General features: G+C 37.8%; 3 protein-coding genes and 1 long non-coding RNA gene across 4 annotated transcripts; 3 read left to right on the top strand and 1 right to left on the bottom strand.

The window, feature by feature from the left end:
• Window positions 1-19,874: 19,874 nt before the first annotated feature.
• LOC114285155 (beta-glucosidase 18-like) lies at window positions 19,875-32,984 on the top strand. The gene is made up of 12 exons (XM_082884258.1): window positions 19,875-20,115; window positions 20,207-20,273; window positions 20,364-20,422; window positions 20,512-20,587; window positions 20,686-20,760; window positions 20,868-20,955; window positions 21,157-21,409; window positions 21,471-21,586; window positions 31,391-31,646; window positions 31,794-31,896; window positions 32,211-32,316; window positions 32,665-32,984. Exons 1-12 carry the CDS (start codon window positions 19,951-19,953, stop codon window positions 32,948-32,950), a joined length of 1,650 nt encoding a protein of 549 aa, XP_082740384.1. The 5' UTR covers window positions 19,875-19,950; the 3' UTR covers window positions 32,951-32,984.
• Window positions 32,985-35,173: 2,189 nt separating this feature from the next.
• On the top strand, window positions 35,174-39,013 carry LOC114285157 (beta-glucosidase 18). The gene is made up of 12 exons (XM_028228158.2): window positions 35,174-35,542; window positions 35,638-35,704; window positions 35,801-35,859; window positions 35,946-36,021; window positions 36,120-36,194; window positions 36,312-36,399; window positions 36,642-36,894; window positions 37,104-37,219; window positions 37,553-37,805; window positions 37,912-38,014; window positions 38,443-38,551; window positions 38,725-39,013. The coding sequence occupies exons 1-12, from the start codon at window positions 35,378-35,380 to the stop codon at window positions 38,984-38,986; spliced, it is 1,626 nt and encodes a 541-aa protein (XP_028083959.2). The 5' UTR covers window positions 35,174-35,377; the 3' UTR covers window positions 38,987-39,013.
• Window positions 39,014-43,002: 3,989 nt separating this feature from the next.
• LOC114285158 (uncharacterized) lies at window positions 43,003-44,949 on the top strand. The gene is made up of 2 exons (XR_003637168.2): window positions 43,003-44,298; window positions 44,470-44,949. It is a non-coding gene; the product is annotated as an uncharacterized LOC114285158 (long non-coding RNA).
• Window positions 44,950-67,035: 22,086 nt separating this feature from the next.
• Window positions 67,036-68,680, bottom strand: LOC114285147 (putative 2' cyclic ADP-D-ribose synthase BdTIR). Its single transcript, XM_028228152.2, has 2 exons — window positions 68,085-68,680; window positions 67,036-67,457 (listed from the first exon to the last, which is right to left on the bottom strand). The coding sequence occupies exons 1-2, from the start codon at window positions 68,552-68,554 to the stop codon at window positions 67,307-67,309; spliced, it is 621 nt and encodes a 206-aa protein (XP_028083953.1). The 5' UTR covers window positions 68,555-68,680; the 3' UTR covers window positions 67,036-67,306.
• Between the last annotated feature and the right edge of the window lie 3,409 nt (window positions 68,681-72,089).

The raw sequence follows: 72,089 nt of genomic DNA, 5'->3' as shown, positions 1-72,089 counted from the left end.
TTACAGTTTTATACCATGATTCATTCCAGCACCAAAAAAATTTGAAACTACAAAATTTTATAGTTTTCACCGCCTCTAACTAAAACTCGAAAACTACTTGTTCAGAACTTGAAAATTTTCTCCATTAGTACAAAAAAAGAGAAGTGTATAATAGAGAAAATGTAGAAAAAAATAAGAGATCGAAGGAGAGAGGCGGATATAGAGAGATGATTATACTCCGGCAACTATTTTTTGTTTAGATCTAGCCAAATCTGATGTAGATCTACATCAGATCTGAGTAGATCTGCTCATCTTCTTCGTCGGAAATATATCTGCTTCGCCGTCGGTGAGGGTGAAGTCACGAGTTGATTTCGATGGTTGGTAGTTACCGGTGAACCCCGATCAATGGAGAAAGACGTGATCACCGGTCGTCGTCCATGACAAAAAAGATGAGAGAAAAATGCAAAAAAAAAAGAGAGAGGAAAACGTAAAAAGTGAGGCAAAAAGCTGAGAGAGAGAGAGAGGAAAGTAGGACTTTTGGTCTACTCAAAAAGTTGTTGGATGAAATAGTGTCCACATATTTCAAATAGGACCTGTGGGTAATTTTCCCAAAAATTATATAGACCTCCTAACATTTGAAATTAATCTAAAATAATTTTTAGATTAAATTTCCTATTTTTCCTAGTTTGCCCTTGTCCTCTCTCTCACTTGTTGCCGCCTTAGGGTTTATTGCGGCAGCGCAACGGCGAATCAGTGTTGGGGGTGTGACTGGTTCTTCACTACAAAATCAAAACACAACAAATACCACAACCACCAAGGACAGCTACAATCAATAATACGTAGAAAATCCAAGGGTTAAAGAGGGTTTCTCGATTCCGATTCTCGACCAATCGCGTTGTCTAGTATTAAGGTTTGTTACATCAAAGGTGGGTGGAGCACTGTGGATTTGATTCCTCAAATCTCTCCGTGATTGGATTCTTCAAACGGTGGTTGGTTGGGGGTTTAAGGGTTTTGATTGTTTGTGACTTTTAGGTTTGGATGTTACTTTACAGATCAATTGTTTGACAAAATGATTATAAGACCATTTGAAGTTGCAGTTGTGGGTTTTGGGTTAGGTGATATTGGCGATGGGGTTAGGAGAGGAAAGTAGTATTACTAAGATGACTGTTGTTGGTATTGAGGGTGAGAGATGGTTGGGTAATGGAGGAGGAGGAGGCTGTTGGTTGTGAGAGTTGGGATGTGGGTAGCAGTGTGATTGTTGTTCATAAATATTTACAATAGTTGCTCACACTCCTCATCACAATGGCTTCAACCATTGCGTTCTGTAGCAGACCAACATTAGCCCATGGCATTGGGGTTTTGCATTCAAGTTTGGATTTTTGGAGCAGAGAAAGAAAACCAATGGTGGAAGACCCATCCACACATCACTCAATGTATGGGTTTTTTTTAACACACCTAATATACGAGGCAAGTTCATAATTTCATATCCTCCGTTAACGGAGTTAAGTTTTGAGAACCCATAAGTAGGAATGGCGACAGGGCAGGACGGGGACTACACTCCCTGTCTCTAATCCCCCCGAAGGTGATAAATTTCCCATTCTCACCACCGATCCTCGGCGGGAAACCCATCACATGCCCGCATCCCCTAATGGGGATCGGGTATCCTCGACCAAGAAAAATCCCAGAATTTTCCAGATATGTAAATAGCAATTCTATTTGTACCCATGTCTTTAAATTCAAAAATTGACACTGACATATTTTTTTTTTAATTCAAAGGGAAGATTACAAAGTAAACAACACAACATCAAACCAAGAAAGAATATCAGAGGGCTAAAACAACATATCAAAAGGAATATTACAAACCAAGAAAGCATATCAGAAATCATATCAAATGGAACATTACAAAGAAAACCAAAACAACATTAGCCCTGTCACAAGAGATTCCAACTGGATTGTTCACACTGCCACTACTCAAAAATAATCTAAGCCCTTTCAAAAGAAAAAGACAAGGTCTCAAACAAATGAGTTATTCACACTGCTGCATCTCAAAAACATATATAGCAGCCCTATATTCCATCCATTAGAAACCATAACCTATTCAAGCTGCATACAAAGGAGAATTTAGCAAGTTGCAAAGAGAAAAGAAAGTCCCAAGCACAACCCGCAAGGGATAAGCTACCGAAAAAAGAAAAAAAAATCATTACAATATAAGAAAATTGAACAGTTAAATAGCATATCCTTATACAATGCATAGGTTTGAACTACCTACCAAGCTAGCAGCCACAATGAAAAAAACCAAATCCATTGTAAAAAAAAAAACAAAACAAAACAACAACATTGTTTCTCCAATACTCTCATATAACCACAACTTTCATCATCTTTTTCAACTTGAATTTCTGTTAAATAACGGAAGGAAAAAAAAATCAATATTAATAACAAGATATAGAAAATGTTAACAATTAAAACAAAAAAGATGGCAACTAACACAAAAAGTGGCACACGACTCAACCAAGTCGATCTCATCATCATCCTATATAGTCGCATAGCCCACCGATTCCAATGTTGAATTTCCTAAAAAGTAAAGAATATAAATTAAGTATTGAAATTATTCCACGATAATATAAAATTGAAATAATAATATGTAGATTTACTTGAATACCTTTCATCTCTGCAACCCACAACTAACTTTGTACATACATTAATGCTTCTAATGTGTTTGGATGAAATCTATTACGATGTGGACTCACCAACCTTCCACTAGTACTAAATGCTAACTCAGAAGCAACAGTGGATACAAGAATAGCTAAAATATCCCTAGCTATTACCTGTAAGGTCGGATATTTTGGTCCATTGGCTTTCCACCAATTCAAAACATCAAAACTTGAAGTTCTTGGCAAAAATCTTTTAGATAATGGTCCAACTCTGATCTTACCTTCTTCATTTTTTTACTTTTCTTTCTACTAATAAACAAATCATACTCTGAAAGGGTCTCTGTAACAATTTCTGGATGGATAAAAGAATCACCAACAACATTGGTCTCCATACCAATTCAGTGTTGATACTCTTGCAACAAATCATAACAAATCTGACGAACCCTATCAATTTCCTCTTCAGCTTTGTCTCCATAAAGTTTTTCAAAATAAAACTCCAATACACTCATCTTGTACCAAGGATCAAGTACAACAGCAACTCCAATAACACCATGTATCATTAACCAATATTTATCAAAAAATTTCACCAATTTTGATGCCATTGTCCTAATCACTTCAACTTCACAAGAGAGCCATTGAGACAATGCCATCTTAATCTCACATAAAGTTGGGAAACAAACATTGGCTGTGGGATACTGTAGACACCCCATTTTTGACAGCCCATAAGACTTGGGCGTTACTGATGGTTTACTTGGTGATAAAAGGTGTGCAGGGCAAAGATCCAGTTTCTTCGGCAAGGAGAGAGACAAGTCTCAAATTCACACCCCGTTTTGGACCAAAGCTATTTTGGATGGTTTTTAGACCTTAAAACCCTCTCTTTCAAAAATTTTTTTGAAATAAAGTTTCTGCGTTGTTCCGAGGCTCGCATTTTGTCAAACGTTGTGCTTTTCGATAAACCGAGCAAGGACGAAGTGGAAATGAATGAAAGAGAGATGAAATCTTTGAAAAATCTTTCAAAACACCTTGCTTAGGGGTTTGAAGTTGAAGAAATGAGGGGAAGAGAGAAGGAACCAAGTTGGAGGAGAAGACAGGCATGAATCTGGGTAGAAGGGAGTCGAGCAGTCCTCGCTGAATCGGGCTTATTAATCTGCATACTTGGATTTTAGCAATGGGGCCACCACCGTCGGAAATCTCACTTCCGGGGCTTCATTTTTCACTCAAGAATCTCTTAAAGCCAAGTCCGGGTGGGGGAGATATGATCAGTTGAAGTTGGGCATCATCCCGGTTGGATCGAATCTGCGCGGCTTCACCAAAAAGGGCATAACTTTTTGCACAGGAGGAATTTTAATGCAAGGTTTGCGCCATTGGAAAGCTAACTTCCGGGGCTTCAATCCAGACACCTACTGGCCACTTTTTGACCTTAGAAGCATCTGTCGGCAATCTATTTATCCGACCGGAAATTTATTGTGCCGACCGGCCATTTATTTTAGCCGACCGACCATTTTTGCTGGCCGACGACCTTCCGGAGTATTCTACAGATTGAGTGGATGCCAGCTGTGCCAGCTGGAGGGCACAGACTAGATCCTCCATACACGTGTATGGAGGATCTTTACTCTTGGTTTGAAGCTTCTAAGAGAAGCTTTAGTCTCTTGGCTCTTTAAAGGAAGCTCTCCTCTTCCTTAGACCAGGTTAGAAAACCAGCTGGAGCATTACATACAATCCTCCATATATCTATCTCATCCAAGCCTCCAAACCCTAAAATCCTTGCTCCATTTGCACTACACCCTATAGCACCACACCACCACTCCATTCCAGCAGCTTGGAGGGCCTTCTCAGAGCTTTGGAGGCACCTTTTCTCAAGCCAAAAGGCTGCTAAAGTTTGGTCTTCAAGGGTGAGCAACATTTCCTCTCTTTTAAGCTTATTTTTGTATCCTTTCTAAGCCATACATGCTTGCATATTTGGGCTCCGACCCTAACTGGAACTAGGCTTATTTTGAGCTACTTTTCATGTTTGTTTAAGGGCCTCTCACTGTTTGAGGCCTCCTTGTTGCACTTGCTTCATTGCCTCTCTTGTATGCCATTTTCTTGTGCAGTATTTTTGGGCTATGTATAAATTTTTTTGAGGCATGTCATAAATTGTAAAGTTTCTCATTTTGAGCCCTTCTTCAACATTTTTGAAGGGCTCATCACTGTTTGAGACTTCCATTTGCCACTTGCCTTTATATCTCTCTTTTGGCTCCATTTTTGCATGATTTGTTAGCCTCTTATGCTTCTGTTTTTGAGCTTTGATCCGAACTATAAAGGGCCTTATTTTGACCCCCTCTTCATTTTTTATTAAGGGTCTTTTACTGTTTGAGGCATCCTTTTTGTACTTTGTGTTATAGCTCTCTTTTTGGCCTTGTTTTGCATAGTATTTTGAGCATACTTGTGCACTGTTTTGGGTTTGATCATAAACTGAAAAATGCCATGTTTTGGGTCTCTCTTCAACATTGTTGAAGGGCCCTCTCTTGTTTGGGGCCAGCAGCTGTGACTTGCTTCTTTATCTCACATTTAGGGCCATTTTTGCATATTGGTTTAGCCCTATTTGTGTTCATTGTTTGGTCTTGCTTAAAACTGAAAACATGCTTGTTTTGGGGCTGCCTTGAATCTGTCTTCATGCTTCATGTTCAAATAATGCATGCTTTGTATAGCTGTAGGCCATTGCGTGTGCCTAGTTTTGCATTTCAGGTCTCATTCCATGCATCGGATGCCATGTTTCCGTGATTCGGGGCTGTTTTATATCACATTTCAGTGCTGAAATTACATGCTTGTATGCCACATTTCATGCCTCGCCATGCCTTGTTAGAGTTGCATACTATGCCTTAGGTTTGGTCTTCGGTTTGCGTGCATGCGTGCACGCGTTTCGAGAGTCTTATTTTCATCTAATGGCCACTGATTTTGGCATGCTTGCGAGCTATCCATGTTAGTTTAAGTCCATCATCGCATGTTGTTGCATGCCATGTTTGCTTACATGTTTAGGTTGCGCGCCTAGTATACATTGCTCATTTGCATGTTCATGTTGCATACTTAGCCTCCATGCCTAGGTTGCATTTCATTGAGCATGCATCCCTTGCCTCTTGATCAATCATGATAGGGGTTGGGGCCCTTTGATGTGTTTTGTGCTTGCATTTCATTTGATATCGAAGCTGCAAAACTTGGCCTCTTAGGCCATCATGCATAATTGATGGCCCAAGGGTCGAGGGGCATACTCCCTTGAGTCCATTACATGATTGGGAGAGTGGCCATGCATACACTTGCTTGAAATTCCATGCCATACACTGTCCGTTCTTGTTGCTGTCAAAAACCAGATTCTGCAGGAACTTTCTGCCGACGGCAGTATTCAGTGCCGACCGGCAATCCTTCCTGGGCCAGTAGCTTCATTAGCAGTCGACGGATATTTTCAATGGCCGGTGGACATTTCCTTCAGCCGATGGTGTTCCATAGTGTTCAGGGGACCTATCCCAGAACTTTGGCAATTTTCAAAGAAGCAGGGCAATGTAAACCGAGGCGGCAGTGGTATGGTACGGACTTTTCGGGCGAGACGGGTTCGAGCATGTATCATTCGCGCATCCCGAGGCAGGGGCTGTGGCCACCTTTCCTTTTGCATTCATTCTGTTAATTAATTAGAAATTCTTTAATAATTAATGTGTTTATTATTCGGACTGTAATATTTATTTGGACCCTCCGAGTGAGGGCAATTATGTAATAAGTGTGGGTGAGTGTGTGTATGTCTTCCAACCCCACGTCTTTCTTCCCTTTTATTTACCTACTTATGATGGTAGACTAGGGCATATTTAAAATCAGCATATCTTATGCAATGCATGCGTGCATTCATACATTTGTCTTGCATGCATCGGGCTCGGCGCATCATTCTAACTGCATTTGTATTTCAATTCCAAATTGAATACGTGATTAGTTGTAGCATTTCACATGTCATTATAGATTAGCCGAGCCTATCTTAATCGCATTCTGTGTGCGTTGCATTAGTCACTTTAACATGAACTAGGATCACGCATGCTTGCTAACTAGTTTATTGTTTTGGCACGGAGTACATTGTAAGTATTTATGCTTTAGCATACTGCATGCGTGTGAGTGTTGCCATAACAGCATGATTACCATGAGGTTAGCTGCTTATGTGATATAACTGCTTGGATGCCTGTGGATGAAGGTTGAATTACCTAAATTGGAATAATGCATTAAAACTGTGAGTTTTAAGCCCACTAGATAGTGGCAAAACCATCTTTTCTAAAGCCCACTTGAGGGTGGCAAAACTTGCATTTTAGCCTACTTACGAGTAGCAAACCATTTTCAAAACAAACATGTAATGTTTTGCTCCAATTTAGGCGATTTGGTCTATACTTGCTTGCTGCGCGCATAACATAGTAATTCTAGGCTAATAACTGGAATAAGAACACATAATGCTTTCAAAACAAGATATCACGGTTAGTAGAGGCCGATCTTTGATCGGGCGAGAGGGGGTGCTCATAGCTGACCTTCCCCAATCGTACCCAAGTTCCCGAGCCAAGGCAACTTTTGTGATGACGGACACGTGGCCTTTGGCACCGAGTCAGGGTTTCCTAAATTCCTCAAAATAAAATATTTAGGTGGCGACTTTGTATCTGGCAAAGCAGTCCATGTTTGGTACTTCTTTTTCTAAAAATCTGTTTTCTCAAAACGATTTGCCAGATTTGGACTCTTTGGTTCAGATTAAGAACCGTGACACAAATCGAGTCCGAACTGTAGCGAGGCCCACGCGGGCGCGTCTACAGATACTTAGTACCAAAAAATAACTCTGTGATGGAAAAAAAATATCTTAAACTTCCCACTAATCTCTCTAGCAAACTCTCATTCTTCCTCACTTAGCACGGTCTTATATTGGGGTTCTTTATTTTTCAACCGGGAAAAGATATCCTTATACAATAAGGCAGTTTGAAGCATCAAGTATGTTGAATTCCACCTAGTTGCACAATCAAGTCCTAATTTTTTAGTATGTGGATTATGCAATTGATTGACTATTTCTTCAAGTTTTTCTTGTCTTTTAGGTGTTGCTGTCCAATAAACTACACTCTCCCGAATTTTCTCTACACCCACTCGTATGATATTTAGTCCATCTTTGACAATCAAATTCAAAATATGCGCACAACAATGCATATGAAACAAAGTACCATCCAACAAAAGCGATGTATTACTCAACTTATCCATCAACATGATAATCATGGCATCATTTGTGAAGCAATTATCAACAGCAACAGTAAAGGTTTTTTTGTCAATATTCCAATCTATCATACACTTAAGCAACGTATCACAAAGAACTTCTTTTGTGTGTGGACATGGAACATAAATAAACCTAAAATACAATATTCATGAACAATTATTAATAACATGCAAATTGATTTGAATAATATAGAACTTCTAAATGATTTGCAAATTTACAAGTATATACCTCAAAATGCGACTTTGCAATATCCATGAATTATCAATAAAGTGTGTTGTGACAACCATGAATCATTTCTTTTGATTACTAGTAGTCCACATATCATTTGTGCTTGCCACCTTACTTTTATTACTCTCCACCAAACTCAATGTCTTCACCCTCTCATAATTATAAATTTAAAAAAATCACTCTTTATCGTATTTCGCGAAGGTACTTTAAACATGGCTGGGGTGCTACTGAATGTCGTTTAAAACCAACATGATTTACGGTAGAGAGGGGATATTCATGCAATATTATGGCATGTGACAACTCTTTCCTAGCAAAATCTTGATAAAAAATATAAGAATTCATTTTTGGACTCTCTCAATTAAAGTTGTTAGTTAAAACTTTTTGCCTCATGTCCATCACTTTTTTCCTAGTGCAACTCTTAAAGTGATCATGTAAATGCCTAGTTCCATTTTTTGAATCACCTCCAAGATGCTTATTACAATAATTACATATTGCCTTCTACACCCCATTGACTTATTGTTTCTTAAAGTGTTCCCACACAACACTAGTTTTTCTTTTAGTTCCTCCACAAGTATTAGACTTTTCTTCTAAGTCAATAACAGTTTGATTCGATGAGTTGGACAGTGAGTTAGTAGGTGAGTTGGTAGCTAGCGATGATTGTTGTGAGGCCTCGCTCTCAAATGGTACTTGAGAATTAACATCTGACATTTTTAATCTTTACAAAAATAATATGAAATGAATAAATAGAGGCAGCCCATTATAATGTAAACACTAAGAAAACTACAAAACCTAACACTGAAAATTATAAACAGAGGCAGCCCATCATTGTCCTCCAATATATTATAATTAGAAAATTAAAATAAATAAATAAAATTTACCCAACACTGAATAAATCCAATAGAAGGACCAACTATTTAAAACTAAACTACAAAATCGTTAATGCACCAATTAATACAGAGCACATACAGATATATACACACATACAAACATTAACCACCTCCCTTTGAACTTAATTTGGAATTAGACAGTCAAAGGTAGACAACATTGATCTCTCTCTCTCTCTCTCTCTCTCTCTCTCTCTACACAAACACACATGCTTTTCATTTAAATTACCCACTGTTATGGTGAGTATTGTATTCAATCAAAAGGCAGACTAAAATTCACATAGTAGATGCAGACTAAAATTCACATCTTCCATCTACAAACATGTATTTTAAATAATGAGATAGAAAATCAACCAAATTTAAACAAAAAATCGCAAGCATACAAGAATTAAAGCAGTACAAAAAAACAATTATTAGGAAGAACACAAACACACTCACACTGCCCTCCAAAAAAAAAAAGCAAAGGGAAAACCCAACTTCCATCGTCTGGAACTGAAAAAGAGTGAGAGAGAGAGAGAGAGAGAGAGAGAGAGAGAGAGAGTAACCCTGTCTATATATACACATAGCTCAGTCCCAAGCAAAGCAACGAAAAGGTTTCATTTTTTTTTTCTCACATCGTAAATCAACACTCTTTAATCTTCATGTATTGTACACTCAGATATCTATAGATATATATATATATATATATGCCTATAAACCCTAGATCGAAATCCCTAAATCGAAAACGCTAGATCGACTCTTTCAAAGAAGAAAACAGGGATCGATTATTAGTTTAGAGAGAGAGAGAGAGAGAGAAAGAGAGAGAGAGAGTACCCTTTGAAAATCGGTGGTGAGGGAGGAGCGATAAGGGAGCAGAGCAGCAGCCACTAGATCGACTCTTTGACAGAAGAAAATAGAGATTCATTTTTAGTTTAGAGAGAGAGAGAGAGAGAGAAAGAGACCGTTGACAATCAACAGTGAGGGACGCAGCAGCCGTGTATGAGAGAGAGGGAGAAGGCGATCTGTTTGTGTGTCTATCAACCAAACCCTAAACACACACATATATATAGACAGGGGCATAATAGTCATTTTACATCAGAGGAAACAGGGCGGGGTCGGGGTCGAGGTCAAGCTGGGTCAGGGGCTGGGAAACGTATCCTCGCCCTCGGCCTGAATATCATCAAAGATTCATTTTCTAATACCATTCCCGGCCCGTTAAGAATATTTTTTGGTAAAAAATAGCTCAAATTGAAGTCAAGGGGTCAGGTCCCTATTGGGTCAGGGTCAGATTGCCATCCCTAATAAGGAGGCAGTAGTAATTGTCACGGGGCCATGCAATTTGCCCTAATAATAATAGAAGAGATCCTTTAATAGACCTTGGAAGTTGGATCATAATTAATTTCATTGATTGAGGCATTGGGCCTGCTCGGTAACGTTTACGTTTTTAGTTTATATTTATAAAAGTTTTATAAACTGATTTTTGTTTATTTTTAGAAAAACATAAACTACAAACGCGTTTGGTTTAGACAAAATGTTTTAAAAAATTTAAAAATATAAAAAGAAAGTGAGAAATGAGAAGTGGTGGCGAGTGGTGGGTGGAGACGAGTGGTGGCGGCGGAAGACAGTGGTGGAAAATGATGGCAGGTGGTGGTGACGAAAGATGGTGGTGGAAAATGATAGCGAGTGAGTGGTGGTGTTGGTGGTGGTGGTGATGGGTGGGTGAGTGGGTGACGGTGGCGGGTGATGGGTGGTAGCGAGTGGGTTGTGGTAGTGGTGGTGGTGGTGGTGGGTGGGTGGGTGACGGTGGCGGGTAGTGGGTGGTAGCGAGTGGCTTGTGGTGGTGGTGGTGGTGGCGGATGGTGGGTGGTGGTGGCGGGTGGGTGGTACATGGCGGGTGGTGGTCGGTAGTGGCGGGTAGGTGGCGAGTGGTAGTGGTGAATGAGTGGGTGACGGTGGCGGGTGGTGGGTGGTAGCGAGTGGGTGGTAGTAGCGGGTGGTGGGTGGTGATGGCAGGTGGGTGGCGGGTGGGTGATGGTGGCGGTGGTGGGTGGTGGTGGCGGGTGGCTGGCAGGTGGTTGGTGGTGACGGGTGGTGGTAGGTAGATGGTGAGTGGTGGTGGCGGGTGGTGGTAGCGGGCGATGGATGGTAGTGGCGGGTGGTGGTAGGTGGGTGATGGGTGGTGGTGGTGGCGAGGGATGGGTGGTGGTGGCGAGGGAGTGGCAGGTAGGTGGTGGGGGGTGGTAGGTGGTAGGTGGCAGGTGGGTAGTGGCGGCTGGTAGTGGGTGATGGTGGCGGAAGACGGTGGTGGAAAATAGTGGCGGGAGATGGCTAGTGTTGGGTAGTAAAAAAAAAAACTCAAAACTCAAAACGTAAACTCATTTTTTGAGTTTACATTTTTTGGCCAAATTTATAAACTGAAACCATTAATTTATAAATCAAAAATTTACCAACCAAGTTTTTATATGAATTTTTTAAATTTTTGTAAATATAAACTGAAAACGTAAGTGTTACCAAACGGCACCACATCTTCCATCTACAAACATATATTTTAAATAATGAGATAGAAAATCAACCACAATTAAACAAAAAATCACAAGCATACATGAATTAAAGCAGTACAAAAAAACAAGTATTAGGAAGAACACAAACACACTCACACTGCCCTGCAAAAGAAAAGAAAAAAAAAAGAAGCAAGGAGAAAACCCAACTTCCATCGTCTGGAACTGAAAAAGAGTAAGAGAGAGTAATCCTGTCTATATATACACACAGCTCAGTCCCAAGCAAAGCAAAGAAAAGGTTTTTTTTTTTTTTTTCTTACATCGTAAATCAACACTCTTCAATCTTCATGTATTGTACACTCAGATATATATATATATATATATATGCATGTAAACCCTAGATCGAAATCCCTAAATCGAAAACACTAGATCGACTCTTTCAAAGAAGAAAATAGAGATCGACTATTAGTTTAGAGAGAGAGAGAGAGAGAGAAAGAGAGGGAGAGTGTACCCTTTGAAAATCGGTGGTGAGGGAGGAGCGGTGAGGGAGCAGAGCAGCAGCCACTAGATTGACTCTTTGATAGAAGAAAACAGAGATCGATTATTAGTTTAGAGAGAGAGAGAGATAGACCTTTGACAATCGACGGTGAGGGACGCAGCAGCAGTGTGTGAGAGAGAGGGAAAAGGCGATCTGTTTGTGTGTCTGTTAACCAAACCCTAAACACACACATGTATATAGACAGGGGCATAATAGTCATTTTACATAGAGAGAAACAGGTCGGGGTCAACATCGAGGACGGGCTGGGTTTGGGCCAGGGAAACGTATCCTCGTCCCCGGCCTGAATATCATCGGAGATTCATTTTCTAATACCATTCCTGGCCCGTTAAGAATATTTTTTGGGAAAAAATCGCTCAAATTGAAGTCAGGAGGTCAGGTCCCCATTAGGTCGGGGTCAGATTTCCATACCTCATAAGGAGACAATAGTAATTGTCAAGCGGTCCATGCAATTTGCCCTAATAATAATAGAAGAGATCCTTTAATAGACCTTGGAAGTTTGATCATAATTAATTTCATTGATTGAGACATAACATCTTCCATCTACAAACATGTATTTTAAATAATGAGATAGAAAATCAACCACAATTAAACAAAAAATCACCAGCATACATGAATTAAAGCAGTAAAAAAAAATAATAATATTAGGAAGAACACAAACACACTCACAATGCCCTCCAAAAGAAAAGAAAAAAAAAGAAGCAAAGGGAAAACCCAACTTCTATCGTCTGGAACTGAAAAAGAGTGAGAGAGAAAGAGAGAGAGAGAGAGAGAGAGAGAGAGAGAGAGAGTAACCCTGTCTATATATATACACAGCTCAGTCCCAAGCAAAGCAAAGAAAAGGTTTCATTTTTTTTTTCTCACATCGTAAATCAATACTCTTCAATCTTCATGTATTATACACTCAGATATATATATATATATATATATATGCATGTAAACCCTAGATCGAAATCCCTAAATTGAAAACGCTAGATCGACTCTTTCAAAGAAGAAAATAGAGATCGATTATTAGTTTAAAGAGAGAAAGAGAGAGAGAGAGTACCCTTTGAAAATCGGTGGTGAGGGAGGAGCGGTGAGGGAGCAGAGCAGCAGCCACTAGATCGACTCTTTGACAGAAGAAAATAGAGATCGATTATTAGTTTAAAGAGAGAGAGAGAGAGAGAGAGAGAGACCTCTGACAATCGACAATGAAGGACGCAGCAGCCGTGTGTAAGAGAGAGGCAGGAGGCGATCTGTTTGTGTGTCTGTCAAGCAAACTCTAAACGCACACATATATAGACAGGGGCATAATAGTCATTTTACATCGGGAGAAACAGGGCGGGGTCGGGGTCGGGGTCGAGGTCGGGGTCGGGGTCGAGGTCGGGCCGGGTCTGGGGCTAGAAAACGCATCCTTGTCCCCGGCCTGAATATCATCGGAGATTTATTTTCTAATACCATTCCCGGCCCGTTAAGAATATTTTTTGGGAAAAAATCGCTCAAATTGAAGTCAAGGAGTCGGGTCCCCATTGGGTCAGGGTCAGATTGCCATCTCTAATAAAAAGGCAATAGTAATTGTCAAGCAGTCCATGCAATTTGCCCTAATAATAAAAGAAGAGATCCTTTAATAGACCTTGGAAGTTGGATCATAATTAATTTCATTGATTGAGACATAACATCTTCCATCTACAAACATGTATTTTAAATAATGAGATAGAAAATCAACCACAATTAAACAAAAAATCACAGGCATACGTGAATTAAAGCAATACAAAAAAACAATTATTAGGAAGAACACAAACACACTCACACTGCCCTCCAAAAGAAAAGAAAAAAACAAAGAAACAAAGGGAAAACCCAACTTCCATCGCCTGGAACTGAAAAAGAGTGAGAGAGAGAGAGAGAGAGAGAGAGAGAGTAACCATGTCTATATATACACACAGCTCAGTCCCAAGCAAAGCAAAGAAAAGGTTTCATTTTTTTTTTCTCACATCGTAAATCAACACTCTTCAATCTTCATGTATTGTACACTCAAATATATATATATATATGCATGTAAACCCTAGATCAAAATCCCTAAATCGAAAACGCTAGATCGACTCTTTCAAAGAAAAAATCAGAGATTGATTATTAGTTTAGAGAGAGAGAAAGAGATGGAGAGAGTATCCTTTGAAAATCGGTGGTGAGGGAGCAATGGTGAGGGAGCAAAGCAGCAGCCACTAGATCGACTCTTTGATAGAAGAAAACAGAGATCGATTATTAGTTTAAAGAGAGAGAGAGAGAGAGAGAGAGAGACTTTTAACAATCGACGGTGAGGGACACGGCAGCCGTGTGTGAGAAAGAGGGAGGAGGCGATCTGTTTATGTGTGTCACGACCCAAACCCGGCCCTATGGGTTTAGCACCGTAACCGACCAGTAATCCGAGATTACCGAAGGCCTGCAGAACAGTAATACAGTAAAACAGAGTACAGGGCCTGGCGGAAGCCAATACAGTAAATAAATAGTGTCCATTGAGCTGTGACAGTCTGTATGCAAAAGGACTTTTCATACATTTATACATAAACAGTACAGAACAGTATACACAATATTTACAATCATTCAGACTAGGGACTCAACCCTATATAACAGTACAGTAACACTCGGTCTATACAGAACAGTAAAACAGTACAGAAGGGGGAATTGTAAAAGACCCCTAAGCCTTAACAGATAGGCTCGGAACCTCGCAGTGAGGCACATAGGCTGGCTTGACAAAACTGGAGTTACCCTGACGCTCCTAGCCGCGGTCTGGTGCCTGTACACCTACATATATATATGAGCAGTGAGCTAAAGCCCAGTGAATAACATAAAGCGTAAAGGGGTTTAGAATGAATGTCCTTGCAGTAATGAAAACAGTTCAATTCAATCAGTATTTCAGTTGTTCAGTACAGTAAACAATCATATGTGGTACATCCATTAGCATAACAGTGACAGTAGGTCTTAAAAGACCGAACAGTAATGATGGCCATCAGTCAGTAAACAGTAGTGGCTCCACGAGGGAACCGACAGAGATCTCTGTAACAGTAACAGTAAACAGTATGTACTAAGGATGCCACAGTACAGTTCAGAAATAAAGGACATACATTCATTCAGTAATACCAGTTCAGTAAACAGTTCAGTTCAGTATTCAAAAGATATCAGTTGAACATATCTTTACACAATTGTTACTCACAGAGTTTGGGCTACGGTATGCTAGAGCGTGTCTCCCCAGTCGCCAACCCTACACAGTTCACAGGTTGAACACACACTAAGCTACACAGTTGGGAAATAGCATAACTTAATCCCTAATTTGCCTTGGTGTGTTCTACAACGATATCCTCATCTAAATGTCTTAAACTAGGCCTAAGAATGCCTAGGATGGGATGAGGATGCAAAAATATACTTAGAAAACATTTCGCAAACTTTGCTGAAAATAGGAGCCTCGCTCGAGCGAGACTTTCTCCGCTCGAGCGTAAGTCCAAAATCAAAGGCTTCGCTCGAGCGAGGAATCCTTCGCTCGAGCGGTCTGCAAAACAGTAAAAATACTGGATGTTGAGATTTTGCGCGCGATGGTCGCTCGAGCGGAGCCCTGGACAAAGGTGCTCGCTCGAGCGGGGAACCCTTCGCTCGAGCGAGGAAGCCAAATCTGGAATTTCCAGATCTGCCTCCCAAGCTCAAACCAAGCATCCAACCACTCCAAACTCGACCTCTTGGGCCCAAATTCTGGAAAACATAACTAAATTCAATGTATAACAAGTTTCAAAGCTTAATTTATGAATTCAAGCCCCAAAGGTGAGTCAATTAAAACCATATTCAAACCCATTTTCAAGAATATGAAGAACATGCAACATGCATGAATTCAAATCAATTCAAAGCTTCAATTTGATGCTCTAAGGAGCCAAATCTTTCAAAACATGATGAGTTCATGGTCTTTTGTAAAAATATGAGCATGCATGTAACATTTATGAAAGACAACTTCAAAACTTCAAAATAAAGGCATGCATGCATGAACTAGGCTCCAATTCAAGGCTCAAATCACTAGAGGCTCAAGAACTAAGCATGAACAAGTTCAAATACATTACTAGAAGGTTAAATCTCTTACCCAAGTCTAGAATTAAAGGCAAGGAAGCTCAATTATGCAATCTATACTTCAATTCCTTCAATTTCCAAGCAAAACCAAGCCAAAAGAGGTGAAATCTAACTCTCTCCCTTAACTCTCTCCCTCTAGTCGGCAAAAGCAAGAAATGAGCTGAGCAAAATGTTTGATTCAAGTATACCAAGGCTCTAACATGTTGTAATAAGGGCCCACTAACAATGGCAAAAGTGTAATTACGTCAAACTCTTTAATTAGCTTAATTTAATCTAATTTAATCATACCCAATCAGTTTTCAGGTAAATACACCATAAAATCACATTAATTATGAGGGTCATGGAACATCAATCGGTTTCTAATTCGGCCGCCGATAAGGCCTTCAATTAGCAGTTTAAACATATAAGCATGAACAGATAATCATACAGTCAAACAGATAGAATGCAATTTAACTAACATATACTCAATCCATTCGGTTTCCAATTTCAGTCAGTCAGTTCAGTACTTTAATCAGTTCAATTATCAGTCATAATCAATTCAGTTTAACGATAATCGATGGTTATCGGTAATCAATCAGTCATAAGTCGGTAAACAGTATGAGGGTTGTTACAGTGTGTCTGTCAACCAAACCCTAAACACACACATATATATAGACAGGGGCATAATAGTCATTTTACATTGAGAGAAACAGGGCGGGTCGGGGTTGGGGTCGAGGTCGGGGTCGAGGTCGGTGTCGAGGTCGGGCTGGGTCTGGGGATGGGAAACGTATCCTCGTCCCCGGCCTGAATATCATTGGCGATTCTTTTTCTAATACCATTCCCGGCCTGTTAAGAATATTTTTTGGGAAAAAAATTGCTCAAATTGAAGTCAGGGGGTCAGGTCCCCATTGGGTCGAGATCAGATTGCCATCCCTAATAAGGAGGCAGTAGTAATTGTCAAGGGGTCCATGCAATTTGCCCTAATAATAATAGAAGATATCCTTTAATAGACCCTAGAAGTTGAATCATAATTAATTTCATTGATTGAGACATAATGGGCCTGCTTGGTAACGTTTGCGTTTTCAGTTTATATTTATAAAAATTTTATAAACTGATTTTTGTTTATTTTTAGAAAAACATAAACTACAAACGCGTTTGGTTTAGACAAAATGTTTAAAAAATTTAAAAATATAAAAAGAGTGAGAAATGGCAAGTGGTGGGTAGAGATGAGTGGTGGCGGCGGAAGACGGTTGTGGAAAATGATGGCGGGCGATGGTGGCGAAAGACAGTGGTGGAAAGTGTTAGCGAATGGGTGGTGGTGGTGGTGGGTGGGTGACGGTGACGGTGACGGGTGGTGGGTGGTAGCGAGTGGGTGGTGGTGGTGGTGGTGGCGGTGGCGGGTGGTGGGTGGCGGTGGCAAGTCGGTAGCGGATGGCGGGTGGTGCAGATGGGTGGTGGTGGCAGGTAGGTGGCGGGAGGTGGTGGTGGGTGAGTGGTTGATGGTGGCGGATGGTGGTGTTGGTGGTGGCGGGTGGATGGTGGGTAATGGTGGCGGTGGCGGTGGTGGGTAGTGGTGGCGGGTGGGTGACAGGTGGCTGGTGGTGGCAAGTGGCTGGTGAGTTGTGATGGCAGGCGGTGGATGGTATTGGCGGGTGGTTGGTGGTGACAGGTGGGTGACAGGTGGTTGGTGGGTGGTGGTGGTGGTGGTGGGGAGTAAGTGGCAGGTGGGTGGTGGTGGCTGGTGGTAGGTGGTGGTAGCATGTGGGTGGCTAGTGGTGGGTGGTAGTGGCAGGTGAGTGGTGGCGACTGGTGGTGGATGATGGTGGCAGAAGACGGTGGTGGAAAATGGTGGCGGGTGGTGGCTAGTGTTGGGTGGTAAAAAAAAAAAAAAAAAAAAAAAAAACTCAAAACTCAAAACGTAAACTCATTTTTTGAGTTTACATTTTTTGGCCAAATTTATAAACTGAGACCATTGATTTATAAATCAAAAATTTACCAAATAAGTTTTTATTTGAGTTTTTTAAATTTTTGTAAATATAAATTGAAAACTGAAAACGTAAGTATTACCAAACGATACCACATCTTCCATCTACAAACATGTATTTTAAATAATGAGATAGAAAATCAACCACAATTAAACAAAAAATCACAAACATACATGAATTAAAGCAGTACAAAAAAACAATTATTAGGAAGAACATAAACACACTCACATTGCCCTCCAAAAGAAAAGAAAAAAAAAAAAAAAAAAGGGAAAACCCAACTTCCATCATCTGGAACTGAAAAAGAGTGAGAGAGAGAGAGAGAGTAACCCTGTCTATATATACACACAGCTCAGTCCCAAGCAAAGCAAAGAAAAGGTTTCATTTTTTCTTTCTCACATCGTAAATCAACACTCTTCAATCTTCATGTATTGTACACTTAGATATATATATATATATATATATACATGTAAATCCTAGTTCGAAATCCCTAAATCGAAAACGCTAGATCGACTCTTTCAAAGAAGAAAACAGAGATCTATTATTAGTTTAGAGAGAGAGAGAAGAGATAGAGAGTGTACCTTTTGAAAATCGGTGGTGAGGGAGAAGCGGTGAGAGAGCAGAGCAGCAGCCACTAGATCGACTCTTTGACAGAAGAAAACAGAGATCGATTATTAGTTTAGAGAGAGAGAGCGAGATAGACCTTTGACAATCGACGATGAGGGATGCAGCAGCCGTGTGTGAGAGAGAGGGAGGAGGTGATCTGTTTGTGTCTCTGTCAACCAAACCCTAAACACACACATATATATAGACAGGGGCATAATAGTCATTTTATATCGGGAGAAACAAAGCGGAGTCGGGGTCGAGGTCGAGGTCAGGCTGGGTCTGAGGCTGGGAAACGTATCCTCGTCCCCGGCCTGAATATCATCGGAAATTCATTTTCTAATATCATTCCTGGCCCGTTAAGAATATTTTTTGGGAAAAAATCGCTCAAATTGAAGTCAGGGGGTTAGGTCCCCATTGGGTCGGGGTCAGATTGCCATCCCTAATAAGGAGGCAGTAGTAATTGTCAAGCGGTCCATGCAATTTGCCCTAATAATAATAGCAGAGATCCTTTAATAGACCTTGGAAATTGGATCATAATTAATTTTATTGATTGAGACATAATACATTTTTGTTTAAACTTGTCTAATCATGACAAAGACAAGACCGGCATGATTTCCATAATAATTTTATGGATATATGTACAAAAAAAAAAAAAAAGGGAAATAGCAAATCAGTCACATTGTGATAGTGGAAAAATAATCGCACTATAAATGAAATTTTTTGTGGTTCAATTTTGACACAAAAAATTATTTTTTGGTCTAGGGGCCTCATGTGCCATGCCCCTGGTCAATCACAATCTATCATACCTTTTATATTTTCTAATCACTCAACATTGTGGGCCACGTCCTCTCCATTAATCACAACACACTAAGGACACAACGTGGCAGTGTCTCAAGACTACCAAGTAACTTCTCCTCTAACACACATGATGAATTTACACCATCCACACAAAAAACTTACATCATGAAAACAATAATAATAAAAAAAAAATCACTGCACTACTGAAATGTATTTTCCCTAAAAAAAATTTACTTAAATACAAAAAAGAAATCTAAAAAACAAAATAAAAAAAGGCAGCACGTTTCTGAACACAATCAACATGGGTCCCACACTACACTACAGGCTACAGGTGGTAGCACTCACTTATCATTGCCCTTTTCCAAATCTATGAAGAAAATATGTAGTAACTGAGCCAACGCCCAGAATGTCTATAATTTTGTTGTTTTTAGTTACACTGATCATGAAATCTTGACAAATTAAAACAATCCAAAATGGAAGTGAACAGTACCCATTTCTACCTCTGTTTGCTTCTCCTCCTTTTATCATCTATTCATTCTTTTGTTGCGAGCTTCAATGAAGAATTGACAGCACAAGACATCAAAAGATCAAAATTCCCACATGGTTTCTTCTTTGGAACATCCACTTCTTCATACCAAGTATGTCTCTTCTTCTTCTTGCCTTCTAAATTGTGTAAATTGTGTTCCCTCTCTCTCTCTTCCTTAGACTTTTGCCATATTGTTGGCACAGATTGAAGGAGCATTTTTTGAAGATGGTACGAGTCTCAGCAACTGGGATAATTTCACTCACATTCAAGGTAATTGAAGAAAGGTCTCATCTAAAATGCCAGCAAAAGCTAACTGTAACATAATTGGATTTTGACCAACTATTTGTTGAATTCTGTTAGATGGCCAAAGAAATGGAGCAAATGGAGATGTTGCTAATGATCATTATCGCCGCTACTTGGTATTAGAGACTTGCATTAATTTCATAATTAGTCTGTAACATTGAAAAAAGAGATTGAAATTAATTTTGTTATATTCTGATTATCACAGGAAGACATTGAGATAACGCACTCTTTAGGGGTTAATGCTTACAGATTCTCAATCTCATGGGCCAGAGTTCTACCTAGTTCGTCTTCTAAAACAACTTGTTACTGTATATTAGTTATTCATAAACTGGTTGGTTCATATTTATAACTTGATTAAAGATTTCTTGAGCTGTATTAGGAGGTAGATTTGGTGAAGTCAATCCAACTGGTGTCATGTTCTACAACAAAATCATCGACAATCTCTTGTTCAAAGGTACTGCACAAAATTTTAATCTAATTGGAGTCTTAGTGATATTGTAAAGTCTTATATCATATTGTAAGAATATATATATACATTGACAGAATACATGCACAGTGCAGGAATTGAGCCATTTGTGACAATAAATCATAACGACTTCCCCCAAGAACTCGAGGATAGATATGGGTCTTGGCTTAGTCCTCTAATGCAGTATGCCCAATTCTCTCTCTCTCAAGTTCAACAATTCTAGTTACACAAAATTAAATCACAGAGAAGTACCCAAAATGCATTATGTGGTTTTATTTGTGTACTTATTTTTTCTGAATTAAGTTATTCCCTAGAATTTAATATATTTTACTTTGGAGGAACTGTCATTAAAATCTCTGCCTATATATGTTTGTGTTTTTGTAGGGAAGATTTTGTACATTTTGCTGAAACTTGTTTTAAGAACTTTGGGGATCGAGTGAAGTACTGGATCACAATCAATGAGCCTAACTTATTCGTAGAATTGGCCTACATAGAGGGGATATTTCCACCGTCTCATTGTTCTGAACCTTATGGAAACTGTTCCGTTAGCAATTCTAACATGGAGCAACTCATTGCAATGCACAACATGTTACTGTCACATGCCAAGGCTACCAATCTCTACCGCGAGTGCTTTCAGGTAGCCCCTGTATATAGTATTACATTTGATAATTTGATTAATGAAAGTGATGTTGTTGCAGCCAAAACAAGGTGGATTTATAGGAATTGTGGCATGTGCATTCATGTACGAGCCAATGACAGATGATGAACTTGACAGGGAAGCTGCAAGTCGGGCCTTGGCTTTTGATCTGGCCTGGTAAGGGCTGCTAAGATTTTCAATGTGAGAATTATCACCAAAATTAAGGACAGGCCACCAAAATATGCCAATTCAAAAAGCACTGTGAAAACTAAATAAAAACTTTTCAAAAAACATTACGCAAGAGTCCAAAAGCAATACAAGGATTTGGTTGGTGGATAGTCCATTAATCTACGTGTGGACAACCGCCATTTGTTGATGTCTACCTAATTGGATAATAGCTATTGGTTTGTGCTTGGAAATATAATTAAAAAAAAAATGTGGTGTCATATCTTGCTTCAAATGAAAGGGTGATAAAAATAGTGTACCATACATTTAGTTATGAACTTATATGATTTTATATCATAACTTATACCATATTAATCATAACTATTACCATATTAATTCATAATTTAGTTATATTCAATTATTTACTTATACCATATTACTTCATAACCAGGTCATTAAAAGTGACCTGCTAAACAGGTCACTTTTTATAGTTATGAGCTAAAATCATATTTCTTCATAACTATAATCAAATTGATCATAACTTAGCTATAACTACATCTCATAACCAACACCATTTTGTTCATAACTAATATCACATATTTCATAACCACATCTCATAACCAACACCATTTTAGTCATAACTAACATCACATATTTCATAATCATAATCACATATCTCATAACCAACACCACTTTGATCATAACAAATATCACATATCTCATAACTATTGATCACATATCTCATAACCACATCTCATAACCAATCCCTTTGAGTCATAACCAATATCACATATCTCATAACCACTAGTCACATATCTCATAACCAACACCTTTTTGTCATAACTAATATCACATATCTCATAACCACTAATCACACATCTCATAACTACTACCCACATACATCATAACCACATCTCATAACCAATCCCTTTGAGTCATAACCAACATCACATATCTCATAACCACTAGTTACATATCTCGTAACCAACACCTTTTTGTCATGACCAATATCACATATTTCATAACCACTAATCACATATCTTATAATTAACACCTTTTTGCTCATAACCACATCACTTTGATCATAACCAACATCACATATCTCATAACTACTAGTCACATATCTAATAACCAACATCACATATCTCACAACCACTAGTCACATAACCAATATCTCATAACTCATAACCATTAATACATATAGCATAACCACACCCTTTGACACCACTTTGCTCATAACCATTACCCACATATCTCATAACCACTAACACATATAGCATAACCAAATACCCTTTGACACCACTTTACTCATAACCATTACCCACATATCTCATAACCATTAATACATATAGCATAACCACACCCTTTGACACCACTTTGCTCATAACCATTACCCACATATCTCATAACCACTAACACATATAGCATAACCAAATACCCTTTGACACCACTTTACTCATAACCATTACCCACATATCTCATAACTACTAACACATATAGCATAACCAAATACCCTTTGACACCACTTTGCTCATAACCATTACTCACATATCTCATAACCACTCATAACTATTACCCACATATCTCATAACCACTAACACATGTAGCATAACCAAATACCCTTTGACACCACTTTGCTCATAACCATTACCCACATATCTCATAACCACTCATAACCATTATCCACATATCTCATAACCACTAACACATATACCATAACCAAACATCCTTTGGCACCACTTTACTCATAACCATTACCCACATATCTCATAACCACTAACACATATAGCATAACCAAATACATTTTGACACCACTTTGCTCATAACTATTACCCACATATCTCATAACCACTCATAACCATTACCCACATATTTCATAACCACTAACACATATAGCATAACCAAACACCTTTTGACACCACTTTGCTCATAACTATTACCCACATATCTCATAACCACTAACATGTATAGCATAACCAAATACCTTTTGACACCACTTTGCTCGTAACCATTAGCCACATATCTCATAACTACTAACACATATAGCATAACCAAACACCATTTGACACCACTTTGCTCATAACCATTACCCACATATCTCATAACCACTAACACATATAGCATAACCAAACACTCTTTGACATCACTTTACTCATAACCATTACCCACATATCTCATAACCAACATCACATATATCATAACTACTAATCACATATCTCATAACCAAACACCCTTTGACTTATAACTATACCACTCTGCTCATAACCAAAATCACATATCTCGTAATCACTAATCATATATCTCATTACCTTTACCCACATATATTATAACCACATCTCATAACTAGCACCCTTTGTTTCATAATCAATATCACATATATCATAACTACTAATCATATATCTCAGAACCACTACCCACATATAGGGGTATAAATTTAGCCCATGAGCTCGCGGCACACCCCAAGTCCGCTCGTGCCTTGGGTAGGCCTAACTAGGCTTGAGTCTAAACCCAACCTAAGACCCTGAGCTATGTGTTCTAGAGCCCGACCCGACCCTGGTGTGTTATGGAGTGTGACCCATCCCGTGAGATCGCCCCGAAATTTTCTTTCCCATCTAGCTCGACCTGACCCCAATGGCTCCTTGCCCCCATTGTCAGTGCAATGGTCAAAAATTTAAATCAAAACAATTTGAAAGAGTCATATAACCGTTAATTCTACCAACAATCAATTTTATTTTTTTTTATTTATATATATATAAATTAACTCCTCCCTCCCAAGTCCTATAAATACCACCCCTCTCACATTTTATTTCTCACAACAAATTTGTCTCTCAAACTCTCATTCTCTCTAAACTTTCATACATATACAAATCTTTGGTCGTAGTTATGATTTTATCAATTTGTACATATCTTATAGAACTGTTGAAAATGAATATTACGATTTTGTTGTACTGTTTTGCTATCTCAGCTCTCTTCATCTATCAAACATCTCTCTCATTCCTTACTGTCACTGTAGATATCTCCGATGTTCCTTATCGGAAACAACACCATCTTTGACATTATTTTCACAGACGACAAGTCCGTTCAGTCTCTCTTACTCATATTCCCTTTCCTTTCGCTCTATTGGTTAATTTTCTCTAACTCTCATTTTCTGTTCCATGGCTATAAGTCATGGATTAAATTATTTGATTATTGTCATTACATTCTGTGTTTATCTGTATCATTAGAGATCCCGATTGGTGATTAAATTATTTAAAAAATTTAGATGTTTTTGTTACACCAATTAGTGGATAGTTACATAATTTTTGGTTAATTTTATGAAATTTTGGAAATTAGTTACGACATTTGTGATTTTCTAGAATTTTAAACAATTTCGTTACGCCAATTAGTGATGCAGTTATGTATTTTCTATTTTATATCACAAAACTTTGTGACTTGATTACAATATTATGGTATGTTTGGTAACTATTCCGTTTTTAGTTTTCAGTTTATATTTATAAAAATTTTAAAAGCTGTAAAAGGCCTGTCACCTTTCTTTATCCTTTTCATTGCTATAAAAGGCCAAGACCCTAGATTGAGAAGGGTGTACCAACTGAACTCTTCAAGATGAAAAAAATAAAATTCTCAAATCATAGAACATCGATGATAAAAGTAAACAAGAGGTCGACAATAACAAGGCATGCTGCCAATTAGTTCCAATTGACGTTTTGGTGGCAAATGCTACTGTGCAAAGAATTGTCAGAGCTAAAATGATGGTTTGGCCATTTTCAAGAGAATATTTTATGGGAAAAGACGATTGAATAATGGCATTCAATTTTCTATATGCACTTGCTGTGCGCATTTGCTTCGAAAATGAGCGAAAACACTAAACAAAATGGCTTCATAGCCTTTGCTAGAAATTTATACAAAACAAATATCCATCAAAATACTAACAGATTTAAGTCCATACAACAAAACAAATATTCATCAACCATCGTTTAAGAGTATTTATACAAAATACTAACAAATTTAAGTCCTCAAATTTTTTTTAAAAAAAAAATCTTAGTTTAGCTCCAATATCACCTGCTCGATCATAGCAACTATTACCCATAGCAACACCTGCAAAAACAAATTAAATTGTCGTTAAGGTTTGTTCACTTGAAATTTATGATTCAAATCATAACAAATTGAATTTTGATATATTGGTCATTACACACTCTTTTTTCATTTTTTTTTCGTAAATTATTTATTTTCATAATCAAGTTGTAAACATCATAATTAGTTATGACATCAAAATGTTCTAGCTAAAATCTATCTTGGCATATCAAGAAATTAGAATTAAGCAGCCACACAAAATTTGCAAAGCAAATGTAAGCAAAATGAACATAATTTGAACTGAAAAGATGCCATAAAAGTAATCACCTAGAGACGTATCCGCATCAATGAATGCTGAATTTTGGATGACTTGTGCATCGTAACTACGCAAGTCATTAACATCCTTGCTCAACTGCACTGGAGACGTATCCACATTAGTGACAAAAAGTCGTCTCTTCACTGGGTGGGTCTTACATGGCCTAATATTATTCCTGGGACGCTTCGGTGTAAAAGGGGTGGGAGTACCAATTGGATCATAATCATCCTATTCCTCAAAAAAATTGCTACCCACTTGTCCCGTTTTATGATCGTTTTGGGGGCAAGTTCTCCTTGTGTGGCCGACGACCCTACATTGTCAAGTAAATCACCAATCATTAAAGAGAACAAAAATGTCAACACTACCTCACAATAACAAAATTAAGACACAAAGCACAATACAATGTATACCTGCAACACTGGCATCGCCTTGGCTTTCGAGGTTTAGCCATGTAGGATCCCCCAGTATTCCCCTTCGTGTTCACTACTTTAGAATCCCCAACCCCAAATGGCGGCAGTGAACTTTTTCCTTCATCAACATTAGTTCCCTTGGCCATGCAAAGCTGCTTCATCCGACATGTCATAGTGAAAAATGCATTCCTAGCCTCTACAAATCCTTCAGATGTTTGTGAGGCATAGTAACACATTTCAGTAAAAGAAGAGCAAAGTACCCCAAAACGCGTCTCCTGTGTGAGAGTGCTAGAGAATTGGGCTTGGCAATGTTGTTCACCAACCTTTCTTGCTTGCTTTGTCCAACGATACATCACACAACTTGGGAGAATTTCAGTCATGTGTTCGCACTTCATCACAGAAATCATGTGGCTGCAAGGAAGTCCAAAGAACTCAAACTTTTTGCAACTACATTTCATTATGCTAGTTGCGGGATGGTATGACACTTCCCATGTGGAACCAAATTCAGTGTACTTTGAAAATTTATATATGCGATGATCGAACTCCTCTTTCCTTCCATCAAAAATCAACAATGCTTCCTCAATTATTTCATTACGGAACATTAAGAACAAACGTCTGGTAAAGATGGTTGCTGCATGTTTCTCTAGAGGCTGAAGTGTTGTGGTAAGACAAGGATCACTGTTGTCAGTTTTTGCCTCGGCATCCGCTTCTTTGTTCCGTAATCGATAAAGGGCTATGTCAAAACATCTAACAAATTCGAATAGTTTCAGTTTTCATTTGAGGCACTCATTGAAAAAAGCATGCATACCCTCACAACGCTGACTGCTCTTCATTCCAGCAAAAAAATGACCACGCAAATATGACTGAGCCCACATGCCTTTGTTGTTGTAGGTGTCTGATACCCACTTGTTATTTTGAAGGCCATATTTTCTGACCATCTTACTCCAAGCTTCCTCAAATACAACCTCATTCGCATCAAGATCCATGAGATGCTTGAAATGTCTTTCAAATCCATCGACTCGAACATTTCGCTTGGCATTTCTGTGCATATGCCAATTACATAGACGATGCTTGGCATTTGGAAAGACTTTTTGTATTGCCTCACGCATGGCCATATCCCCATCTATCAACACTGACACTAGTCTTTTGTTATCCATGGTTTCTAACAACTTCTGCAAAACCCATGTGTATGTTGCAATTGTCTCATCAACAAGCAAGTTGCATGCAAATATGGTGGTTTCAAAATGGTTATTGACCCCGACGAAAATAACAAAAGGTTTGTTATATGCATTCGTTTTATAAGTCGTATCAAAGACCAACACGTCACCAAATGCAGCATAGTCTAGGCGAGACCTTGAATCTGCCCAAAACAATTTGCCAAGCCGGTTCTCTTGATCCTTGTCATACTTGTAAAAGAAGTAAGGGTTAGCATCAGCTTTTGCACATAAGTAAGCCAAAGCACACTCCGCGTCACCATCCTTCATTTCTATTTTGCGCTCGGCTTGAATATAATTGTGCAAATCCTTGTGAATAAAGCCCACATTCGCGAAAGACCCAGATTGTTGATTACGTGTGTGTCCGTGTTATTTGGTGTTGTATTATGTTTTTGGAATAGGTGTTGGTCACCTGCCACAACCCTTGTGTTAGAGGTTTGGAGTATGGCTCGCCACGTGGCATGCTCAGGGTGTTTGTTGGGTGCCACAACATTGGTAAGTACACTAAGGCTTGTTGTACTTTTTGCATTGAACTGAAACAACCCATTTAAAATGAATGACCCCAATGTGGCACCACACACACTGATTTAAACACATGAACCCAATAAAAACATTGAATACGAATGTGCCCAACACAGACAAATGACCTCGGTGTGGCACACCATACAATTGAACTGGCATATGTACGCAACATAGCTATCCTAACACGCAATCACCAAAAACAAACCATGCCTTCAGAATTCCAAGAATGTCGACAGCGGAATTCCAATTCTCCGTCAGTCCGGCACACAAAGCACCTCCCACACACCCCGTCACAACAATCACAAAACCCTAACGTAATGGAGGAAACATCTTCTACTACAATTTTTGACTTGCCAAATATGCACAACTAATCCCACCAAAAACATCCTAATAGAAAAGGAAGGGTATAATTGACCACTAAATGTTACCAAATAAGAGAAATAGGATCAAACGGGAAGATATTTCCCCACTAATAGGACTAAGGAAAATGACTTAGACCCCCAGCTGGGGGTGCTGGGGGTCGTCCCTGATTGGTGCAAAAATAGTTTTTTTTTTTTTGGATTTCAACCAACCACACGCTGCCACGTCACTGGGGGTGCCACTGGGGGTCACCCCCACTAGGGGTCGGAAGCAATGCCCATAGGACTAATTAGAACAACAGATGCAACGTTGGGACCAATTGGTGCAACTGTCTGTTGGATGGGATTTATCGGTAAATATCCCAAAAATTTAATTGAAAAAAATATCCCAACAGTTCTATAACATATGTACAAATTGATAAAATCATAACTACGGCCAAAGGTTTGTATATGTATGACATATTAATGCAAAAGAGCCAGAGTTTTGAGATAAATGTATTTACTAGATAAAGAAATGTCACCAAAATGAATAGTGTTGAAATAGACAAAGAAAATAGTGACGAGTTCAAGGATCTATTGCAGAGACACAAGAGTATAGAGAAGAAGAATCCAGTAAGGAAGAACTATCAACGATGGTCGTTCGATGATTCAGCGAAATAGAGAAGTCTGATTAAGAAATAGAGAGAGCTCAGGCACAACTAGGACAAATCAAGAGAAAGAAAATTGAGTGGAGAAAAAAATGAAGAAAAGTTGGGAAAAAAATTTAGGAGAAAAATTATTTAGTGCAACAAAATAAAATCACGTCATAGATAATTTTTATCAGCATATTTTTTATTAAAATTTAGTTAAATTATATATATATATATATGTCTATAAGTGTATATAGATATTTTAAAAAGTATATCATTTGTATATTATTATTTCTATTATCTTTAATGAAGATACCATGACTAAAAATAAATCTAAAATAGAGATAGGTGATCAATTGCAATTGTCACTTAGGGATGACACTTCAAAATTAATTGAGAGAGTTGAGAGTTTAGAGAGAATGAGAGTTTGAGAGACAGATTTGTTTATGAGAAATAAAATGTGAGAGGGGTGGTATTTATAGGACTTGGGAGGGAGGAGTTAATTTATATATATATATATATATATATAATAAAATAAAATAAAAATTGATTGTTGATGGAATTAACGGTTATATGATTCTTTCAAATTGTTTTGATTTAAATTTTTTACCATTGCACTGACAAAGGGGGTAGGGAACCATTGGGGTCGGGTCGAGCCAGATGGGGAAGAAAATTTTGGGACGAGCTCACGAGATGGGTCACACTCCATAACACACCAGGGTCGGGCCGGGCTCTAGAACACATATCTTAGGTTGGGTTTAGCCTCGAGCCTAGTTGGGCATATCTAGGACACGAGTAGACTTGGGGTGTGCCGCGAGCTCGTGGGCCAAATTTACACCCCTATATGTGGGTAGTGGTTATGAGATATATGATTAGTGGTTATGATATATGTGATATTGATTATGAAACAAAGGGTGCTGGTTATGAGATGTGGTTATAACATATGTGGGTAAAGGTAATGAGATATATGATTAGTGATTATAAGATATGCGATTTTGGTTATGAGCAGAATGGTATAGTTATAAGTCAAAGGGTGTTTGGTTATGAGACATGTGATTAGTAGTTATGATATATGTGATGTTGGTTATGAGATATGTGGGTAATGGTTATGAGTAAAGTGGTGTCAAAGAGTGTTTGGTTATGCTATATGTGTTAGTGGTTATGAGATATGTGGGTAATGGTTATAAGCAAAGTGGTGTCAAAAGGTGTTTGATTATGCTATATGTGTTAGTGGTTATGAAATATGTGGGTAATGGTTATGAGCAAAGTGGTGTCAAAGGGTATTTGGTTATGCTATATGTGTTAGTGGTTATGAGATATGTGGGTATATGTGTTAGTGGTTATGAGATATGTGGGTAATTGTTATGAGCAGAGTGATGTCAAAGGGTGTTTAGTTATGCTATATGTGTTAGTGGTTATGAGATATGTGGGTAATGATTATGAGCAAAGTGGTGTCAAAGGATGAGGTTATGCTATATGTATTAATGGTTATGAGTTCTAAGATATTGGTTATGTAACTAGTGGTTATGAGATATGTGATGTTGGTTATTAGATATGTAACTAGTAGTTATGAGATATGTGATGTTGGTTATGATCAAAGTGGTGTGGTTATGAGTAAAAATGTGTTAATTATAAGATATGTGATTAGTGGTTACGAGATATGTGATGTTGGTTATGACAAAAAGGTATTGGCTACGAGATATGTGACTAGTGGTTATGAGATATGTGATGTTGGTTATGACTCAAAGGGACTAGTTATGAGATGTGGTTATGATTTATGTGGGTAGTAGTTATGAGATATGTGATCAATGGTTATGCGATGTGTGATATTTGTTATGTTTAAAGTGGTGTTGGTTATGAGATATGTGATTATGATTATGAAATATGTGATATTAGTTATGAACAAAATGGTGTTGGTTATGAGATGTGGTTATAACTAACTTATGATCAATTTGATTATAGTTATGAAAAAATATGATTTTAACTCATAACTATAAAAAGTGACCTGTTTAGCAGGTCACTTTTAATGATGTGGCTCAATCCTAGCCATTGATTTTTTATGTACCGTACATTTTTTGAACAAAATGTACTATAGACTTTCCCCATATTAAATACTATAGAGAATTTTCAGAATTTAGTCATTATTACGATGATCACATTTGTGTAATTAAATTTTTTTGACATGTCAAGTTTTACTATTGTTTTGATTTAATGGATTCCACTTACATCTTTCATCGATGCAGTGATGACAAAAGATTTTTGACCCACAAGTAGTTCTTTACTATTGTGAAACAGGGTATTTGATCCCCTAGTATGTGGAGATTACCCTCCAGAAATGCGGCATTACCATGGAAACAAATTACCTGCCTTCTCTCCTGAAGAAGTGAACTATATAAAGGGCAGTATCGACTTCATCGGCATTAATCATTACTCAACTTATTATGCCGAGGACTGCATTCATTCTAGTTGCACCCTTGTAGTAGGGGATGGTGAAATCATAGGGTTTTCCTATATTACCGGGGAACGCAATGGTGTTCTAATTGGAGAACAGGTATGACAAATTTGGAATGCAAGTTCTGTCCAAATATATGCTAATGACTGCTTAATAAGTGGTCATTAGTTTTGATTTTCCTGTAAAAGTATGTAGAAATATATAGAAGTGTAAGAGAATATGTGGCGTATCTCTTGTTTTTGACAGACTGGGATGGTGGGAATGTACGTAGTTCCCAGAGGCATGGAAGAGATCATTGATTATGTTAAGAAAAGATACCAAAACAAGCCTATATTTGTGCTTGAAAATGGTGAGTAATTAAAATAGCACAGTATTTTTTTTATTATTTAGAAATCAGGTTGTTTTGCAAGGATTGAAGCCAACTGGATTTCAAGTGATGCTTAGGCTGTGTTTGGATCTTAAATTTGAGGAGGGATTTGTGCGGGACAAATTAAAAAATAACAAAAAAACTAGCGTATATTTCATTCATTTTTTTCTTCTATTTTCTTATATGTCCATAAATCTCTCATCAAATTCAAAATCCAAACTCTGTCTAGTACATAGTACGCAACTATTTATTTTGCTTTGTGTTTTGAAAATTAGTCTGTTTCATTTGGTACTCAGGGTATGCTCAACAACAAGAAGGTATTCCAGTGAAAGACTTGCTGCATGATGTGAAGCGAATTGAATTTCACAAAGCATACCTTGCTTCCTTGGCCACAGCAATCAGGTTACTTTATTCTCATCACTCTTTTTATTTATTCAACCAAAAGCCTTATTAAAAGTTCAGAATTTAGTATGCTTCTTGTATATCTTGCCTTATGACACAACCTAATCACAAAAAATGCCATAGAACCCTTATAGGAGTCTGTTCCACCTTTTATGATCGAGTTTTGCTTTCCTATGAGCAAAGGGGAAAAAATAAATTATAAAATGTGGTTGATTGTAGGCCTTTCACTTTAAAACAAAATCATAATTTAACATTTTTTTTAATTACAAAAATATACCAACACATCATTGTGATGAAAAAAATGATGTACAAAAATTAAGAAAAAAATTGTAATTTTTTGGTTGATAGGAATGGTGCTAATGTACGTGGATATTTCATATGGACATTGATGGATGATTTCGAATGGCTAGATGGTTACAGCGTGGGATTCGGACTTTACTATGTTCATCGGCCCACTCTAAAACGAATACCGAAACTATCAGCTAAATGGTATAGGAATTTTCTAACAAACACTACTACTACTAGTCTTACTAGCCTCCAAGATAAGGTTGTAATGAGTAGGACGAGTTCATTCAGAAAAAAAAAAAAAAAAGTCATAATCTCAGGATTAAAAGCCGATCAGGCACTAATGTAATATATTGCTAAAATATTTTGTATTTTCCTTCAAACTTCATGCCTTTTGTAATTGTTGTTTTTTAATTTCTGTCTACATTCACCATTTTTCACTTGTTAATTTTTTTGCAATATATTATATATTATATATATACATATATTTAAATTTAAATTCTTACCACTATCTAAATCTTAAAATTTTCATATATTTAGCATCACACGAAATCATGATGTTGTTGTGGTGTCTCTTTTGTAAGGCCCAGAAATCCCGTGAACCATGGACTATGAATTGATATTTTTGACGAGGACATCACACAAACAATAAATGCAACCTACTGGGCTTCACACGTCACATTATGGATTCATACCTAATTGAAAAGGCCTGGCCCATCACAAGGAATTCCAATATACATAAATTAATGTGAAGAGCCCATAGGCCTGCAAACTTTCCATATGTTTTTTGAAGCAGCCTGTTTGCTTGAGCTTTAGTTTTCTCTTTGTTTTTCTAAACAAAGTATTGGAAAGATAATTAAAAGTTGACTTTTTGATTTTTTAAAATTTTTTTCACTGTTTTATGTGAGATGTGATATGATCCAAAATAAATTAAAAGTTGACTTTTACTTTTTAACCCATATTCTCAAATGACCTCATAACAATAAAAAGTTCAATAACAACACCAACTAAAAAAAAAAAATGAAATGATCATGTTTCCTAAATGAAAATTTTAACAGGGGAGAAGTCAGATGAAAAGGAGACTAACTAGGCCGCATGAGGACCTTCTCAGTCTTCAGGCCCATAACTGTTTAAAAAAAAAAAAAAACATGTGAAAAGCACTTTGAAGGTGGTCAACAACTTAGTTTTCAAATTATTATCTGCAAAATGTTTCCTCTCTCTCATACCACATTCCGATTTTGTTTTCTTGTAATAATGGCATGCATCAATTACTTTGGACTAAAAGGACTTGTTTGCATGACAGGAATCAAAGATCAGGATAAATATTTTATTGTTAAGAATTTAATTTTTTATAATTTGATAGTGAAGTAATCTCATTGAAGAGTCTGCATAATTTAGGAATTTAATTCTTTCAAGTAGGTTTTTTTTTTTTAATCTCATATGAGTGTTTCGTTTTGATCTTTTTAGACATAAAAATGTGAGATTATTGGAAAAATAAGGGATCAGATTTTCATTCAAATTGCATCCAAATAGTGGAATCATGAAATTTAGAATCATACTCATTACCCCGAAGAGTACTGTCATTTAAACATTCACAAATGCTCCTGAGTTTGTACAACTGCTTTAGCTTAGCATGACTTGTATTTTGCAAAATACTTCGATATAATTAAGCCAATACTATCACTATTGAATATTATTTCTTCATTTTTATCACGTGGTGCAAATGAAAAAGTGATTCTAATGATATCTACTTGCAACCGCTAACTTGCTGGAAACAAAAGTTGAGTGTAACAGTGATATCACGTCATCGGTATCACCATTCAATCCCCTTTTGTCATTTATTGAAAATGAGGTTCACTTGGCATATGTAAGTTTATTGTTGATTAGTGATACACATCATTAGTATTACCGTTATACTAGATTTTTACTCATGTAGAAGACGGTATCTCTATTTTTTGAGATTGTTTCGGCTATTCCATCAATTTTGACTTATTTTTTAGGATTCCGTTACTTTCCTGCCAGTATTAGTGCAAGAGCAACAATATATAAATAAAAAAATTTTACAAATTTTTTATACATCATTGGTTCGATGTACACCTTCTATTATAAAATATACCATTGTTATGGAGTTTTTTTTTATATATGAGTTGAATTTTCTTTAATGGAATTGGCGCATTAACTTTTAGGATAAAGTTGGTAGGAATATGTGGTGTTTAGATTTTGACATAAAGTTAATGGGTACTGAAATAATGATATATGTGGACAGTTGCATTGTTTTATGTACAATTTTTATTAAAAAAATGGTTTGGAAATTAGTGTGTGCAACCATATTATACACAACACTTTATCATTCATTATTATTTTAATCTACTAATAAATAAGCAAATCCCAGCAAAAAATAAATAAATAAACCAATGAAAGTGACAACCAACCAATCCATCTACTTTTATATCACTCTCTTGCCCAACTTAAAAGTAGAGTGAGCACCTGGAGGTTCATGTCCAATTTGACTATTCTCATTTTAATTGCAATTATGTTTGTATCTAAAATCTGAATAGAAATTATTATAAAGCAATAAAAAATAAAAAAATAAAGAGAAAAATATGTATAAAACATAAATTTATTTTTTAATAATTCAAACACAGCCTTGAACCTGATTAATATGTAAGAGTCTCACCCTGAGCGTCACCTTGATGCTCGTACTTTGCCCCAAGGCCTTTCTAGATACTTTAAATATAACTGTTTTTGCACTTGGTGTGTCTCCAAACTAAGCAAAATGAAAGTCATCATCAGTACCCAGTTCTTCTACTGCTGCTTTCTTCTTCTCCTTCTATGGTTTTCTGTTTTTGTTGAAAGCTTCAATGAAGAAGAACAAGATGACATCAAAAGATCACAATTCCCTGAGAATTTCTTCTTTGGAACAGCCACTTCTTCATATCAAGTCAGTCTCTCAACTCTTGTTTTTATGTACTTTTCTCTCTTTTAGTTGAATTTAGACTCTTTTTTTTGGGGGGGAGGGGGGCATAATTGTCTCAGATTGAAGGAGCATTTCTTGAAGATGGAAAGAGCCTAAGCAATTGGGATGTTTTCACCCATCGCCATGGTAAGAATAAAATTTTGAAAAAAGCAAAAAAGTATACATAATCTTTCATAATTTGTTTGGGGTTTTCACTGATTGGTGTATTGAATTTTCTATAAGGTGCAATAAACAATGGTGAAAATGGTGATGTTGCTGAAGATCACTACCATCGCTACTTGGTAGTATTCAAAGTTGAATTAGTTTCAAGTTAATTTCATGCCCAAAAAATGGATAAAAAGTAACTGTTTTGTTTGATTTCCCACAGGAAGACATTGAGCTAGTGCATTCACTGGGGGTAAATGCTTATCGATTCTCAATTTCATGGTCCAGAGTTCTACCCAGTACGAGTTTCTCAAATTTTTCTCTGTTAGTTTTGTAAATCTGATTGGCTCTTGTTATTTGATGATTTGATGATATTTGTCTGTGAGTTGTGTGATAGGAGGGAGGTTTGGAGAAGTTAATCCGAATGGGGTCATGTTCTACAACAATATTATAGATAATCTCTTAGTCAAAGGTACAATCTGTGCAAACTTTTGATTTAATCACACACCCATCAATTTATGTTATTTTATTTTTGTGCTATTTCATTTCATAAATATATATACTTTGACAGAATAGAGTCATAATGCAGGAATTCAACCATTTGTGACCATAGCACATCATGATTTCCCCCAAGAGTTGGAGGACAGATATGGGTCTTGGCTTAGTCCTTTCATGCAGTATGTCCTAATTGGATCTCATACTTTTGTGGGCTAATTTCACTTTTCTTTCTCAAAACATGTTGTTTGTTTCATTTTGCTCTCAACATTTCAGTTGGGTCAACGCATTATAGCGGTCCCCATGACTAAAACTGTAAATAGTCATCGTCACAACATGAAGTAATATATATTTTAAAATTACACTTGAGAAGTATTAATTACTTCTTTTTTTTACTTATGACTATCTTTTGTGTTCCTTGTAGGGAAGAATTTGTTCATTATGCCGAAACCTGTTTTAAGAGTTTTGGGGATCGGGTGAAGAATTGGCTGACAATCAATGAGCCAAACTTGTTTGCAGACATGGCCTACATTAAAGGGAAGTACCCACCAGCCCATTGTTCGGAGCCTTTTGGGAATTGCTCTGTGGGCAATTCTGATATAGAGCCTCTCACTGTTATGCACAACATGTTACTCGCCCATGCCAAGGCTGTCAAGATCTACCGCGAGCATTTTCAGGTAATGAAAAATGATCCTAAAATTCACATAGCTTTGTGGTTTTTTGGGAATCAAATTCAAACGCAGTTGTGCTAGGCTTATACAATGATTTCACAGATTTGACACGAAGGTCGTCTATCATTTGTGTATACTTAGACTTTTGGTCCATTCATTTTTAATTGTAGCAATCAATCTTTTACAGTTATGCTTACTTGGTTTTGTATATGCAGAAAAAACATGGTGGAATGATAGGAATAGTGGGAGATGCACTCATGTACAGACCACTTACAGATGATGTGAAGGACAGGGAAGCTGCAAGTAGGGTCTTGGCTTTTAATGTCGCCTGGTAAAATTCTTCTTAAGATGATTTTTAGATGTTAAATCGCCATAGATAAGGTCAGTAGATGCTGAAATTTCGTACCCACAAAGATGTAACCCCCACACAAAATGAATATCTGGCAGTGGCAAGCATGATGATATACTAGTGGTGTTCATATATGTCCAGACAAGCACAATTATTTCTGGATGAAAGTCACTGGGCATTTCTTTGGAGGACTTAGTTTTTTTTTTTTTTTCTCTTTTTTTTTTTTCCACTTATTAATGACCAGATCTGTGTATTAAAAGTTGTTTAACATCTCAATTTTCCATTAACAAGTAGTTATTTACAATTATGAAACAGGGTATTTGACCCCCTAGTATATGGAGATTACCCTCCAGAAATGAGGCAGTACCTTGGAAATAAATTACCTACCTTCTCTGCAGAAGAAACAGAGTATATAAAGGACAGTATCGATTTCATCGGCATTAACCATTACTCGACTCTGTATGTCAAGGACTGCATTTATTCCAGTTGCATCGATGGCGGAGACCGGCCAATTCGAGGCTATGCATTCATTACCCGTGAACGGAATGGTGTTCCAATTGGAGAGCCGGTAGGAAAATTTAGAAGAAAAAAAATTGTAGTTTGCAAGTCTCTTCACATTCTAATTCGGGTTCAATTTTAGTTAATTATGATAGAAACTGCTCTCTTTTAAACAGACTGGGATGGAAATTTTTTTCATAGTTCCAGAAGGCATGGAGGAGATCGTTGACTATATCAAGAAGAGATACCCTAACATGCCTATATTTGTGTTTGAAAATGGTAAGTACCTACCCTTTTTTTTGTTGATACATAAGGGTTTTGACCACCCAAACTAGTCGTAATTAAATTTAAATGTGTTGATTCGCCACATGTGTTAGTAATTAATTACGGAATACCTAATAACAATCAACACAAAAATAATAGACACACGAAGGACACAAAATTTACGTGATTCGTCCCAAATTAGGATTATGTTCACGTTCAATTTCACTATGACCACACAAATTACAGAGATAGTAACTGTCAACCCCGTGTCAACTAGCAAAGTACCAAACTACCCTTATTGAAGAATTTGAGTTGAGTGGTTAGTTGTACATCAGGATCTACACTACTCAAAGATCAACATTTTGATCAACTTTCCATGGATACAGTTAATGTGTATTTTTAGTGTATAGTTTGAAAATCTGATTTGTCACTTAAACTTCCAGGGTATGCTCCACCACATGAAGAGGATGTACAAGTGCAGGACTTACTGCATGATGTCAAGAGAATTGAGTTTCACAAAGCTTACCTTTCTTCTTTGGCCAGAGCAATCAGGTACTACTATTTACACTAATTACTCTGTTTACTTATAAAATTTTATAAATATGCTTTGTTGGGCATGCTTAGTTCGATATTTATACAATATTCATAGACTAATGTTCTTTGTTGAGACATTTGAGGTCGAAAAGGTTGATTTTATGAAATTTCTAATCCATTTTATTGGATAGGGACGGTGGGGATGTACGGGGATATTTCATATGGACTCTAATGGATGACTTCGAATGGATACATGGTTACAACCCTGGATTCGGACTTCACTATGTTGATCGTCAAACTCTTGAAAGAATTCCAAAGCTTTCTGCTAAATGGTACAAAAATTTCCTAACCAACTATACCCCCAACAACGACAACGAAGTGGCGGGAAAAAGTTCATTCGAAAACAAAAATGTCATAACCGCTGGATTAAGAACTGAACAAGCTGAAATATAATTATGTTTTCATGTAGGTGCATTAAAACTGTGCGTTTATTGCTCGCTTGCTTGCTTTCAATTATTTATTTACAAATTTCAATGAAAAACCATTGTTGTGCTATTTATTAATAGCAGCAATTGAAAAAATGCTTCCAAAGATTTTAGTTATGGCTGCGATTGGCAACATGAAGGTAGATCCGATCTATTGTATGAGGACAATATTGTAGAAATCAGATCAGGCTCATCTGAAATTGACTTTTTATTTAGTTTTTTTATTAGTTTTTTTTTAAAAACAAAAAAAAAAACAAAAAATCACTCCTTTAGGTTCTACTCAACTAGATATACCAGAAATATAAAAATAAAAAATAAATTTTTTTGAAAAAAGTACAATAAATATATTTTTTAGATCCTTCTCTCCTAGACAAATCTCAAAAGGGAAAATTTTTGACATAAATTTAATAATAAAAAAAATAAAAAAACCTAAACTTAAAAATGTTAGAATTTTTTTTTCAATAAAAATTATCCTGATGCCACGCTCAGTCTAAACTGTATTTTGGTTAACCTAAAAGTTTGTCCACCTTAACGTTGTGTTTGGTTGGGGGATTTGAGGAGGGATTTAGAAAGAAAAAAGGGAAAAGTTAGGTGAAATGTAAATAAAATATACATACATTTCACATAATTTTACACACCTTTTCCCTTTCCCTTTTTAAATTCCTCCTCAAATCTCCCAACCAAACATAGCATAACCGTTGGACCAATGAAAGATATGCACAGCCGACGCCCATGTAAGCCTGTTAGGTCAAGATCACCATTTCTCAGCACGTGGTCGGCGGGCCATCCAGGCCGCCCAACCTAATCACCTGTTTAAGAGCTTGGAATTTTGTATTCAACAATGATTCATCCCCCTTTTCCTCCCACCCCCTTTGACCCCCTCTCTCTCTCATTGGTTACATTTTCTTTTTCTTTTTTTTTTTTTTCCTGCTCCTCCAATCACCACCCGCCACGTGACAAAGGGGGTGAGGGGGTGACCCCCAAAAGGGGGTCCCAAGCATTATTCTTTTGTATTTTAGCGCGTTTAACCCACTCAAGTTATAGTTCTGATTGAAACTCAAATTTTAATTTATAATTGTCAGCACCAAATAATTGAGACAGATCATAGTCAGTTTAGCCTCTGTTTGGGAAGTGAGTTAGTTTTTTGGCTATTTTAGACTGGGCTAAAAAGTTTGGTTTGGGAAGGATTTTTTGACTTTTTGACTTTTTTGGTTTTTTTTGTGAGAGAAGAATGTAATGATTATGGGTTGGATGTGATATTTTGTTTTTTGTGGTTAAAATAGTCTATTTTGTCTTTTGTGACTAAAATAATCAAAAAAAACCCGTTTAACTCTTGCCAAACGGAGCCTTAATATTTTTTGGTACTGTTAAATGGACCTGCATTAATTCAATTTGGTCCACACCACACATAAGCGAAGTGACTTAATCAAACCCCTAGATAAGGTAGGCCCACTGATCTACAGGTCCAAGCACTGGCTGCAATTTGAGCCATCAATCAGACTCCAACCACCACCAATTAAACTCACACTAGATTTTAAATATATATGTATATATTTAAAATGGAGTAAAATTTAAGATGATTTTATAACATTGTTAATTTTTTATTTTTACACTGTAGTGAATGGTAAAAAATAGTGGTCAACTTTGGAAGTCACAATTATAGGATTGTGCCTGTTTGGCAGAAATTATTTACAGCTTATTTCAGCTTTCAGCTTAATTTAAGCTATTTTGATGTGTTTGGTTTAGCTTATAGCTTATAGCTTATAGCTTTGTGGAAGTCAAAAATCAGCTTATTCTTTGAGTGGGGCAGGAGATGCTTTAAGAATAAGCTGGAAATCAGCTTAAGCTGAAAGTTATAAGCTATAAGCTGTTTAGGCATAAGCTATAAGCACTTTCCCACAGCTCTATCAAACAAGGCTATTGTCGGAGTTCGCCGGAGGATTGACCGATGTGTTAGTGGTGATGGAGTATAGGAAAGTGTAAATTTTGTTTTAAAAACAAATAATTTTTTTAAAAGTATTTTGGAATAGATTCCACTTTTATGAAAATAAAAACCTTGCTAGTTTTCAATTTTTTTAAAAATATTTTGGAATGGATTCCACTTCTATTAGAAAAAAAAAATGAAATATATCAAATAAGTTTTTGTTTTCAAATTTTACAAAAATTAAATACCGAACAACATGACATACATGGATATGATGCATTACTTTACTAACAACTAGGTAATTTTAAGAAAGATAGTATAAACAAAAAAGATTTATATACAATCTTTATATAGAATTATATGACTCAAAGTAATTTTTTTATTTTAAAATAAAAATAAAATAGTTTTATTTGCAAAATTGATTGATGACGCATAATAATTTGTTGTGAGGATAAATATATTGTTGTATGGATAAGGTTTTTTTTTTAAATTTAGAAATAAAATGTGTAAACATTAACCAAAAAGACCATAAGGTTAAGATTGAGACTGGTAGATAGTGGTTGGTTGCGTGCACAAAAACACTTTACTAGAATCATCTGGGTCAGGTAGCACTTTGTTCAGGTGACACCAACTTTGATGATTGAAGATAAAGAACAGTCTATATATTCATATAGGAAGAAATGCAAGAAAGAAAAAGAGGAATAATTAATGAGTTTGGGAGTAGAGATAGTAGTGATGGCAGTGTTGGGACTATGGGGAGTTTACTTGAGACCATTGATGATGAGATATGCTGGTGAGATGATGGAAGTGATGGGGTACGCGATGCACGGGATCATCACTGGGAGGCCTTCTCTAGCTCTCTCTACTTATCTTCCTTACTCTGCTTCTTTTCTTCATGGCTTCTACGGCTGATCTTCAATCATGATTTAAGCAGCACCAGCAGAACATCAACAGGTTTCACAGAGAGAGAGAGAGATTTTTAGGCTTAGAAACAGTTTTTATAAGCACCATCTTTTTTTTCTTTTTCTTTTTTTATAATATTTAGAGGAAATATTTCATGGGTTCTTTACATATTGCTGTCTCTAATTTGTTTCGCTTTTTATTTTATTTTATTTTTTTATATTTATTTTCATTGTAACTAACAATTTTTTTTTAAAAAAATTTATTTAGTTTGGGAAGAAGTGTTGAATGCAGTGAAGAGGGTTAATTATTTTGGAATTACTTCATAATTTTTTGATAATGAAGAATGAATACTGATTTTATATGATCCCATCTATGTTTCATCCTGTCAAATTATTTTCTGTATTTTTAGCACAACTATTGAATAAATCAACTTACACATCAATAAGAGATTAATGGTTTAAACCTTATCATAAGCAGAATAATAAAAATAACCCATAGGCACAGGAGCGACCTTGTCATTTTGATCATGGGTTCGACTATAGTACCCAAAAGTGATTTTTGGGCATCATACATAAAAATGAATTTTAACCTTTAGATGGAAATCTTTAATCTATTGAAAAAATAAAAAAAAATAAACTGGTTGAACCAGTCACCACACAGCTAGCACTCTCTCTCTCTCTCTCGATTGTGTTCTGTCTCTTTCTCTCTCTACAGTAGACCTACCCATGTGTTCTGTTATGCTCTTTGAACTCAAATTCATCGGCCACAAGGTTAGGACAAATCTAGGAACAAAATCGTTGATTTCTATCTCAAAAACCCTTGTGCTCGCCCACCCTTCTCTACTCTCACGGCAATGCTGCTGATCTAGGCCAGCTTTGCGACCTCTTTGTTCAGCTCAAAGCCAATCTCAGAGTCAATCTCATTGGGTCAGCTTTTTTCCCCTTTGATTTTCTCATATATATATATACAGCCGTGATCCATACACCCAGTGGGGGTCGCGCCCCCAGTGACGTGGCGCGCCCCCACTGGCTGAAAACTTTAAAAAAAAAAAAAAAAAAAACAATTTTTTTTTTTGGACCAATCCGGGGCCGACACCTCACTGGGGGTCGACCCCCAGTGGGGGTATGAAGCTTTTTTCTATATATATATATAGAGAGAGAGAGAGAGAGAGAGAGAGATTCAGAGTTCTATATGCCTTTTTTTTTTTTGTTAAAAAAAAAAAAAATCTTTTAGGGTTTCTTTTCATTTCTAACACACACACACACATATGTATGATTTTTTTTTTTTTTTAATAGTTATCTTAGAAAATCATAGATATAATGTACGAGCACGAAATAACGTTCTCGTATAATCCTGTTGATTAAGTCTGCGCTCCTCCAAACGTCGTCGCTTTACTCCTTAAAAACCCAAACGTGAGTTAGCCACCGGGTGTGTGCCGGATACCTCTCCGATGCCTAAGTCAGTAAAATAAACAAATAGACAAAAACTCTGTATATTCGAGAATCAAAGTTGTGATACCTGTACGTAAATCCTATCATGAGCTTTTATAGATTTTGTGTGGCACAAATCCTAGTAGGATTCTAACTCTTCCTATGAGAGTCCTCTTAGGAATCACATACCCTACTCACTACCAACCAAGTGAGATGGTTTGTTCAATCCTAATAAGACTCTATTTCCCTTAACAGAGTCCTCCTAAGAGTCTCATCACTGCAAGCCAAGTGAAATGACTACCACGGTTGAATAACAGTATGACCGAGCTAACACTAGCCCTTTGACATACTCAATCCGGTGCTTTCAAATGCAACACCTAGCTTGGTCATTGTATCTCGGTTTTGGTTGTTTAAACCGAACTAACTGCAGCAGTCTCTGACCGAGCTAACAAGGGTGAGGTCCAACATTGCGAAGCCCAAACACCTCGGCCCATAGCTCGGCCCGAACTTCACCTAGTCCTAGCTCGTTTAACTTTAAGACCGAGCTACACCAGCTCTTACCCCGGCCCAACGTGCGGCCCATCTTCTAAAGAAGGCCCTTCCTTAGCTCGACTTATTTTATTTATAAATTACCCTCTCATATAATTATATGTATTGATTTTTTTTTTCTTCTGATTTTTAGAAAATCTTTGATATGATAAATTTCATGAATTTTGTGGCTTTTGGGTTTTGGGTTTCTCTGCATTTCTAATAAACCTCACATTTCCCCCTTTCCCTCTCAAATATGTTTTTACAATAAGAACAAAATGATGCATCACCCAAAACCAATCCAACCCATATACTATAAATTCATATTACACATTCTAAAGAACTCTAGCATCCATTAAAATGTTTTTTTTCCCTCCCTCCTTTTGTTAAGTTGTTGCAAATTTATCTGATTTGGGTGACATGTGAATGAGGGTTTGAGCTAGGAAGAGATCAACCTCAACTGAGAACAAGAAGTCTACATAAAGGGTTTGAAAGGTAATTATTTTTGTATGGAGACTTCAGTCGTTCTTATGATCTAATAATATATTGATATTGATTGGATTTATATTAATATATTTTTATTCCTCAATGTGTTTTTGTATGGTATTTTTTTGGGTTTTTGGTATGTGATTGGAAGTGGGATTTTTTTTTCCTCAATCACTTTAGCTTCCTTGTAATTTGCATTAAAGCAAAAGGATAGTATCCCAGATGCGAAATGCATATGCGACTAAATCACCGAGTTTTCAATTAGACACTTGAATGGCTTCCACAACAAAGTAATGGCTATGGGGTACTTGGCATTTGAAAAATGGCACTTGGCACTTGGCACTTGGCACTTGGATTTGAAGAATGACACTCGTTATCTGTTTGCTATCAGTTTGGTTTGCTATCTGCTGTTGTGATTTGCTACTGTGAATTGGGGTGGATGTGCTCAACTAAGGTGCCTTGGGATTAATTGTTGAAGGATTCAGTAGGAGATGAATTTTGCAAATTGTTTTTTTTTTTTTTGCTCTCCTTTGTGGTTTTGCTCTTCTTTATGGTTTGTCTTTTGCAAATTGTCTTTTGCTCTGTTCTGAATTATAGCGCCTTAATGTTTGCAGTTGAGATGGGCTGGAATTATAAATGTTACATCATTGAGTTTTAGAATTGATGATATCATCTTCATTACCAATGTTATATTCACCATCATTAGTATTATCATCATCTAATTCATATATAATATTATTAATTATGATAATATTTAACTCGGTTTAAAATTAATTATTGTCATTTAACCAATTAAACAGAGGAGAGTGGTGATGAAATGGAGGGGTTTAAGCAAATTTCAAACTAGTAAATTTGAATAAGTTCACAATTTCAAATTAAGGGCTTGTTTGGCATCTACTGTATAAGTCAAAAAGCCAAAAAGTTACTCCAAAATTCAAAAAGATATCACTATTCATCAAAAAAAAAATTAAAAAATCAATTTTTTTCAAAATAGTACACACGGAATTGATGACCTGTGCAGCTGCTGTGTGGCAGTGGGGAAAACGAGAAATGATTGGGTGTGCTTTTTACACACACCGTTGTTCGTTTCATGGGGGCTATCACGGGTCCCATTTTGACAATCTGAACCGTCAATGTGTAGAAATCGTCAGGTACTATATATTTGCAAAAAATCACATTGATCAGATATCGATAACTATATGATCAAGTCAGTTATGTACAACTAATGGATGGTGTTATAATTTATGATTGAAAAATAAATAAATCTGATCAGATAGCTATCGATATCCGATTAACGTGATTTTTTATAGGTACATAGTGTTCGACGCATTACACACATTGAACGGTTCAGATTATTAAAATGGGACCCGTTATGACCCCCACGGGCCAAACAAAACCGTCTAGTACAATGTCCAAAAATTAGCCAATAATTTCCTACTCCAATTCACACACGCAGGTTGTACGGCTGGGCCCACTTCTCTCTAATCTTCTCTTACACACTTTTTTTATACAATTTTTTAATACACATTTTTCTATAAAAAGTCAAAAAGTTAACCCAAACCTCCATATTTTTTTCTCAACTTTTTTAGTCCAAAAAGACAAAAGTGCACTTTTTTAGGACACCCCAAACCAGCCCTAAATTTACAATTTAGTATTTTTACTCAATCTATTTGCCAAATAGCTTTTGTGTTCGTGACAAACTATTATATTGTCACCAATACGGTGAGTATAATCACAATAAGTAGTACATATTGTCTCATATAGTAGTAAGTGTTGACATTATAAATGGTTAAGTAGAGTCGAGACAAGTGATAAGTAAAATTTGAACGAATGGTAGGTATTGTCTAAAGTAGTAGTGAGTATTGACATTATAAATGGTAAATAGTTATAATAAATAGTAAGTGGAATCTGAATGAATGGTAAATATTGTCTGAATCAAACATGACTTACTACTAAACAAGACTCTACTTACTATTTCATTAGACTTAATTTACTACTCACATAAACCCTACTTACTATTTTATTAGACTTGACTTACTACTCACATAAACCCTACTTACTATTTTATTAGATTTGACTTACTACTCAATTAAACTCTACTTACTACTCAATAATACTCTACTTGCAATAAAATCTGACTTTACTTACTGCTCTATTGGAATTGACTTACTACCTAATCAAGACATGTTATTACGCAATAAGACATTAATTTATTGGACTTGCCTTACTAAACCTCTCTTATTAGTTAATGAGGCTCCACTTACTATTTTATTAAATCTCACTTATTACTCATTAAGACTTCACTTATTATTTTATTATATTTGACTTACTATTAAATTAAATCTCACTTAATAGTCGACAAGACTCCGCAGCTACTCAATTAAATTTAACTTACTACTCAACACTACCATGTTATTACCACCACCACTACTACCATCACCTTCATTAACATTGTCATTATTTCCACAAACATCATTAAAATTTTATTGCCACTATCATCGCTACCTCACTACTAGAAAACAGGGCTTTTGAGTCGGCAGCGTGCCGTCGCAAATAGCGTATTTGCCGACGCAAAAACTTTTTGCGACGGCGTTTCGACAGCAACTCAAGGGACGAAAATGGTAGAGTCGCAAAAAGTTTTTGAGTCGGCAATCTGCCGACGCAAAAGGTTTTAATTTTTTGAGACAGGAGATTGCCGACTCAAAAAGTGGTTAAATGTTTTAAAAAATTTAACTCATAATTTTCTCATTGAGGCTCCTAAGTTTCGAACACACACCATTTGGACAATTTGACCCGAGGTCACCGCACTAAATCTACTTCACCACCATTCCTCTTTCAGATATTAAACGAGATATATATTATTTATAGTATATACACTCAATATTAATATAAAAGTATATGTATAAATAAATATATTTATTAAATATAATCAAGTAAATATATATATATCTTGGCTATAAATTTTTTTTTTTTGCTACGGCATCAGTTGCCGACACAAAAAGGTCTAATTTTTTGCGTCGGCACAAATTTGCCGACGCAAAAGGTCTATGCCGACTCAAAAGGTCTATTTTTTGCGTTGGTAAATTCAACCGACTCAAATAATGCTATCAAATATTAATTTTTTGTGTCGGCCAACGGTGCCGACGCTAAATGTTTGGTATTTGAGTCGGTAACTCTGTGCCGTCTCAAAAAGACTACCTTTTGCGACGGTAAAATTTGCCGACTCAAAAAACCGACTCAAAAGGCCCTTTCTTTAGTAGTGCCTCTACAACCATTACCACCAAGACCACCACCATCAACGCTATCATGCCATTACTGCCACCATCATGCCACTGCCACCACTATCACTATCACCACCACCATATCACAACCATACCACTACCATAGCTACCGCTACCACCACCACCACCTTTATCAACATTATCGTTGTTTTGTTTAAATTAGGATAATTTGATTAAAAGGTACATACGAGCTCGCTTTTTCAAGTGACAGGTATTCAAAACTCTTTTCAAAACGAACATGAAATCGAAGCGTTTCAAATTTTATAAAATAGTCTATACTTGTTTGACCTCACATAGCAAAAATAGCCTAATAATCGAAACAAGAGCATATAATGTACATAAGAATCACATCATGATTAGTAGAGGTCGATCTTTGATCGGGTAAGTGGGGTGCTCAATTCATGACATTCCCCTCTTATACCTAAGTTCCCAAGCCGTGATACTTTGGTGATGACGGATAAGTGACATTTGGCACGAGTCACGGGTTTTCTAAATTTTTCAAAAATATTTAGGTGGTGACTCTAAAATCTGGCAATGTAGTCTATTTTTGGCATTTTTATTTAAAATCGATTTTTCAAAAGATTTGCCAAATTTAGACTCATTTGTGTTTATCTATTCATATTGCACTCGTAAAATTAGATTCAGAACCACGGGAGTCCGAACTGTAGGACTATCATATCCGAGGAGACTAAGCCCTTCCGAGGAGCATGAAAAGCAAGCTACAACTGTACTTACTACTTTATTAGACTTGGTAAGTTGAGTCACAAAGAGTTGCAAGTAGAATGAGAATGAATGGTAAGTGTTTTGTTTTTGAATGGTAATTAAACTCATTTAAGCCGCACTTACTACTCAATAAGACTGTACTTACTATTTTATCAGACTTGACTTACCATTCATTTGAATCATACATACTACTCAATGAGACTCTACTTACTGCTTTATCAAACTTGACTTATCAGTCATTTAAACAATATTTGCTACTCAATAAGACTCTACTTACTATTTTATCAGACTTGACTTAACACTCATTTAAACCACACTTACTACTCAATGAAACCGTACTTACTACTTTATCAGAATTACACTTACTACTCAATGGAACTCTATTTACTACTTTATTAAACTTGACTTATCATCCATTTAAACCGCACTTACTAGTCAATAAGATTGTACTTACTATTTCATCAGATTTGACTTACCACTCATTTAAATCACACTTACTACTCAATAAGACTGTACTTACTACTTTATCATACTTGACTTAACACTCATTTGAATCATACTTACTACTCAATGAGACTCTACTTACTACTTTATCAAGCTTGACTTATCAGTCATTTAAACAACACTTACTATCCAATAAAACTCTACTTACTATTTTATCAGACTTGATTTTACACTCATTTAAACCACACTTATTACTCAATGAAATTGTATTTACTACTTTATCAGAATCATACTTACTACTCAATGAGACTCTACTTACTACTTTATCAAACTTGACTTATCAGCCATTTAAACCACACTTACTAGTCAATGAGACTGTACTTATTATTTCATTAAACTTAACTTACCACTCATTTAAACCACACTACACTTACTACTTTATCAGACTTAACTTACCACTCATTTAAACCACACTGTACTTACTACTTTCTCAGACTTGACTTATTAGTCATTTAAACAACCCTCACTACGTAATAAGACTCTACTAACTATTTTATCAGACTTAACACTCATTTAAATCACGCTTACTACTTAATGAGACTGTACTTACTACTTTATCAGAATCACACTTACTACTCAATGAGACTCTACTTACTACTTTATCAAACTTGATTTATCAGCCATTTAAACCACACTTACTAGTCAATGAGATTGTACTTACTATTTCATCAGACTTGACTTACCATTCATTTGAATCATACTTACTACTCAATAAGACTGTACTTATTACTTTAATAGACTTGACTTACCACTCATTTAAGCCACAGTTACTCCTCAAATAAATTTTAAATTTTCCTATATTTTATTAATTATAGTTCTTCATTAATTGTATTTATTATTTTCAAGTGTGGTAAATGAAAATGAAACTAGGTTTCATTTATTTCCATTAAGTAGATAAATAAATAAATAAATAATCATATTTCATAAAATGTAATAAATTATAATAAAATGTATAAAATTCACATTTATTTTGTATATTTTTTCTTAAATTCTATTTTATAAATTTTATATTTATTTTAGAGGTTTTGAAAATTTATTATAACTTAATTTTTTAAGTTTACCTATTACCTAAATAGCAGGTTAAGTGTATTTTATTAATAATTGAATGGTAAGTATGGTTATTAAAAATAGTAAGTATAATCATATCAAATAGTAAATGTACTTAGTTATTGTGGTAAGTTGAAAACCACTTTTTAATTTTAAAACTATTGAAAACTATCTTGTTTTTCACGAAACTACCTAAATTGCTTAACTTGGTTTTAATTATTACCAATCAATGGTTAGATTTATTTTACTTTTAGATTTAATGGTCCAAATTTATTTATGTATGGTACATAAAAACCAAATCCTGACTCTCCATTTTTATTTTTTTTATTTTTTTTTATAAAGATTATTGATTGCGGCTGCATGATGTTCCTTTTAAGGATCGATATAAACATGTGCAAATGGTTTCATTTTAAAAGAAAAAATCTAAATTCCAAAAAGGCTGAACAGAGAAAATATATTTTACTACCTGGAAAGCTTTTTCAACCTTCTTGGTTTGGTTAGTGGAGTCCACCACTGATGCAACATTCTCATCATCATAGATAGACATGAATCACCAATTAAAAAGTAGTGTCATCCTCAAAACAATTCCCTTTCTCCTTCTCTTGACTCTTTTCATTTACATCAAAATTCTACAGAGTCAATTGTGATCTAAGAAACAAGAAATTTAAACAGTAGGCTCTACACGACTTGTCCATCCATATAGTTATGAAGATAAAGAGACAGCTTAACACTGTAGATTGTCCAAGATTTATCCCAAAAAAAGGGAGGAAAAAGAAAAAACAAAAAACAAAAAAAAAGAGGGGGAAAAATTACACATCAGAGGTAATTTAACAAAAAGCCTTCACTTTTTTTGATATTTGGACTTGATGAGGCCTCGAAAATATTGAGCTCTACTTATGGCAACCAAAAAATTTTTTTCCACCAATACTATGATAATCACATTATTTTATTATATGTTATTTATTTGCATTAGTTTATGTATTCATCACTTATATTTGTTATTAGTTTGGTGATAATACATTATATAATAAATTAAATATGATAAATTTTGTGATGACACATAAAATTTTTCCCCCCTCTTTTTCGGGTCCACCAATGATGGGCTACTGGCTGCACAACGTTGTAACGTTGTCTTTCACAAACAACCTTCAACTTCGATGGACCAAAGGTGGAAATATGACATGAAATATAAGTACATTTTGGAGACGCAAGCAAAATCTCTGTTCATGGATGTGGAAATTAACTTGAAAATTTAGTTTGATTAAAATATAACATTTAAATCTTTGTCGGGCAAATAATTTTGTAAATAAATGTAGATGTATATTTAATAAAGGGACATTTATACATAAATTTTAATTTATGAAATTATACTCTGATGATACAACATGTTCCAAACGGAGCGGGTCGGACTGATCCACGTATCCCAAACCAGTGTCCGAGATGCCAAGCCCACAGAGAAACTTGCACAAGGGTTCAACGAGGAACGGAGAGTCCCCCAGCGAACCCTCCGACGAGCAAGTTAGAAAAAGAGATGAAATGTAGAGTTGGTTTTTGTGATAGAAAGCTTAACCTTTTCTTGTCTTCGATACCTGCTTATATCCTTTGCTAATCATTTCGTTGTCCCTTCCAACCTATCACCTTGGCCAAAAGTCTATACTCTAGCTTGCCTTGTTCATGGTGAGGTCATTCTGTCCCGACGAGGAGAGGTTATCGCAATAAATGCTGTAAGGAACTCCATTAATGGCTAATGTGCAGTGCAATAACTTTGCAGGATCTTTGTCTGTTTATGTGGCTTGACATTCTCTTGCCACGTATTTAGATGTCATTGGTTCTTAATGCCACATTGAGCTCCAGCAACGTTGGACTTTAGTTTTTGAATTATGTATTGGGCCCAAAGTGATGGGTTATAACCTTTATGGGCTTACCCATGTCAGTAGTCCCCCATTCCCAAGTGCAGCTTTAGTCCAACGAAGGGAATAATGAAGAAAACGATGGTTGTGAGAGACCGACGGTGATGGGTGGCCGAGCGGAGGGACTAACCCTGAAGAGGGGCGACCGCGAAGGGGGCCGAGGGGAGGGACCAAAGGGTAACCGAGTGGAGGGATCGACCATGAGGAGGGCCGACCATGAAGGGTGGCCGAGTGGAGGGACAAGTGGCGGTGCATGGGGCTCGAGAAGTGGCAAGGCACGTGGTGATTTGAAGTGGAAAAGACAAGGTAGGGGAAGGGGTCAGTGGATCGTGGTTGTACACGTGGCAGAATCCCGTAATGGGGGAGGTTAGGCATTTGGGCAAGAAACGAAAGCGTAAGTTAACATAAGGTGTTGAAAAGGCGGTTTTGACGAATTTTTTGAAAATTTTCAAGCTGGAAAAATTTAATTGTGACTCTTGGAATACAGGCAAGCCTTGGGCTTTTGTGTTATCCGCTTTACCTATCTTTTCTCAAAAAACCAAAACGTTCCAAAAGTAAACTCTTTTGTCTCGAGTGATACATCTCTGCAACATTTTGTGAACTACCTTGTACCAGCGTCTGAAGCTATACGCAGGCATACTAGAGAGATGGCTCGGGAGGAGGTGCCCACCGTGAGACTAGATACGTTGGGGGACGACGACGCGGTAGATCTGGCGGAGCAATATAGGACGAAGAAGCGGGTAGGGAGTGAGGGGGAGCCGGCGGGGCAACCCCGCTCATCCACGCTGATAGCGGCTGCAAAGCCGATCAGTCAGGTAGAGTCAGATCACTGGCACACGAAGGCCGACAAGTTGGCCTTTACCGAGGAGGAGTTGAAGGTCATGCGTGAGAAATACCAGATTCTCGCGGAAATAGAGTTAAAGTTGCCGACACCGAAGGAGAGGCCATCCGACGCCCAACTGAGGGAGTTTGCTCTCTACAAGGAGGCGTTGTAGAGGGGGTTGAGGTTGCCGCTTCCGCAGGTGGTAGTGGATGTGCTAAACCGGTTGGAGGTGGCGCCGGGTCAACTAATGCCCAATGCGTTGAAGCTTTTATTGGCCTGTGTAAGCGCGTGGCCACGGGTGAATGAGGGGGTTGCAATGACGGTGGACGGGTTTTTTCCATGCTACAAGGCTTCGGGCCAGCAAGAGACTTGGGTCACCCTACAAGCGGCGGTAGGGAAGGGTCTAGTGGCGGGGTTGCCGTCATCAATTAAGGGGTGGAGGCCGCGGTGGTTCTATGTGTCCACCGACGGAGGAGTAGGAGTGCGCACAGTGTGGAGAGTGCTAACCAAGGCGGTGGAGCCAAGGTTGAGGGCAGCGACAGAGGAGAGGGTAAAGAAGGTGAAGGCATGGAGTGAAAAGGAGGGCGCCAAGTGGGATGACCTCATTCAGCCCTCAGCCTTATTTGCCTCAAAGCTGGCCCCTTAGCCGACCGGTGCAGATCTTGCGCCAGAAGAACTAGAGGCGAGGAGGAAGGTGCAAGAGGCGGAGGATAGGACAATCTTTGCCAAAGCCAATAAATATAAAGAGGCACAATTAGGGCATCTGTCGAAACCGATCGCGAGGGAAAGAATCCGACCGCGCCCTAAGCCGCTGGGGGAAAAGGACTTGGGCAGTTTTGAGCCACGACCGCCCCCAATTGATCCGTTAAAGGAAAGAGGCAACAAAAAGGTGGAGGTTGTGTTGAAGGGAAAGAAGAAGAAGAGGGTGGACAAGGGTGAAGAGGGGCCAACGTTTAAGAAGATGAAGGAGGGGGTAGCGGAGGTCGCCCTAAAGGTGGAGCTGGAGGAGATAATGGGGGGTAGGGGATGCCATGGGCCCCAAAACACAAGAGAAGGTGGGGGCGACTGGCCCTGAGCAGGGGGCAGAGCAACAGCCCAAGGTGGGTCCTGTGCCCCAAGAAGAATGAGATAGGGCCAAGTTAAAGACCGCCATTTACCATGCTCCAGTAGTGTCCAGGCGACTGGAGGGAGAAGGAGGTGAAGCCAGGACTACTGCCGATCGGCTCTTGGGAGTGGTGGAGGACGTAGCCGTGCGTTTGCTAGCGAGTTTCACTGAGGCCGAACTGCTAAGGGGGTTGTGCTCGGCCCAGATGGAGGCGACGGCCTTAGCAGGAGCCTCATTAAAGAAAACGGCGTTTCCAAAAGGCGAAGTTGAGCCACTGAAGGTAAAGCTGGAAGAGGTGAAGGCCCAGCTTGAAAATTTAAGGAGGGAGACCGGGGGGTGGAGGAAAGCCGCGCGGAGTGTGTGTGTTAGGGGGCTGGAGTATGCCCAAAACGCCAAAAAGATTGAGGTGTTGGCAATGGTGCAGGGCTATTCAGCCGACCGTGCTAATGCTGAGCTGCTCGTGATCAAGTTAGAGCTGGAGACGAAACGCCGCAAGGTGGTGTCGCTCGAGTTCCAGTTGGCTGGTGAGCAGAAGAAGCTGGAAGAGGCCCAGAAAGCCTGCACTGTCACCAACGAAAGGTTGGATGAGGCCATGGTCTGCAATGAAGATCTTTGTACTCAATCGATCAAAGAAAAAGAAGAAACAGATCTGAAGATTGCTGAGTTAGAGAGGGTGTTGGCGGACGAGTGGGCCAGGTCTGTAGCTGAGAAGGCAGGGTTAGAGAAGACCTTGGAAGATGAGAGAGCCAAGTTGGCATCTGAGAGGGCGGCGTACCCCAACCTATGTGTTGTAGCGGTAGAGCAGTTCAAGGGGTCCGCCGACTTCCAGACGGCCATCGATGCCGCTATTACCAGCAGCTTGGCGAGAGAGGGGGATAGGGGGGCTGGCCCGTCGAGAGCGACCGGTAGAAGCAAGAGTGAAGAGGAAATGATCTAGAGCTTCCAGCGGTCAGACTTCTACAAGCATGAGATGGCTGAGTTCTGAGACAGTGGCTGCAAGACTTTCAAACGCAAAGCAGAAGAGCTGTTCCCAGACTTGGACTTCAACAATGTGAGAATAGATAAAGACGACGTGGCCCAGACCCCCCTAGAAGAAGGTGTTGACGAAGAAGACCTTGCTTCGAGCGAGGATGAATGATTAATGTAAATGAAATTTGTAAACAAAAATTTTGTTGTTGTGTTTTTTTTTTTTTTTTTTTTTTGGCGTGTAATTTTTGTAGTGAATTTATGTATAAATTTGTAAATAAAATTATGATTTTTTTTTTCCATACTGTTGTCTTTATTTCTTATAGCTTTGAAAAGAATGAGAAAGAGCACTTAAATAAGGCTTGTGTATAAATTGTAGCAAAAGTTAAAAAGTAAGGAGCCAGTCTAACTTGTAAGAAAACCATGACGCAATGAATGTTAACAATAAAAATGTTGAAATGTAAAGGTCTTAAAGTGTAAAGAATGTAAAAGCACGAACCTAAATGGACCTGAAAGTGCGATGTTAAGAATATAAAGAATGTTAAGAGATGTAAAAGCATAGACCTGAATTTTAATTAAGTATGGCAGCTATGCTACAATCATGAAGTTAACTCAGTTTGGCTGAGCCCTTCGTGCTCAGTCTGACTGAGGCTTTAAGTAACTCAGTCTGGCTGAGTCCTTCGTGCTAAATCTGGCTAAGGCTTTAAGTAACTCAGTCTGGCTGAGCCCTTCGTTCTCAGTCTGGCTAAGGTTTTAAGTAACTCAGTCTGGCTGAGCCCTTCGTGCTCAGTCTGGCTGAGGCTTTAAACAGGGCATTATTTGAAATACTATGCGGATAACTGAGATATAAGATCGTTGTCATTTAAAGTGTAGCCCATTGATCACAAATTTACACCATGTAAGAAAAGAACAAAAACATCCAAGTGTGTAGATTGTCAAAAAGAATCATACAGCAATTGATCAATACAAAAATAGGGCTTTATTGAAAATAACGCTTCAAGTGTTCGGCATTCCATAGATGGGGAAGATCTCGACCTTCCATGTCCTGAAGTCGGTAAGTGCCTGAACGAGGTCTGGCCTTAACAACATAGGGTCCCTCCCACTTGGCTGCCAGCTTGCCCTCAGCCGGATTTTTGGTGGCAAGAGTTGCTTCGCGCAAAATAAGGTCCCCCACGGCGAACTCCCTCGGTCGGACTTTGCAGTTGTAGTGTGTTCTCATTTTTTATTGATATAAAGCCCGCCTGACAGCAGTGGTCTCTCGGAGCTCTTCAATTAAGTCTAAGTCTGCCCGACAGAGTTCTTCAGTTTGTTCTGGATTCGGGTGCAGAACCCTCGGTGTAGGCAGACCAATTTCCACTGGGATGACCGCCTCAGCGCCGTATGTTAAGTGAAAGAGGGTCTCCCCAGTGGGGGTTCGGGCGGTAGTGCAGTAGGCCCAGAGTACGTTTGGTAATTCCTCACCCCAGAGTCCCTTAGTAGCTTCCAATTTAGTTTTGATGATCTCCAGAAAAGAACGGTTGGTAACCTCAACTTGACCGTTAGCTTAGGGATGACTTGGGAAAGAGAAACATGGTTTGATCTGGAGTTCTGCACAAAATTTCCTAAACTTGGCATTGTCAAATTGTTTGCCGTTGTCGGAGACGATGGCTTGAGGGATGCCAAATCGGTACACGATCAACTGCCAGATGAATCTGGTTGTGTTCCGCTCGGTAATTGTGGCGAGGGGTTCCGCCTCCACCCATTTAGTGAAGTAATCAATGGCGACAATTGCGAATTTGGTTTGGCCTCGGCCGGTGGGCAATGGGTCAACTAAGTCGATCCCCCATTTAGTGAATGGGTAAGGACTACAAAGTGTGATCAGTTCGGTAGGAGGAGCATGAGGGATGCTGGCGAAGCGTTGGCACTTATCACATTTAAGCACGAATTCAATGACATCTTGATTGAGAGTAGGCCAGAAGTAACCGATGCGAAGTATTTTGTGGGCTAGTGACCTGGCACCCGAATGATTACCACATACACCTTCGTGGATTTCCCTCATCACGTAGGTCGTTTGAGCAGGATTGAGGCATATCAAGTATGGGCGTGAAAAGCCACGTTTGTACAAGAGGCCGCTGATAAGAATGTAGTTGGATAACCGAGCCCTGACTTTGGCGACCTGATGTTTGTCTTCTGGCAGTTCCCCCTGTGTCAAAAATAGAAAGATGTCGGCCGCCCATGGAATAGGTTCATTTTGGAGGAAGTGGACTTGCTGCTGGTTTGGGGAAATGGCAGGGTGGGCCAGGTATTCGAGGTGGACATCATGGCTGAGGTCTGGCTGGTCTGCAGAAGCTAACTGAGCCATTTCATCTGCCTTAGAGTTTTCCGCCCGAGGGATGTGCTTGATGTGGAATGTGTTGAAAGGCGAACGAGGGGGAGTGCAATATCCTTGTAAGCCCGCATTGTGTCTTCCTTAGCATCGAATTTCCCCTTGATTTGTCCGACAATAAGCTGGGAATCGCTGAACACTTGGATATGGCTAACACCAATGTCTCTAGCTAGGCGGAGACCTGCTATCAATGCCTCATATTCAGCCTCATTATTGCTTGCATTGAACAAGAAATAGAGAGCACACTTGAAATAACCACCCTCAAGGGTGGTGGGGATGAGACCAGCCCCACTGCCTTCTTTGCGAGATGATCCGTCGACGTTGAGGGTCCAAGAGTGGGGGTCTTCTGCCTCAGCGTGGGGTTGCAGTTACGGGGGCGGGGGGACCATGGTTGGAGTGGGATTAATGAATTTCAGGATAAAATCGGCAACAGCCTGTCCTTTGATCACCGTTCGAGGTCGGTAGGAGATGTCAAATTGGCTGAGCTCGACCGAATATTGCATAAGTCTACCGGACAGCTTTAGTTGTTGCATTATCTTCTTCAAGGGTTAGTCAGTGAGGACCACTATGGAATGGGCTTGGAAGTAAGGACGGAGTCATCTTGAGGCGGTGACCAAGGCCAGGGACATTTTTTCTAGCAATGGGTAGTTCTGTTCTGCGCCTCCAAGAGCCCGGCTAATGTAATAAACCAGGCGTTGTACTGAACCATCCTCCTTGATGAGGGCCGCACTGACTGCAATGCTTGATATGGCTAAATAGAGAAAAAGGGGCTCACCCGTGAGCGCCTGGAAGAGTAAGGGAGGGTTGGCCATGCACTGTTTCAATTGTTGGAAAGCCTCTTCGGATTCGGTCATCCACTCGAAAGTTTGCCGAAGAACTTTGAAGAAGGGGAGGCACTTGTCCGTTGCACGGGAAATGAAGCGGTTGAGGGCAGCGACTCTGCCAGTAAGCCTTTAAACCTCCTTAACCGTTCTGGGCGACTGCATTTCTATCAAGGCCTTGATCTTTTCGGGATTAGCTTCGATGCTCCGCTAACTGACCATGAAACCCAAGAACTTTCCAGATCCTACGCCGAAGGCGCATTTCTCCGGATTGAGCATCATTTGATACTTTCGTAGGGTGCCAAAGGTCTCTCGCAAGTCGGCCAGATAATCAGTGAAGAGTTTGCTCTTGACTAGTATGTCATTGACGTATACTTCCATGTTCTGGCCTATCTGATGATGAAAGACGGCGTTGACCAACCGTTGGTAAGTGGCTCCGGCATTTTTTAACCCAAATGGCATGACACGATAATGGTAGGTTCCTCGGTCAGTGATGAAGGAGGTGTGTTCCCGGTCAGACGGATGCATCAGAATTTAGTTGTACCCAGAGAAGGCATCCATGAAGCTGAGCATTTGATGACCGGCCGTGGCGTCAACAAGTAGATCTATGCGAGGAAGGGGATAACTGTCTTTGGGGCAAGCTCTGTTGAGATCAGAGTAGTCGACACAGAGTCGCCATTTACCGTTGTTTTTACAGACCAGGACCACATTTGACAGTCATCTGGGGTAGTCCACATTTTTTATAAGCTGTGCCTCAAAGAGCTTATCTAACTTCAGAAGCGATAAGAGTATTGCGCTCCGGGTGAAAGATGCGCTACTTTTGGCGAAAGGGTCGGAAATGGGGCTCAATGCTAAGACGATGGGTGATGAAGGAGGGGTCAATACCCGGCATATCGGAGTAGGTCCAGGCAAATACGTCATTGTGCTCAATTAGGAGGGATGTAAGGTCGGCCTTGGCCTGGGACAATAGTTGGCTGCCGATCTTGGCAGTTTTTGTCGAGTTGGTAGGATCGATAAGGACCTCGACAAGCTCTTTCACTGGTTCCGCTCTAACCAGCTCGTCCTCGTCTCTAACGTCGAGTCCTTCGATGATCATAGCCTTCTTTAGCTTGACCTCTTTAAGTGAAGCGACGTAACATTCTCTAGTCACGGTTTGCTCTCCCCTCACCGTGCTGACCCCAAGGTCGGTGGGGAATTTGACGGCAAGATGGAAAGTAATGTGATAGCTTGGAAAGCATTTAGGGCGATGCGGCCGAGGATAATGTTGTAAGTAGAGGAACAGTCGACGGCGAGGAAGGTGAGCAACTTTGTAGTCTACCGCGGGTATTCTCCGATTGTGATAGGAAAAGCGATGGAGCCGATGGAGGTCACCCGATCTCTAGTAAAACTAACCAATGGGGTTTGGAAAGGGGACAGACTTTCTTCCCCGACCTTGAGCTAGCAAAAGGCATTTAGGAAGATAATGTCTGAAGAACTGCCATTGTCGACGAGAACCCGTCTGACTTTGTAATTGGAGAGGAGGGCAGAGATGACGAGGAGGTCGTTATGGGGGTAACGAATGCCTGTGCAGTCGGCCTTTGTAAAGGTGATGGGCTCCATCCACTGCTTGGGCTGTTTGGAAAGACGGTCCAATGTGGTAATTTCTTTGTTTGAGCCTTGCCTTATTTTTCTGAGTTTTGCCCGCTTAGCCGAACGGGATGGTCCTCCACAAGCAAGCCCGCCAGCAATAACTCTGATATCGCCAACAGGGGAGGCGGGGTTACCTTGTGCCCGAGGTTTCTGTGGAAGGCGATCATGACCTTGGTTAGGCTGTACAGGTTGTTGAGAAGAGGTGTGCCGACGGTTGTTTCAAATAGGTTCAGTCCTTTGCCTCTGTTGAAGGTGGGCTTCCGTGAACCGACTGAGACGTCCCTGACGTATCAAGCCCTCGACCTGGTCTTTGAGGTTAACACACTCCTCGGTATTATGGTCGTGGTCCTGGTGAAAGCGACAGTATTTTGACTGGTCTCGCCGGTTAGAAGGAGACCGTGACGGTTGCGGCCATTTTAGGGGATAGTCTCATTGAATTTGGTTCAGGACTTGTTCCATGGGAGAGTTAGGGGTATGTATCGTTCGAATCGGCCGGGTGGTCGGGTTGGCGCCGACCGATCGGCTCGGGCTGGTCGGTCGGTATACTAAGGTGTTTGGTGAGTGCACTGGGTGTTTCTGGTTTCTGAGTCCTTTCTCTTCTCTCTGGGGGTCGGATTTTTGGCAGTAGGATTTTGTCAGGCAGCTAGGGAATCTTCGGCGTTCATGTATTTTTGGGCTTTGGAAAGTGGGGTTGCCATGGAGGTCGGGGGATTTTTGGAGAGAAAAAAAAAGAAATCAGATGATCGTAGACCGGCCATGAAGGCCATGAGAATGACCTTGTCATCATTTTTTGCCACCTACAAGGCCTCGGTGTTGAAGCGGGTGACGAAGCTGAGCAGCGACTCTCCCTCTGTCTGGCAGATGTTGAGGAGTTGAGTTATCGGACGCCGTTGGTGTTGGGCACCAATGAAGTGGCTGAGTAAGGAGTCACTCAGATGCTGAAAGTTAGAGACAGAGTTCGTCGTTAGCTAACTAAACCACAGTCGGGCTGACCCCTTAAGTGTGACGGGGAAAGCCCGACACATGATTTCATCAGGAAATGCATGGAAGATCATGAGAGTCCTGTAGGTCTCCAAGTGATCGACTAGGTCCGTTGTACCGTCGAAAGAGTCAATCGATGGCATTTTAAACTTAGGAGGTAGAGGTTTGTCCTTGATGGAGGCAACGAATGGTGAGTTGGCTGTGGTAGATGGTTTATTCTCTATGTTCTGCATGACTCCTTGGAGATGGAGCTTCATGGCTCGAAGTTCCGCGTCTTAGAGAGGAACGTTGTCACCACCAAAATGCAGTGGAGGCTGGACACTACTGGCCTCGCCCTCGGGCTGGGCGCCTGGACTGATGGAGGTGGGACCCGGGGTGGCGGGTTCATATCTGGGGGAAGGGGTCATAAGCCTTCCAAGTTTGGTGGATAGGGCTGCTAGATAGTATGGCTCGGGACTCTTTCTTGGTTGGGTGGGATATCTGGAGGTGGTGGATGAGGCATAGGAAGGTTTCTTTGGAGTAGAGCATTAATTAGGGCTTGGTTTTGCCCGGCTAAGTGGTTAATGCTATTGATGAGCTTGGTGAAATACTGTTGTGGGTTGTTTGGGTTAGGAAGGTCGGCTTGGGGATCGACAACGTTGTATTGAGAAGCTATGGATCTAGTTGTGACCATCCACCTTAGAGAGTGACAGGGAGGGATTATCAAGAGTGGGAATGGTCCTCCGGCGACAATGAGCACAAGTGGCGCACGGAGCAAAAGGTTTCCCACAGACGGCGCCAACTGATGATACAGCGTGTTTCAGATGGAACGGGTCGGACTGATCCACGCTTCCCAAACCAGTGTTCGAGGTGCCAAGCCCACAGAGAAACCTGCACAAGAGTTCAATGGGGAACGGGGAGTCCCTTAGCGAACCCTCCGACGAGCAAGTTAAAAAGAGAGATGGATTGTAGAGATTGTTTTTGTGATAGAAAGCTTAACCTTTTCTTGTCTTCGATGTCTGCTTATATCTTTTGCTAATCATTTTGTTGTCCCTTCCGACCTGTCACCTTGGCCGAAAGTCTATGCTCTAGCTTGCCTTGTTCATGGTGAGGTCGTTCTGTCCCGACGGGGAGGGGTTATCTCAATAAATGCTGTAAGGAACTCCATTAATGGCAGATGTGCAGTGCAATAACTTTGCAAGATCTTTGTCTGCTTATGTGGTTTGTCCTTCTCTTGCTACGTGTTTAAATGTCATTGGTTCTTAATACCACGTTGAGCTCTAGCAACGTTGGGCTTTAGTATTTGAATTATGTATTGGGCCCCAAGTGGTGGGCTATAATCTTTATGGGCATATCCATGTCATACTCTATTAAATTCTAATTAAGATTTTTTGAACTTTCAAGTCGCATTAAGGGGTTGTTTGGAATGACCTAAATAAGTGTACTTTTTGTCTTTTTACGAAAAGATGTGCAGAAAAGTAGAAAGATGATGTGATGGAAAAAAGATAAAAAGATAAAAAGATGGATTATATTGAAATTGCCAAACTTGGCCTAAATTTTTAATAGTCGGAATTGCTCTTCAAATAAAAATTGTTCATTATTTATGATTGTCTATAAAAAAAAATAATGATTTGACATTTATTTTGATTTTCAAAACTTTAAAACATTAACTTTCAAATTGAAAAAACTAAAAAAAAAAAATTATTTACAAAAAAAAAAAAAAAGCTAATCACTCTATTTGATTTCCATTTCTAAAATTCACTTTTCAGAAAATTTTACTTTTTTGTTTTTTATATTTTTTTTATTTTCATTGAATTTAAGCAACATAAATACACTTAAAAAGTATAATATTTGTGAATTTTTTTTTAAAATTTACTAAATACCAAAAATAAAATATATATATATATATATATATATATAAATTCAGTACATTTTTCGTGTTTTTGTGTATTTTTTAATTTTTTAAAAAAAATTCATAAATATTTTACTATTTAGATACATCTATTAAGGTGCATCTAAAAAAGTTTTAAAAAAAAAATTGCTTAAAATTTTAAAAACATTCACTAAAAACAAAAAGAAAAATAAAAAACTCAATTTCTAGAAAATTGAAACCAAACCCACTGAATGTATTTTTTTTGAAAAAATTGAAAAAACAGAATTATTTTTTTGTACAAAACTGAAAATTTTGTGTCATAAAGGAGTGTGATGATGGAACATTGATGTGCAAAACAAGAAAAAAAAATTAAAATGCAAAAACTAATAATATTCTCTATTTTAAAACTTAAAAAAAAACTAATAATATTCTCGGTTTAATTGGATAGTTGAATCAAACCAATAAGTAGAAGGACAAAAACTTTTAATCTCATATTCTGTTTTTTTCATCAGTTAGTAAAATAATTATCTGGAATATTACTATGCAAAATTAATAATGTTCTTAATTTTAAAAATAGAAAAAAAATAATAATATTCTTAATTTTACTAAATAGAACTTATTGGTTCAAAAATCTTAAATAGGATCTGACCAATTATAATATTTGAAAATAAGATTTTTAGATAATTAACTCTGTAATAAATTATCTACATAATTTTATTAAAATTTCACTTTTATCTAAAAATTCTAATTTTATCAATTTTAACCTAATTCTTTCATTCTTATTTTAATGTAGTCCCTCTATCATTATACATTAGTATTTCAGATAAAAAAACAATATTTGCAACATTACAGAAACTAAGGTGAAATTCTGGCAAAATTACTTGCCCAAAAAAGAAACTCTGGCCAAACCATAGAGATCAGCGGTGTCATTTATTCAATTTATTTTTATTTTTTTATTTTTTATTTTTTATTTTTTATTTTTTTTTACAACTGAAAATTATTAAAATTTTAACATTTCACATAACATATCTTCTTCAAAAATAACAAAGGGATCACATTGAAACGTAATTAAAAATGTGAGTTTACATTGATGAAATTGAGATTACGAGAATAAAAAAAAAAGATGGACCAAAGGTATAACTTACCAGACAAGGCTTGTCTCTAGTTTGTATTATAAATTAGACGGCATTATTGTTTCATTTGACCTCACTATAGAGTTACTTACTTCATTTGATTTATTCATTTTCAAAAGATTAATAGTTACAAATCATTCATTTAAAAAAAATTAATTAATTTAAGAATTCTAACCCTATGGTTTATTATCAAACAAATGGATAACAAGTTTAGCATTAGGATTCAATTAGATGAAAACATTGACTATGATTTTCAAATTAGACAAAAAAAATTTCATTGATAATTTTCCAGATCATAAAAAGTAGATTCTACAGTGGACCTAGACCAGCAATACGGCCCTAGACCACGATTGGATTGGGGATGGGTAAACCCAATTATATATATATACATATCAATATTTTATTTGAGTAGCAACGGCTTGTAACTTTTCTTTCTTCTTCTTTTTTATTTTTATTTTTATAAAAAAATTTTAACATTGGATAACATCCCAAATATAGCCGTTAGTTTATTGGACAACAATTTTTATTTGTTATTAGTATAGTGATCCATTATATCGTAAAGTAAGCCTCCGTTTGAAAAGTCAGTTGACTTTTTAATTTTTTAATTTTTTAATTTTTTTGATTATTTTAATCTGAGCTAAAAAGCTTGGTTTGGGAAGGACTTTTTGACTTTTTTGACTTTTTTTGTAAGAGAAAAGTGTAATAATTATGAGTTGAATGTGATGTTTTGTTTGTTATGACTAAAATATGATAAATTTTGTGTCCCCCTCTTTCAGGCCCACTGATGATGGGATACTGGCTGCACAACGTTGTCGTTCACAAAATACCTTCAATTTCGATGGACAGAAGGTGGAAATATGACATGAAATGTAATAAAATTTTGGAGACACAAGCAAAATCTTTGTTCGTGGATGTGAAAATTAACTTGAAAATTTAGTTTGATTAAAATATAGCATCTAAAGATTTGTTGGGCAAACAATTTTGTAGATAAATATAGATGTATATTTAATAAATTATCTCTATAATTTTGTTAATATTTCACTTTTATCTTAAAGTTCTAATTTTATCAATTTTAACCTAATTCTTTCATTCTTATTTTAATGTAGTTCCCATCATTATTTTAAAATTCTTTCATTCTTTCATTGGAGTATTACATGTAACATTTGGGAAAAGTATATAAAGGAATTTTTATTTTTTTGAAGTGTCACATCATACCCGTCACATTGTCACATTTGAAATAAGTACACTAAGGAGTTTTTATTTTTTTTAGAGTATTACATCATACCTGTCACGTTATTACGTTTGAAAAAAGTACACTAAAGAGTTTTTATTTTTTTTAGACTGTCACATCATAATCGTTACGTTGTTACGTTTGAGAAAAGTACAGTAAAGAGTTTTTATTTTTTTCGAAGTGTCACATCATATCCGTCACGTTGTCACATTTGGAAAGAGTACACTAAGAAGTTTTTATTTTATTTTTTTTGGAGTGAAAGTTTTAGAGCGTCACGATATATCCGCTACATTGTCACATTTAAAATTAAAAAAAAAAATACACTAAGAATTTTTTAATTTTTTTGAACCGTCACATCATTGGAGTGTCACATTCATACTTGTCACATTAGAGTATCACATCATACCTATCACATTAATAAAAGGGAGATTTACCAATAAATCCCAAAATTTGAACTTATGCACCAATTGGTCCCATTTTTATTCTATTAAACCATTTAGTCCCATTTAATTGTGAAGGACATAATTACCCTCATCTAACCGTAAGACACACACAGAGGCTGGCATGGGCTCTTTCTCCTATCACACAGATACACACATACATTGTGAGGGGCACACACACAGATACACACACACAGATACACACATACATTGTGAGGGGCAGACACATACACACACAGATACACACACACACACAGATACACACATACATTGTGAGGGCAGACACACACACACACACACACAGATACACACAGGGACGCCGTTGCTGACCGATCTAATCTTCCTGAGCCGTCGGTTCGTGCGTCGCCCGCCGAGCCTCCGCGGCAGTCGGAGAATGATGCGCGAGCCGGAGTTGAGGGTAAGAGAGGCGGCGGTGGAGCAGATCGAAGAGAGGCAGAGCGATTAGGCGTACTGGAAGACACAGAAGACACCATTAACGCACACACCCAGCAGCAGCCTCAGCATCTCAGCATCTTTATACTCACACAAGCAGATCAAATACATCGGATCGTTGATTCCACCGCCTCGATCCTTCGAGAATGGAAACCGAGGGTACGAATTGATGACCGCTTGATCGAGCCCTCTTATGGAGACCCATTCTGCAACACATCTCTCTCATGGTGACCCACCGCCTCACTCATCTCTCTCATGGAGACCCATTCTGCAACACACACACTAATAACCACACACACGCGCAAATCTCTTAGGGTGTGCCACACCGGAATGAAAGTGGGACCAAATCAGTGAACCAAAAATGACAGTTTGTAAATCAATGAAAGGGCACTCTCGTCCACAGAGTAAAACAAAAAAGAAAAAAAAAACAAAAAGGACCAAATCAATACACCAGCAGGACTATTTGGTATAATAGAATAAAAGTGGCACTATTTGGTATAACAGTTTGTAAAATAGGATTTATTGGTAAATTTTCCTTAATAAAAAGATATTGCTGTCCACCAAAACACTACCAAAATAAAAAATAGGACCATACGAAAAGAAACTCTTCACTAATAGAACTTAACAAATCAATAGAAAAAATTTAGAACTAATTAGAGTACTTATTTGTGAGATGAGATTTATTGGTAAATATCCCACATTAGTATTTCAAATTAAAAAAAAAAATGTTTCATTTGACCTTACTATAGAGTTACTTTTTTTTATTGGATTTATTCATTTTGAAAAGACTAATAGTTATAAATCATTCATTAAAAAAAAATAATTAATTTAATAATTCTAGCCATATTACGATTAGAATTATCAAACAAATGGATAGTAAGTTTGATATTACGATTTAATTGGATGAAATCATTGACTATGATTTTCAAATTAGACAAAAAATTTCATTGATAATTTAACAGATCATAAAAAGTGGTTCTACAGTAGACCTAGACCACACCACGATTGGATTGGGGATGCGTAAACCCTATTATATATTTATATCAATATTTTATTTGATTAGCAACGGCTTGTAACTTTTCTTTCTTCTTCTTTTTTATTTTTGTAAACAATTTTTAACATTGGATAACATCCTAGGTGTTGTTTGGCAAGTTAGTTTGTGGTTAAAATAGTCATAAAAAATAAAATAAGTTATTTTAGTCACAACAAATAAAATATCACATTCAATCCATAATCATTACACTCTTCTCTAAAAAAAAAAGTCAAAAAAGTCAAAAAGGTCAAAAAGCTAAAAAGTCTGCCCAAATCAAGCTTTTTAACCCAGGCTAAAATAGTTAAAAAAACCAAAAATTAAAAAGTCAACTTACTTCCCAAAACGAGGCTAAATATAACTACAAAGGATCAGAGAATAACAAATCAGAAGGATCAAGAGACCAAGGGCAAAGCCACCCAAGAATAAAAAAACCTCTCATTATTTTGGTAAAAAAAAAAAAAAAAAAATTCAACTATTACAATTAAACAAGAAATACATGAATGAACAGAATTTAAACTATCAGCTTTATTACTGAAGCATCTACAAAAGAATCAACGAGTAACAATTTATGTTCGTCTCTATACCCATAATATATATGTGCCTTTTTTTTTTTAACAAACAAAAAGCAAATCATAAAGCTTAAAGAATGAGAGAACCACATATTAAAGTTTTATTATCAATAAAAATAAACCAAAATCATATGTTCTTAATGCCATATCTTCATGCCTTCGTAATTCGGGCAGCTTGAACAACTTTTGGGAAAGAAATTCCAGTACTTTGGCGGCTTCGCCGGAGGATTCGCTCCTCCTCCATATCTATCAAGCTATCTATCACAATATCTGCAGCATCTGTTACCACATCCGACCAGTTCCTGTACAAAAAACACATTTCAAAAGAAGATTATAAACAAGATTCAACAAGAGTGAATAAATTAAATTTATTATGCCTAATCTCATTGAACTATATACATGTTGGACAAATGTGTGCTATAATATGGAACAAACTGATTGATGGTTTAAGATAATTAGTTTTTTGGTTGATATAATTTGTGTAGTTAAAAAAATCTACTAATATAATATTTATAATCAAAAAACAATTAATGACTTATAAATCAAATCAATAAATTTAATATCATTACGTAATTAACCATTCGTAATAACAATTCTCATAATTAAAAGAGTTATAATTATAATTTTTTAAATGCTAATATAAGTTTTCTTTTCCTACTTTAATAAGAATCTAATTATGTATTTTATCTAACCGTCATTATAATTATAATTATAATTGCTTGAGTTTCATTGTCACATCATCCATTAATCAAAATAATAATAATAAAATAAGATGGAAGCTAGGTGGATTTATATATTGGGTAATTACAGCTCAATGAAACTTTGAAAAAATACTTTTATATTTATAAATATAAAATAAATTAAAATTTTAATTATTAATATTTATAAAATTTGTTACTGATTTAATATTTCGTGTTATATATTCTCACCCTTTCAGGGAGTCAAACGTGAGTCCCACGGTGTACTTAGCCTCTTCAAGAGCAGCATTAAACCTCCGGAGGTCCATTGTCGAAATCGGAATACTTCCATTAACCACAACTCTCAGCTCCGAAGGCTTCACATCACAAAAAATGGGTATAACCTTCTTCTTCGACTCCATGATCAGAGCCAATTCATGAAGACAAAAATACGACTCACAATACCTAGGCGAAAACACAGCGATGCCGAGCTTACAACCCAATATGGCACTGTCAATCTTGTCGAACAACTTGTCACCTGGTTTCATGTTCTTGTTGTCCAAGAAAGGTCGGAGGTTGAGACGTACGAGGTGGTCGTAGAGCAACGAAGCCACCGTCCGCTTCGTGTCGGTTCCCCGGTGGTTTATGAAGACATCACACGCCGGAGCAATCTTGTTGCGGTGGTGGTGGCTGAGAATTTGGCGGCGGAGTAGGTTGTTCATGGTTTTTTTTTTGTATGTTTTTGGAGTATTGCTTATGTGGGTGGTTGTAATGGGAAGGTATGTTTGTTTTGTTAGTTGGTTGATTGGTGGTTTTATAGGGAATTGTAGATGTCTCTATCTACAATGTGTGAGTGTGAATTTAGAATTTTCTTTTCTTTTCTTTTCTGTTTAATAACCGTAGTACGAATTTTTAGGTTGATTTTGAAAGCAGTGAATAATTCTTTTATGGGAAGATTGAACATGAAATTGATCAGAATATTTTTAATAACAAAGATCTTTGACTTTTTGACTGCCCATGCCCACCCTTCGTTTGAAATTTTCCTCACCCTTCAAACACGATTTCTGACTTCGGCCGTCCCGCATCCATCTCTCTCTCTCTCTCTCTCAAAACTTTCAGTGTAAATATTGATTACAATAGCGATATTAGTGGGCAATGAGCACGAGGGCAGTGAGTTCGAATGTAAGAAAAATCGGTGAAACTAAATGATCGATTGAAGTCGATTTAAATTTAAATTTTTGATTTATTTTTCATAATATATGGTTTATTTTGATTTTAATATATTTTATACCTGTTGGCTTTTTGGCTTTTCGAAGGGTGTTTTTGTGAATGTGAGCGTGCCAGCAAGGATCAATCAGTCCTTATAGAAATTGTGATTGCCAACCAATTATCAGACGATTGTGTTTTAGTTCTTTTCAGCCTCAATGAAGAGGACTTTTACTGGTGGCTTGATTTAGGAGAAGTTAATAGAAAATAACAGTAATATGAAGAACAATTGAAGTATTTCATAAAAATGAACACTTACAATGGTCCGAACTCAGCCTCAGAGAGGTTTACAATAGCAATCTACTTGAATCTACTTGAAGCTACTCCTATGAATCGAAGTGCAGTGCTGGTATTTAAAGTGCAGGTATTTAAAGAACAGGTATTTAAAGACTGGAAATGTAAATGACTGGAAAAGAAAATATATGAAGTAAATGACTGGTTTGTATGATCTGAGTCCGTCCTTTTTCCTGGGGGCTGCTCTGCTATTTATACTCGTCAGTGATGACCTTCGAACTGCACTTCGATCCGTCGAACTGCTCCTCCATGATCGCTGATCATGCTTCCTTAAAAGTAGCTCCATTACGCCATTACTGGCAGTTGAGCTTCCCTCTTGTACTGGATTTGAATATGAGTAACCGTTGAAGACACGTCATCTTGCATCCCGTTATTTGATCTAGTGTTACTCAGATCATGTGAGGACCAATATTTATTGCCACGTGTACGATCAGGATTAAAGGCTTGAATAATCTTCCTTTATTACCCTTACTATGCCACGTGTCGAACTGTAACTGGCTTTTACAAAATATGTAGCCAACATTACCCCCCGCACTAATATACCCAATACTTGGTGATATTAGTGGATTGCAGTTTTCCCGCGCTTCCAGAACGTGTATGGAGTCCATATTCTGGAAACACAACCGTCATCCATTTGGAGATCATCTGCATTAACTCGTCGAACATCCCAATACCTTAGTATTCGAACAGGCTATGGCTGCATCAACTTCCCTTTCTATTGATCAAGCATATGAAGAGCCTTTGAGTGATGTTGTTCCCCCTCGAAAGAACCTCCACGCATTCATTAGCCACCTTTACCCGCCCTTCTATATTCAGGTAATGGAGGCTTTTGCAGATTATAAACCTTCGGACTATGAACACATTGCCTTTAATCCCTTGGTTTACAAACTTACAGATACAAAGAGTTCTTCCCCTAAGCTCCCTTTGTATTCTGATCGAACTGCCCTCGAGCCTTTGCTTCGACAGGTTGCAAATATGGATCTAGGAAACTCTTCTTCACAGACCTCTGCATGGGATGAAACTGTGACCTCTTCATCCTCTGGAGCTTCTGGCTGGACAAGCTGGTCCACTCCTGAGACTTATGATCTAAGGGAGCGAATCAATCACCATTTTGTTGAGTTTACTGACCCCTTGGAGTTTCCCTCCTACGCTCGAAGCTCAGTGGTCTACCCTTACGTGCCCATTGACCTTCGACGTAGCTTGGAGGAGAATCTGCTTGTGGCTTGGTATACTTCTTCCATGCCTACGAAGATAATGCACCCTGCCCAGCGTCCAGAAGAAGCACAAGGGTACACCCCTTCTTTTTTAGCCAAAAAGGCGAAGATTTGTTCTTCTGATTGGCTTGACTACATTAATGCCTTTGTTCCATCTGCTCCCATGCCATCTCCCATAATAGAAGCATCCACTCCTTCTTCTGCATCTGCATCCTCTGAGATAGAAACACCTGCTCCTTCCCCTTCGTCTTCTGAAGCAGAACCATCTTCTCCTTCTCCTTCTCCCATCCTCTCCTGGACAGAGAAACTAAGACTTGCCCTTCCCATGGACAAAGTCTTTCCACCTTACCAACCTCCGTCACCCCCTTCTCCAGCCGAGCGAAAGCAAGCTCAACTTTTGCTCGCGGCTTTCTCCCATCTGCCCTTCAATGTTCTTGAGGATGACATTCCTCTTAAGAACTTTCAATGGGCTTGTGATATCTTGACTAGAGGTCATGTTCTCAACCCTATTGCCCAGGCAGAACTTCATTTGTTTTTGGACCAACTCCCAGTGCTCCTCTACTGGCATCGAAATTCTAAGATCACCATCCAGAATCTGGATCAACTCTTATCTCTCCGAATTCATGCCCAATATGAAGCAGAGAATTTTATCGAAGAGTTCGATGACTTCAGGAATAAAGATTCTGCGTACTGGGATGATTTGGTTATAGATGAATTGGAACAAAAATCAAGGGAAGAGGCCTTCGAAGCAAAGGCTGAAGAACTCTATTATGAAGTGAGAGCTCATCAGCTTATGCAATCAACTTTAGAAGAGATAGAAGAAATAATAAAGAAAGAACAGAAATTTATTGACCATTGCTGGACAAAATTTCATGACCTTGTTATTTATTCTATTCCTTATTTTTATGAGCTTGAATTTGTACCCAGATAGAGTTACTTAATGTAATCATCTTGGCTTTAATATGAACAAAGTCTTTCTGTACTCAATACTGTTTGACTCTATTTCCTTTCATCTCTAAAAGCTAACTCATAACTTCGATTTGAACAATCTCATCCTTCGAATCAACTGTTTAATGAAGAACTAAAAGAACCAATCATGTCTTTGTCCAATTCATGGAGTAAAATTGACAATTCTGGCAGATATTATTTTAGTACTTCGATTTCAATGACTTTACTTTTTCAACACTAACTGTAACCAATAGATGGTCATGGTTGATATAGCCAATCAATTTTAAACTGATCTCTTTTGGCTTCGAAGGGCAAACTATGGCAATTCCTTCTTGCTCATGTAGAAACCAATAATTGGTCTTGGATGTTTCGAACTGTGCCCCTTTTCCTTAAAGAGTCCTAGGGCTTGCTTCGAATGTTGTCACTTTGACTGATAACCTTCGAACAGGTCTTTGGATTTTTGAAGTAGACCAATACTTTGAGTATTCAAGCATTTTTAAGCATGCAGTATGCTTCGAAGTCGGCTTCTGCATTT

Source organism: Camellia sinensis, chromosome 8, assembly GCF_055761805.1.
Source record: "Camellia sinensis isolate YWXY chromosome 8, ASM5576180v1, whole genome shotgun sequence".
Classification (NCBI taxonomy): Eukaryota; Viridiplantae; Streptophyta; class Magnoliopsida; order Ericales; family Theaceae; genus Camellia; species Camellia sinensis.
Note: the sequence above shows the minus strand (reverse complement) of the source record. Positions and strands in the feature narration are given on the sequence as shown.

What these genes read in the sequence shown, in the direction of transcription:
- LOC114285155 (XM_082884258.1), top strand. Translation starts at nt 19,951, where the DNA reads ATGGAAGTGAACAGTACCCATTTCTACCTCTGTTTGCTTCTCCTCCTT. An exon ending in TTGGCTTTTGATCTGGCCTG is followed by an intron (nt 21,587 to 31,390) that starts GTAAGGGCTGCT and finishes ATTGTGAAACAG; the next exon opens with GGTATTTGATCCCCTAGTAT. An exon ending in TCCTTGGCCACAGCAATCAG is followed by an intron (nt 32,317 to 32,664) that starts GTTACTTTATTC and finishes TTTGGTTGATAG; the next exon opens with GAATGGTGCTAATGTACGTG.
- LOC114285157 (XM_028228158.2), top strand. Translation starts at nt 35,378, where the DNA reads ATGAAAGTCATCATCAGTACCCAGTTCTTCTACTGCTGCTTTCTTCTT. An exon ending in GTGTTCCAATTGGAGAGCCG is followed by an intron (nt 37,806 to 37,911) that starts GTAGGAAAATTT and finishes TCTTTTAAACAG; the next exon opens with ACTGGGATGGAAATTTTTTT. An exon ending in TCTTTGGCCAGAGCAATCAG is followed by an intron (nt 38,552 to 38,724) that starts GTACTACTATTT and finishes TTTATTGGATAG; the next exon opens with GGACGGTGGGGATGTACGGG.
- LOC114285147 (XM_028228152.2), bottom strand. Translation starts at nt 68,554, where the DNA reads ATGAACAACCTACTCCGCCGCCAAATTCTCAGCCACCACCACCGCAAC. An exon ending in ACGTTTGACTCCCTGAAAGG is followed by an intron (nt 67,458 to 68,084) that starts GTGAGAATATAT and finishes TTTTTTGTACAG; the next exon opens with GAACTGGTCGGATGTGGTAA.